The sequence below is a fragment of the Lissotriton vulgaris genome, chromosome 1_2 (genome assembly GCF_964263255.1).
Source record: "Lissotriton vulgaris chromosome 1_2, aLisVul1.2, whole genome shotgun sequence".
NCBI classification, from domain to species: domain Eukaryota; kingdom Metazoa; phylum Chordata; class Amphibia; order Caudata; family Salamandridae; genus Lissotriton; species Lissotriton vulgaris.
Genome location: NC_141686.1, coordinates 230,800,435 through 230,872,523, shown reverse-complemented (window position 1 = coordinate 230,872,523; position 72,089 = coordinate 230,800,435).

The window sequence follows — 72,089 nt, the reverse complement described above, 5'->3', positions numbered from 1 at the left end:
AAATGACTATATGCATTTTAGCATGTAGAAATACTTGTTATTTGACCTTGAATATATGAAGTTTCTGTTTTAATAATTGGAAATCTGACGGAACGAAATATTGCGGATTTATTGTACCAAGTTTGCGCCAATTCCGCCCACCCCTACTTTAAATACCCCTGCACCCCAACATCATAACCCACCCTTACTCTATAAAATACCCCAACACCCTTAAACACTAATCCATCTTAACCCTATAAATATACCCTGTACCCTAAAACCCAGACCTATCCCTAAACCCTAAAAATACCCCTGTGACCCAAAACCAAAACCTAGCCCTGAACCCTATAAATACCCCTGTACCTCAAAACCCAAACATACCCCTGAACTCTAAAAATACCCCTGTACCCCAAAACCCAAACCTACCCTGAACCCTAAAATACCCCTGTACCCCAAAACCCAAACCTAGCCCATAACCCTTAAAATACCCCTGTACCCCAAAACCCAAACCTACCCCTGAACCCTAAAAATACCCCTGTACCCCAAAACCGAAACCTAGCCCAGAACCTTAAAATACCCCTGTATTCCAAAACACAAACCTAGCCCTGAACCCTAAAAATACCCCAGTACCCCAAAACCCAAACCTAGCCCTGAACCCTTAAAATACCCCTGTACCCCAAAACCCAAACCTACCCCTGAACCCTAAAAATACCCCTATACCCCAAAACCCAAACCTAGCCCTGAACCCTAAAAATACCCCTGTACCCCATAACCCAAAGCTGTATCTGAACCATTAAAATACCCAAACACCCCAAAACATATACCTCAGTACCCCAAAACATATACTCCTATACCCATACTTGCCTTATCCAAACATTTTTAAAAAACAGGCTTTTACCATTCATGCATTTACAACGAATTTCGTTGTAAATGTATGCATGGTAAAAGCATATAAAATGTAATGCCATGCGTTATAATGGCATTGCGGAGTCAGGGGCCCTTATTTATGAGGCCTTGCGTCAGATTTGCGCCGCCGGTGCGTCACTTTTTGTGACGCACCAGCGGCGTAAAATATGCGCCTTGTTGCGCCATATTTAAAAAGTGACGCATCTAGGTAGATGCGTCACTTTTTAAACCCCTGCGCCACATTATACCTGCGTCAGGTATAATGTATGCAGAGGGGGCGTTCCCCCGCAAAAAGCCTCGTAATAGTGACGCAGTGAAATCTATGAGATTTCACTGCGTCGCTTTTAGGATGCTGTTGCGTCAAAATCTTGCGCCTGCCTCACAGCAGACGTAAGACTGACGCAGGCCCTTTCACATGGGGCTTTCCCCATGTGAAAGGACACATTGCTGGAGTTGCGTCACTTTTGTGACACACTCCAGCAATGCGTCACTTTTGCCCTTACAGATGCGTCAGAAATACTGACGTATCTGTAAGTCCTTGCGACATGATGCGTCATACATTAAATATGACGCATCATTGGTGTTGCAAGGAGTGCGCAGTGAAAAGTGACGCATCGCTGTTTTCACGAAGCGATGCGTCACTTTTCATAAATGAGGCCCATGGTACTTTCGTAATGAAAGTATGCAGAGTGATGGCATGCGGAAAGAAATTTGCGGAATAATGGGTGTTTACCCTCCCCCGTAAGTACATTGGTGGCACGGCGGCCCACATCTCCAGCAACATACTCATATTTTTTCACCACCAATTGGAAAAATGCACAGGTCTCTCTCATTGATGCCCAGCACCGACATACACTTTTAGACACACCTCCCACCACAAGTTCTAGAATTGCGAACTTTAGAGATGGGGAGCTACGTTAGAATCTCGGCATCAGCTCAACATCCTGTGATTCCAGGCAAATCGCTTTGTCTCCCCGTGCCTACCACAAATCAATGTGTTCTTCTGTAATGTAAATTGTGCTCATGCCATGTTGTCGAGTTCGCGCTATATAATATTACAAGGAAAATAAAGTAGGGAAACTCGAGTTCACACACTACTGAAAGCGCACTCTTAAGTGCATCAGCAGTGCACTGTGAATCGGAGCGTTTCACAGGCCTGTCACAGATAAGAAATGCTATCAAAATGAACTCCTACGAAACAATATACTACTGGCCGACAGCAATTCATACCCGGACAAAGTCGGGACGGGCTGCTAGTATTTTCATAAAAAGGAGCCAAAGAGTTAAATCAATGGGTGTCCTCAAATCTCGCTACGTATAGACAGGCTAGACTGGGAGCACAGGTAGCTCCCATGCTCGTACCTTTTACTTGTTTAAAGTAATCTTTATTAAAGATAAATATGTTATTTTTTAAGACTACAGTGACACAATCTATAATAAAAATTGTGTGTGCGTTCAGGTCTCTATCAGTCTTTGTTAGAAGGGATTCTACCATTTCTATTGTGCTGTCCTGTGGTATATTACTGTAAAGCGCCTCTATGTCGAGGGTCACTAAGAATTGAGTCTCACAGTTAAATGCGAGCCCTTCAACTTTTTGGATAATATCACTGGTATCTTTGACATAGGCTTTCTGAGTTGTTACATGTGGTTGCAGAAAAATGTCCGCATATTTGCTCAAAGGTTTTGTCAGAGAACCAATACTTGAGACTATAGGCCTCATGGGGGGACCAAAATATTTACAACAAGGGGTGGTGAGGGACAGAGTCTCTGAATTAAGCAGAAAGCTTTCACCCAGTCAAGAGATCAGGGCTGGATCCAACACCGTTTTTTAGCTCACTGCACCATCCCAGTTTCAGAACCTGGCTGTATGCAAATTAGTCTGTTCCTGTCTCAGTGCATGATGGGAACAGGGCAAACCAAACTACAAAAGCCAATTCTTACACTGGGAAGGAAACAAGCTCCCGGGGACCGGTTTCTGGCATTACAGCCGTCTTCGGCCCGGTTTGCTTGAATCCTGATGGTGCAATGAGCAAGGGTCTCACATCTGAGAATACCCTTCCACGCTTAGGGTGGACAAAAATATTTACAACAAGGGGTGGTGAGGGACAGAGTCTCTGAATTAAGCAGAAAGCTCTCACCCAGTCAAGAGATCAGGGCTGGACCCAACACCGTTTTTTAGCTCACTGCACCATCCCAGTTTCAGAACCTGGCTGTATGCAAATTGGTCTGTTCCTGTCCCAGTGCATGATGGGAACAGGGCAAACCAAACTACAAAAGCCAATTCTTACACTGGGAAGGAAACAAGCTCCCGGGGACCGGCTTCTGGCATTACAGCCGTCTTCGGCCCGGTTTGCTTGAATCCTGATGGTGCAATGAGCAAGGGTCTCACATCTGAGAATACCCTTCCACGCTTAGGGTGGACAAAAATATTTACAACAAGGGGTGGTGAGGGACAGAGTCTCTGAATTAAGCAGAAAGCTCTCACCCAGTCAAGAGATCAGGGCTGGATCCAACACCGTTTTTTAGCTCACTGCACCATCCCAGTTTCAGAACCTGGCTGTATGCAAATTAGTCTGTTCCTGTCCCAGTGCATGATGGGAACAGGGCAAACCAAACTACAAAAGCCAATTCTTACACTGGGAAGGAAACAAGCTCCCGGGGACCGGTTTCTGGCATTACAGCCGTCTTCGGCCCGGTTTGCTTGAATCCTGATGGTGCAATGAGCAAGGGTCTCACATCTGAGAATACCCTTCCACGCTTAGGGTGGACAAAAATATTTACAACAAGGGGTGGTGAGGGACAGAGTCACTCACTGCTCCATCAGGATTCAAGCAAGCCGGGCCGAAGAAGGCTGAAATGCCAGAAACCGGTCCCCGGTAGCTTGTCTCCTTTCTGGTGAAGAATTGGCTTGGTAGTTTAGTCTGCCCTGTTCCCATGATGCACTGGGCCAGGGACAGACTGATTTGCATATAGCCAGGTTCTGAGCTGGGATGGGGCAGTGAGATAAATAACGGTGATGGATCAAGCCCTGATCTTTGGACTGGGTAAGAGTGGTCTGTTTAACTCAGACACTCTGTTCATCACCACCCCCTTTTCTAAATCGTTTTTGGCCACTATAGGTGTGGCAGGGTATACTCAGACATGAGTCCCTTTCTCACTGCTCCATCAGGATTCAAGCAAGCCGGGCCGAAGAAGGCTGAAATGCCAGAAACCGGTCCCCGGTAGCTTGTCTCCTTTCTGGTGAAGAATTGGCTTGGTAGTTTAGTCTGCCCTGTTCCCATGATGCACTGGGCCAGGGACAGACTGATTTGCATATAGCCAGGTTCTGAGCTGGGATGGGGCAGTGAGATAAATAACGGTGATGGATCAAGCCCTGATCTTTGGACTGGGTAAGAGTGGTCTGTTTAACTCAGACACTCTGTTCATCACCACTCCCTTTTCTAAATCGTTTTTGGCAACTATAGGTGTGGCAGGGTATACTCAGACATGAGTCCCTTTCTCACTGCTCCATCAAGATTCAAGCAAGCCGGGCCGAAGAAGGCTGAAATGCCAGAAACCGGTCCCCGGTAGCTTGTCTCCTTTCTGGTGAAGAATTGGCTTGGTAGTTTAGTCTGCCCTGTTCCCATGATGCACTGGGCCAGGGACAGACTGATTTGCATATAGCCAAGTTCTGAGCTGGGATGGGGCAGTGAGATAAATAACGGTGATGGATCAAGCCCTGATCTTTGGACTGGGTAAGAGTGGTCTGTTTAACTCAGACACTCTGTTCATCACCACCCCCTTTTCTAAATCGTTTTTGGCCACTATAGGTGTGGCAGGGTATACTCAGACATGAGTCCCTTTCTCACTGCTCCATCAGGATTCAAGCAAGCCGGGCCGAAGAAGGCTGAAATGCCAGAAACCGGTCCCCGGTAGCTTGTCTCCTTTCTGGTGAAGAATTGGCTTGGTAGTTTAGTCTGCCCTGTTCCCATGATGCACTGGGCCAGGGACAGACTGATTTGCACATAGCCAGGTTCTGAGCTGGGATGGGGCAGTGAGATAAATAATGGTGATGGATCAAGCCCTGATCTTTGGACTGGGTAAGAGTGGTCTGTTTAATTCAGACACTCTGTTCATCACCACCCCCTTTTCTAAACCGTTTTTGGCCACTATAGGTGTGGCAGGGTATACTCAGATATGAGTCCCTTTCTCACTGCTCCATCAGGATTCAAGCAAGCCGGGCCGAAGAAGGCTGAAATGCCAGAAACCGGTCCCCGGTAGCTTGTCTCCTTTCTGGTGAAGAATTGGCTTGGTAGTTTAGTCTGCCCTGTTCCCATGATGCACTGGGCCAGGGACAGACTGATTTGCATATAGCCAGGTTCTGAGCTGGGATGGGGCAGTGAGATAAATAACGGTGATGGATCAAGCCCTGATCTTTGGACTGGGTAAGAGTGGTCTGTTTAACTCAGACACTCTGTTCATCACCACCCCCTTTTCTAAATCGTTTTTGGCCACTATAGGTGTGGCAGGGTATACTCAGACATGAGTCCCTTTCTCACTGCTCCATCAGGATTCAAGCAAGCCGGGCCGAAGAAGGCTGAAATGCCAGAAACCGGTCCCCGGTAGCTTGTCTCCTTTCTGGTGAAGAATTGGCTTGGTAGTTTAGTCTGCCCTGTTCCCATGATGCACTGGGCCAGGGACAGACTGATTTGCATATAGCCAGGTTCTGAGCTGGGATGGGGCAGTGAGATAAATAACGGTGATGGATCAAGCCCTGATCTTTGGACTGGGTAAGAGTGGTCTGTTTAACTCAGACACTCTGTTCATCACCACCCCCTTTTCTAAATCGTTTTTGGCCACTATAGGTGTGGCAGGGTATACACAGACATGAGTCCCTTTCTCACTGCTCCATCAGGATTCAAGCAAGCCGGGCCGAAGAAGGCTGAAATGCCAGAAACCGGTCCCCGGTAGCTTGTCTCCTTTCTGGTGAAGAATTGGCTTGGTAGTTTAGTCTGCCCTGTTCCCATGATGCACTGGCCCAGGGACAGACTGATTTGCATATAGCCAGGTTCTGAGCTGGGATGGGGCAGTGAGATAAATAACGGTGATGGATCAAGCCCTGATCTTTGGACTGGGTAAGAGTGGTCTGTTTAACTCAGACACTCTGTTCATCACCACCCCCCTTTTCTAAATCATGGGGGGACCATCAGGATTTTTGTGCACTTTAGGTAGTCCATACAGTGCAGGTACTACAGGATTATTATTCAAAAGAAATCTATATTCGTCATTGCAGATAACTGCATCCTCTTGAGCCAGGTCTAACATCCTTTTCACCATATCTTTTAGATGCAACCAGTCCTCTCTTTTCACCCTCTGGTAGTGATCCCCATTTGCTAATAGTGAATTCATTTTTTCATTGTATTGTACTGTGGACATGATAACAATTCTGCCGCCTTTGTCCGCGGGCTTGATCATTAATGTGTGGCAGTTTTGTAATTTTTTGAGAGCCTCTTTCTCTTCTAGCTTGAGATTAAAATAAACCCAGTTCTTTTGGTCCAAAAGGTCGGAAATACCCTTCTCTACTACTCTCTCAAATGCCTCAATATCTTTATTCATCTGACCAATTTGAGGGGTCCATGTTGATTTTGGCTTCAGACCTAATTTATTTGAGTAAAGTCTCCATCCTTGTCCTCAAAGAAGGTTTGTAGTCTTGTAGTTCAAGAAGGCATACCTTTCTTCACATAAACAATCTTTTAAAAAAAATGACAAGTTGCAAAATGCCATTTCAGATTGTTTAAGTAAAGTAAGGGACACCTTCCTGCACATAAGCAATCACTAATCTAGGCTGCAAAATGTAGCACAAGTGCAGTGAGAAACACAAGGCTACACTGTTTTTTTATAATTAAAATACAGTGCAGCTGTGCGTTTCAGATGTGGCAGTGCGTAGTGTTAAGCCAACAAGGATAACACCGCACTCAGTCGCTTCTTTTGTAAATATGTCCCAAAGCGTTTTGACTAACGCAAGAACTAAAGATAGCATAACACAATGTGGCAAAAACCTTTTTTTACAGTCTGGTTCTTTTGTAAAGCACTTTAATGTCATTGGCCCATGGTCATGGTATATGACACTGTGAAAATGTAAAGTGGTGGCAGTAGCAGTCGAGGCATAGGCTCAACATAGGAAGAGACATATTCGGGTCTGTCCTTCTTGGAAGCTCAATATGGACTGCAGTGCAATGCCACTTCACTTCCGCCCCTTGATGAGGGCCCCCCTTCCTTTCCCACTTTCGCCCCCTCTATGTACGAATATGTGCACCAAAAGTCCCATGAGGACATATATACAAGCCCCTATCTCCAACACAACGTTAATTTTCACGGCGTTGTGGTGGCGATCGAGACTTAAGTGGCTTAACGATGCCTTGTAAATAAGGCACCATTTTACACAATAGTTAGCATGAAAGGGGAGGGCAATGGGTGTTGCGGTGGGCGTTCCACCGCAACACCCATTGACTTTAACCCATAATTTTGCCCTAAGTGGGATGGGTATGCCCAGACACGGGTCCCTTGCTCACTGTGCCACTGGATTCAAGCTGGCCTAGCTGTAGAAGGGTGACACACCCTGAAACCGGTCCCAGGCTGCTTGTTTCCAGTCCAGGGAGGACCTCATCTGGCAGTTCAATCTGGACAGTTCCAATGAGGAACAGCGGCAAGACTCATTTGCACTTGGCTGGGTCCAAACTGGGGTGGCATAGTGGGCAAAAGATGGGCAAAAGAACGAAGAATGTAACCCAGATCTTTTTGACAGGGGGAGAATGTTTGCATTGTCAGCATTCTGTCCATCTTTTGTTTGTTGTAACACTTTTCGCCGTAAGTGGGATGGGTATGCCCAGATGCGGGTCCCTTGCTCAATGTGCCACTGGATTCAAGTTGGCTTGGCTGACGAAGGGTGACAAACCCTGAAACCGGTCCCAGGCTGCTTGTTTTCAGTCCAGGGAGGACCAGGCCTGGCAGTTCGGTCTGGACTGTTCCCATGAGGCACAGGGTCAAGTCTGATTTGCATATGGCTGGGTCCTCCAAACTGGGGTGGCGTAGTGGGCAAAAACACAATGGATTTAATGTTTGGGTTGTCAGCATTCCGTCCATCGTTCATTGATTCGCAAAATTTCCATGAACCGGCAATGTCCAGAAAATTGAATGAGCCATCAACCAAATCCGTCTTAGTGACGTGCTTCTTTTATTCTCACGTATGATGTGAATCCAATTCAAATATGAGTTTCAACAGTCCAATTATTCAGATCATGAACAGAAGAAAGCGTGTTGGTCAATCTCAGTGCATTTCGGGTGTAACCAGCACCCTTCTTCAGGGGTTATCTACAAACAAATACATCACATTCATATCACAATCATGAATAAACATTTCAGTCTAAATTGAAACATAGATTAACATTAGACGACAGACCCATATTATCCTCGAAGGTCCTGAGAATACAGCATGGAGTGGACATAACGTCTGCAGATTAATGAATGACCACCCGACTGTAGTGATTATGGCGACACTGAAACATCAAAGCACACAAAGAGTAAAGTTGCCAAACTTACCAAATCACCCTGTGCAAAGAATAGAAAAACACTGTGCTATCAAACGCACTGGATGCATATATCTACCTAATGTCAATCCAATAAGGGACTGTGACCAGATCAGTGGCTGGTCGATCAAAATGTATCTGAAACGGTCTATGAACCCAAAAAGAGAATACAGTCTCAGAAATTACCTTCGCACCATGTGCCTGACTTGCTTTTGTGTTATACTGCTCTTGAAAGTAACCAGAAGTGCTCAGAACTCACCCGACGTCCAAGATCACCACATGTAACCGTACTTAGTGATCAATGATGAGCAGAATTAGTTCGATGCTGAGCAAAGGGTGAAATTGTAACTGTAAATAAAGGATAATCACTGTCGGAACTATCAAAATTAAACTCACAAAAGTGTGCCAAACGGAACAAAACACTTACGAAGTTCTTAATGTTGCAAACTCTTCCCAACGCTGCTGCGAGGGTGGTAGTGGTTCTGTGGGATAAAAAAACTATTACTACTCTACCATGAATGCACATGACAAACAAAGTACTCCCATGGTGCAATCACTTGGGGCCCGATTCATAGAATGAACTTAAGACTCAATCCTAAACTTACTACTATTTTGGTATTCACAGAATGCACTTACTACTTTTGGCATTTTTCAGAATGAACTTACTACTTTTGGTATTCACAGAAGTTAGGATTTTGTCTTAAGTTTGACTTAAGACAAAATTAAGACAAAATCATAACTTCTGTGAATACCAAAAGTAACAAGTTCATTCTGTGAATACCAAAATAGTAGTAAATTTAGGATTGAGTCTTAAATTCATTCTGTGAATCGGGCCCATAGATTTGCCACATAATCCATTGTCTAATGCATAGTATGCAGATTTGAACAAAAAATGGTTTCGAGCTCAAACGGTTCAAAAGTTATTTAAAACATAGCGACTGGTGTTGCTTCTCAGGGGAAGATCCTTTGTAAAGGTTGACTGATCATTATTCTGTCTCTTATGCCTGTGAGTAGGTGTTAAAGTAGTACTAATAAGTTGCAACTAACGCCCAGACAGTGTTAACAAGTTTAGAAATGGCGAAATAATGAAGTGAAACTTTCTCAAAATGTGCTGCATAATTTGCCTTTGCTTGTCACAATAATATATCCAACCCTGCTGCATAATTTGGTCCTCTCCTGCTGCATAATTCCAATGGCCCTTACTAAGGCCACTGAAAATAGCTCACTTACAGCCTGCATAAACAAATGACTCCAAACGGGAGCCATATGAAAATAGTGTCCTCAAAAGCCCTTGTTAGGGAAAAATGACCACTCAAACAGAAAATTATTATTTTTGCAGGTCTCGGCAGATGTGTACAGCATAATTGTTTGTGCTGCTCTCAAAAAGGCAGCTTTTATAGTCTGTATATGACATAAATACGATGCCGGCTGCCTAAAATTTGAGGCAGATTAAGGGACCATGCGCTACTGCTACAACACTGAATCAGTGAACGCTTTTTTAAAAGACAAGCAAACCTTCAAAATACTGGTTTGTAAACACCTGCAACCCCAGCGATCGACGCACAGTGAACATGTTATGCACACTGTAAATTTAGGTCTCTCCGAGCTCCCTACAATATGCAACCTCCTGCACATTAAAAACCAAAGCATAAGTGACTTAAACGGAAACCACAAAACTGCACTGCTGATAGGACGTCTTAAACCACAAGGGCACAGCCAGGGAAGGAAGCAGAGGTTCAAATGTGCCGCCACCAGCTTATTATTGTGAACTTCAAAAATCCGATAGATATTTTCAAGAATTCACAAACCTTTTATTGTATACATGACTATTTCTGTAAGGAATCAAATAGAGGACGTAAGCCTCAAATGATGTCACATCCGTGTGACCATGTGTCTTTATTAACGAATAAGCCATTTCTACAACAATCGCTTACACGGGAACATGGCATTAAGCCAGAAGGGTTATGTAGAAAAAACACATGAGGATTCATCTGCAATATTTGAAAATGACACCTAGAATGATCGGCGTACTGCATGAAAGGTAAAGAAATACAAATCCTCAGTTAAAGAAGCCGGGTTAAATGGGTCTCCTCCTTGCTCGCCCTCCAGCTCACTGGGATCCGTCGCATCGGCCCACAGGCCTCCTCTCTGCAGCCAGGGTGAGCCCTGGGTCTCTAGGAAGCCCATGGTGAAGTCCTGGAAGGTGATGGGCCCGTTGCGGTCACTGTCCAGCCGCTGGAAGACGGCCTCTGGGTCCTCCGGGCTGACGCGCAGCACTGCGCACAGCGACTGAAAGTCCTATCACTCCATGCGCCCCAAGCGGTTTGCATCACAGGAAAGGAAGAGAGCGCGGAGCCGGGACACGTCGCTCTGGGTGGCCTACGCCATGGGCCAGGCTCAATAAACAAAAAGTACATGAACCGTGTAACATTCAAGTAAAGGGCCCAGTAACCATGGGAGGATACTAATGACGACATGGATGTACTAAGGTTGGACTTACAAGGCTCATAATGAATCGGAAGACAGCATTTACAAAGGACAAACACACGCGGCAATGAAAAATAAGGGTGGGGTGAGCGGACGAAGCTTCTCTCAGTACTGTACTACCAAAGTTCTTTGCAGAGCAGCGCTTGGACACTGGCTCACGTTTGACCTATAAAAAGAGGAGAAATAAAAAAAAGAAAAAATCTCCTTGTTACACCTGTTCTGGGGATGCATACGGTTGTGGCGCTGTCTCAAACATCTAAATCTATGGATGTTGCGTGGGAAAACTCACTGCAGCGCCAATGGAACGTGTCCTTGATGCAGTAAAAGTAAGTAATAGTTTTTATTGCGCAATTCATTAAAATCATTGTAATGTACATGCACTGGGATGGACGTTACATGTTAAGAGTAAAAGGATGCACAGAACAAATAAAAAGAAAAATTATAAATTAAAGAAAGAACGTGCAATAATGTCCTTGATGCAGAATAAGGCAAGGCCGCGACTTGCGCTGCTTTTTCTTACTCCATATGTCTGAGGGCATGCAAAGCCACACAAAGGGGCCTCATATATATAGCTGAGAGTCTCAGAAAAGTGGCCCCTGTCAGCACAGACCTCTTATAAATAAGACCCTGAATGCGGGAGGACTACTGAGCCCCGATCACACAGGCAGCAAACGAAGCGTTGATTTCCCTAAAATATTGTTTTTTATACTGTGTGTAACATGAAAACAATATTTCATCCTCTATACATTAAAGCCTGATAAAAAGAGTCATTAATGCTCCTTTAAGTACAGCACATAAAATGCCAGCTTTTACTTGTGTAAACCGGAACCTGACCTCTAGCGACGAAGAGAAGCCTTACAACTCCCACCGATTTACCTTGAATTACGTGATATACATTATCTTTTTTTCATCACCGGACGTTCACGAAACAAAATCAACGCACTAAACTTAGACAAAACGAAATCAACGCTCTAAACTTAGAGCAAAACGAAATCACCGCACTAAACTTAGAGATATACGCACTAAATTTGAGAAATACACCGTAAAAACCGATCACCTCTTTTACCGATCATTACCCTCGAGACGCGCCTTGTCTATCCTTTACTCATTTGCAGATCTCGTGTGTACTTTAGAGATCTTTCAAAAATTATGAATATCAACGCACATCATCGCCACACAAAGTGCGCATGATCTAGCGTAGACAGATACGAACGGTTAAAATATTTGTGATTCGGCCTTTTATAGTAAGGCAAAATAACACACATATGGTAGGGCAACTTTAAATTACAATCCGTTACCTCCGTTTTATTTACATAATTTATACACACAACATTATTTACTCCTTCTAGTTTCATGTAAATGATTGTAATTACCTCGCATGGCTGACAATTTTTCTATTGAATTGCAGTGGCTTCTGGGTATTCAGATTGCCAGACGCAAACTGTTTGTATCCAGACAGCCTGCCCTCTAGTGACAAGCACCGGTAATGCACAGGTTTCCCCTACAGATAAATATTAAGCTGTTTAGGTCGAGCCTAGAGCAGCACGTGGAGGCATCATGTATCCAGGGTATGGAGATGTATTTTATCTATTTTATTTATTTTATTTATTTATTTATTTTTATATAGCGCAGACTTTACCTGAATGTGTCACAGCGCTTCACAATAGGAGCAGTAATGATACATGAGAACAAATTACACAAAACTAACCCTGGGCGAAGGATTCGCTACGCCCACGGAGTGGGCGTAGTGTTGCCTACTTCGCCCTTTGCAAATAGGCGTAGCAGGCAACACTACTCCCATCCTAATTTTTAAAAATATTGAAATAAAAGTAAATAAAAAGGCACTTACCTTGTGCGCTGCGTCCCGGGGTTCCCTCTGCTTGTTTGCGCTGGCGTCACCGCCGTCTTGTATACCAATGCGCATGCGCGGCAGTCCGCGCACGCGCATTTCTCGTGAAAAATCCGCATGCGCGGGCGGCCGCGCATGCACATTGGTATCCAAGATGGCGGCGCGAACGAGCAGATGGAGCCCCGGGACGCAGTGCACAAGGTAAGTGCCTTATTATTTACTTTTATTTCAATGTTTTCAAAAATTTAGGTTATGGAGGGGAGGGGGGCAGGCGGCGCGTAGTGGGGCTCCGCGAAGTGCATAGGTGGGCGTAGCTTCGCGTAGCCCCACTACGCATACTACGCCCAGGGTTACACAAAACCAAATGTTTTTATTTATTTATTTTATTTAATGCTTTTTTATATAGCGCGAACATTACCCGAAGATGTCAGAGCGCTTTACAAAAGAACCAGTTGTGTTACATAAGGACTTTGGATTACATGAGTTAGATAAGAGATATAAACAGAAGAAAAAAAATTGCAAATGTACAACTGGAGTGTTAAGCCAACAAGGATGACACCGCACTCAGTCGCTTCTTTTGTAAATATGTCCCAAAGCGTTTTGACTAACGCAAGAACTAAAGATAGCATAACACAATGTGGCAAAAACCTTTTTTACAGTCTAGTTCTTTTGTAAAGCACTTTAATGTCATTGGCCCATGGTCATGGTATATGACACTGTGAAAATGTAAAGTGGTGGCAGTAGCAGTCGAGGCATAGGCTCATCATAGCAAGAGACATATTCGGGTCTGTCCTTCTTGAAAGCTCAATGTGGACTGCAGTGCAATGCCACTTCACTTCCGCCCCATGCTCTTGATGAGGGTCCCCCTTCCTTTCCCACTTTCGCCCCCTCTATGTACGAACATGTGCACCAAAAGTCCCATGAGGACATATATACAAGCCCCTATCTCCAACACAACGTCAATTTTCACGGCGTTGTGGTGGCGATCGAGACTTAAGTGGCTTAACGATGCCTTGTAAATAAGGCACCATTTTACACAATACTTAGTATAAAAGGGGAGGGCAATGGTTGTTGCGGTGGGCATTCCACCGCAACACCCATTGACTTTAACCCATAATTTCGCCCTAAGTGGGATGGGTATGCCCAGACACGGGTCCCTTGCTCACTGTGCCACTGGATTCAAGCTGGCCTAGCTGTAGAAGGGTGACATACCCTGAAACCGGTCCCAGGCTGCTTGTTTCCAGTCCAGGGAGGACCTCATCTGGCAGTTCAGTCTGGACAGTTCCCATGAGGCACAGCGGCAAGACTCATTTGCACTTGGCTGGGTCCAAACTGGGGTGGCATAGTGGGCAAAAGATGGGCGAAAGAACAAAGAATTTAACCCAGATCTATTTGACAGGGGGAGAATGTTTGCATTGTCAGCATTCTGTCCACCTTTTGTTTGTTGTAACACTTTTCGCCGTAAGTGGGATGGGTATGCCCAGATGTGGGTCCCTTGCTCAATGTGCCACTGGATTCAAGTTGGCTTGGCTGAAGAAGGGTGACAAACCCTGAAACCGGTCTCAGGCTGCTTGTTTTCAGTCCAGGGAGGACCTGGCCTGGCAGTTCGGTCTGGACTTTTCCCATGAGGCACAGGGTCAAGTCTGATTTGCATATGGCTGGGTCCTCCAAACTAGGGTGGTGTAGTGGGCAAAAACACAATGGTTTTAATGTTTGGGTTGTCAGCTTTCCGTCCATCCTTCATTGATTCGCAAAATTTCCATGAACCGGCAATGTCCAGAAAATTGAATGAGCCATCAACCAAATCCGTCTTAGTGATGTGCTTCTTTTATTCTCACGTATGATGTGAATTCAACTAAAATTTGAGTTTCTACAGTCCATTTATTCAGATCATGAACAGAAGAAAGCGTGTTTGTCAATCTCAGTGCATTTCGGGTGTAACCAGCACCCTTCTTCAGGGGTTATCTACAAACAAATATATCACATTCATATCACAATCATGAATAAACATTTCAGTCTAAATTGAAACATAGATTAACATTAGACGACAGACCCATATTATCCTCGAAGGTCCTGAGAATACAGCATGGAGTGAACATAACGTCTGCAGATTAATGAATGACCACCCGATTGTAGTGATTATGGCGACACTGAAACATCAAAGAACACAAAGAGTAAAGTTGCCAAACGTACCAAATCACCCTGTGCAAAGAATAGAAAAAAACGGGGCTATCAAACGCAATAGATGCATATATCTACCTAATGTCAATCCAATAAGGGACTGTGACCGATCAGTGGCTGGTCGATCAAAATGTATCAGAAACGGCCTATGAACCCAAAAAGAGAATACAGTCTCAGAAATGACCTTCGCACCATGTGCCTGACTTGCTTTTGTGTTATACTGCTCTTGAAAGTAACAAGAAGTGCTCAGAACTCACCCGGCATCCAAGATCACCACATATAACCGTACTTAGTGATCAATGATGAGCAGAATTAGTTCGATACTGAGCAAAGGGTGAAATTGTAACTGTAAATAAAGGATAATCACTGTCGGAACTATCAAAATGAAACTCACAAAAGTGTGCCAAATGGAAGAAAACACTTACGAAGTTCTTAATGTTTCAAACTCTTCCCAACGCTGCTGCGAGGGTGGTAGTGGTTCTGTGGGATAAAAAAAACTATTACTACTCTACCATGAATGCACATGACAAACAAAGTACTCCCATGGTGCAATGACTTGGGTCCCGATTCATAGAATGAACTTAAGACTCAATCCTAAACTTACTACTATTTTGGTATTCACAGAATGCAGTTACTACTGTTGGCATTTACAGAATGAACTTACTACTTTTGGTATACACAGAAGTTAGGATTTTGTCTTAAGTTTGACTTAAGACAAAATTAAGACAAAATCATAACTTCTGTGAATACCAAAAGTAGCAAGTTCATTCTGTGAATGCCAAAAGTAGTAAGTGCATTCTGTGAATACCAAAATAGTAGTAAGTTTAGGATTGAGTCTTAAATTCATTCTGTGAATCGGGCCTATAGATTTGCCACATAATCCATCGTCTAATGCATAGTATGCAGATTTCAACAAAAAAGGGTTTCGAGCTCAAACAGTTCAAAAGTTATTTAAAACATAGCGACTGGTGTTGCTTCTCAGGGGAAGATCCTTTGTAAAGGCTGACTGGTCATTATTCTGTCTCTTATGCCTATGAGTGGGTGTTAAAGTAGTACTGATAAGTTGCAACTAACGCCCAAACAGTGTTAACAAGTTTAGAAATGGCAAAATAATGAAGTGAAACTTTCTCAAAATGTGCTGCATAATTTGCCTTTGCTTGTCACAATAATATATCCAACCCTGCTGCATAATTTGGGCCTCTCCTGCTGCATAATTCCAGTGGCCCTGACTAAGGCCACTGAAAATAGCTGACTTACGGCCTGCATAAACAAATGACTCCAAAAGGGAGCCATATGAAAATAGTGTCCTCAAAAGCCCTTGTTAGGGAAAAATGACCACTCAAACAGAAAAATATTATTTGTGCAGGTCTCGGCAGATGTGTACAGCATGATTGTTTGTGCTGCTCTCAACAAGGCAGTTTTTATAGTCTGTATATGACATAAATACGATGCCGGCTGCCTAAAATATGAGGCAGATTAAGGGACCATGCGCTACTGCTACAACACTGAATCAGTGAACGCTTTTTTACAAGACAAGCAAACCTTCAAAATACTGGTTTGTAAACACCTGCAACCCCAGCGATCGACGCACAGTGAACATGTTATGCACACTGTAGATTTAGGTCTCTCCGAGCTCCCTACAATATGCAACCTCCTGCACATTAAAAACCACAGCCTGGGGGCGGAGCTTGCCAGCGTCCATGAAAGACGTGTGAGCGCTGAGCTCCTCGCCTGCGCCCCTTTAATATCCGACAAAACTATCCTTTTGGCGCCCTGCTGGCCCTAGGTACTGTGGGTATCGCTTCAGCTGCCCCCGGTGCTGGTGAGGGGACTTTCCCCGGTCGAAATCGGTTAAGGTTTTGTTCCGCTAGTCGGCGGAGGGCAAAGTGACGGCCCAGGCCGTAATCCACGGCCTATCCTGCGGGGCTGCCCGACCTACGTCACGCTGCGTGCGGCGTGTGATACCGGAGTGGACTCGGTCTGCAGGCTCGGCGCTTGTTCTGCAGTTCCTGCTGAGTACTTTTGAGCTGAGGGCTAGGGAGTGGACGAGGACGCCCTGCTGACGGAGGTGTGTTAACCGTGGACCAACTGCTCTTGCCTGGAGGTGCGACGGCGAGGCGCCGGAGCCCCTTGGCGGGAAACTGTACCCTCCCGAAGACATTTGTCGGCGGTCGCCTTCTTCTGAGACGCGCCTTTGGGGCCGTCGTGGCATGGTGGTCTGGAAGTGTGCTGGAGTGAGAAGGTGATATTCCTCTGTCGGCAATGGGATCTGCCCTGTTGTGCACGCCCGGTGGTGTGCTTCGCTGTTCCCGGGGCCTATCAGTAACTAACGGCCTGTGGCCGCCATCTTGGCTCCATTTCTTGCTACGCAACAACTAGCTCCACGGAGTTCGCTCCCCCGGCGCCCCCCCTTTCATCACATCGGCACTGGCTGGCGCCTCCTTGGCTGGCCGCGGGGCGCCTTACTACCGACCCATCGAGTGCACTATGGGGAAGGGAGATAGAAACCAGCCGAAACTGTCGTTCAATCAGCGGAAGCCGAAGGGTGCGGAGGGGACGCCTCCGGAGACCTCAACACAGCCTGCGACTGCTGACAGCACGCTGTGTGCGGATATCCGCGAAATGCTTTGCACCATGGAAAAGGGCTTGCAGGACAGTATGGCGGCAATCGGCACGAAAATTGATGCTCTCTCCTTCAGGATGGACCGCATGTCTGAACGGGTGGACAAACATGCTGAGAGGCTGGATATGGCGGAGCGGCGGCTGACAGAAGCGGAGGAGGCCCAAACGGAATGGGATAAAGATCGAAAGCAGTTCAGTCCCCTCCTCCAGGTTATACAAGACAAGACGGAGGACTTGGAAGCCCGTTCACGGCGCTCCAACGTCCGCATCACGGGCGTGGCGGAGTCTACCAATACTGGCAAGATGGAGCTGTTCGTGGAGAAGTTACTCTGTACACTGCTAGGGGAGGACGTTTTCTCCCCTATGTTCATTGTCGAGAGAGCCCATCGCACCCTGGGACCGAAGCCGCAGCCTGGCCTACCACCGCGGCCGATCATTGCAAAACTCTTGAACTATAGGGACCGTGATTTGGCACTCCGGCTGGCACGGGAGAAAGGGAACCTACAATTCAAGGGCATGAACATCTCCCTCTATCCTGATTTTACAGCGAGAGTACAGGAGGAAAGAAAGCGCTTTGCCCCGTACAAAAAACAAATGAGTGACATGGGGCTAGACTACGCCATGTTGTACCCAGCGAGACTCAGAATTAACAAGCAGGGGCACTCGCACTTTTTTACAGACCCAGCAGACTTGAAAAAATCGTTAGAGGAGTGGGCCAAGGAACAACGTAACAGCCCGAGGGGTCAACGTGAGGATGAGGAGGAGGCCGCCTCTATGGACAGCCGAGGGTGATCCACCCTGCGACCCCATCATCAGCTTGGCTGGGTCGCGAGTGCACGTCATGTTACTACTGCAGGTCCTATGAACCTACTTCCTTGACTCTGTGGGGTGTGATTTTTGCTGCTTGTGCCAGGCTGCAGGGATGTGATATTGCCATGAGGGTCTTTGGGTCTGTAGTGTGTTGCTTTGGGGGGGGTTCAGGGTGGGTGGCGACATGCTCTGTCTGACCGGGTTGGGGTTGGTCGGCTGTGGGTGGGTGGACGGTTGTCCTATTCTTCTATTGTTGCTCATGAAGAGTGGGCTGTTCAGGGACTGTTGGGGGGGGGGGGGGTTTGATTGCGCCAGCTACTGGAATGTGTCTACTGTGCCATCTGTTCTACTCTGATGTGCTCTCTGATTTACAATGGCGAATGTTGAGTCCCTAGTGCCGGAGAGCGGCCCTGGCTCTCTTCGACTGCTATCATGGAATGTGAGGGGACTAAACGATTTTCGAAAACTTAGGAAGGTCCTGGCCTACTTGCAGCGACACCAGATTGATCTTGCTCTTCTGCAGGAAACCCACCTGCCATTGTCCAGTCCTATGCTGCAGACGAGGGGTCTTGGGAACGCTTGTGTTGCTGCAGGGTTCACTACGCATGCAAGAGGGGTGATCACTTGGGCTAATCCCAAATCTCAGTTGTCGCTACAACAGGTAGCGGTGGACCCGGAGGGTCGGTATGCAGTTGCTCGATGTGTGGGGAAAGGACACGATTTGTTGCTGGTGAATGTGTATGGCCCCAATTATGACACCCCTGCTTTCTACGCCTCACTAGCGGACAGCTGTAGGCAATATGTGGGCTCTAGGATGCTGTGGGGGGGACTTCAATTTTGTTTTGATCCCAGAATTGGATAGGTCGGCTGGTTCCCCTAGGACCCCAGCGGCCTCAGCAATGCTCCTACTAACGGAACTAGTGAAACTTGATATGCTTGATGTGTGGCGCCATAGGCACCCTGGGAAGGGCGGGTTCACCCATTACTCAGCCTACCATAACCTGCACACGAGGATTGATTATTGGTTCATTTCCCGGTCCCTTCTTGATCCGGTGAAAGGGTGCGCAGTGTTACCTCGCACGCTATCTGATCATTCGACACTACTTTTACAACTGGTTGCCCCACCTAGGAGGATTCCCCCGTTTACCTGGAGGTTCCCCCCGTATTCACTCCTAGGCGAAGCCTTTAGAGGGGAACTGGCCGAGGACATAGATGTGTACTTCTCGACTAATGTGGGGTTGGTGGATAGTGTCCAGGTGCTCTGGGATGCTTTTAAGGTGTATATTAGGGGGATGACGATGGCTAAACACTCGGGGGTGCTCAAGGCCATCAGGCAACGGTTGAAATTGCTGGAAGCACAGTTGACTGATCTGGAACGGCGGGCGGGAGGTACGGATTCTGCTGACGTCAATACCGAGCTTAAACCCCTGTTAGAGGAATTTCATGAAGAGGCGGACAGGGAGATTAAACATATGGGTAAATATGCCACAGCGCGCGCGTATGGGGAACGAGATCGCCCTGGCTCCCTTCTTGCCAAACTGATGCGCAACAGCAGGCCGCCCTTAGTGATCGAGGAGTTGGTAACAGCTACTGGTGAGGTGGTGTCGGAGGAGCAGGACATCCTGTCGGAATTCCATGCTTATTACACGGCACTGTACTCGTCGAAATCGGGCCACATTGAGGAGGAAATCGACGACTACTTGAGTTACATACAGATGCCCTTCTTGGCCGACTGGCAAAGAGAGTTTCTGATGGCCCCATTCCAGAAAGAGGAAATAACGGAGGCGCTAGAGGGCATGAGGTCGGGTAGCGCTCCTGGGTCAGATGGCCTAACGGTGGCCTTTTATAAAGCCTTTCAGGATAAGCTGGTCCCATACCTGATGCTTCTTTTTGACGATATTTGTCAACAAGGCAGCATGACGAAATCTATGAGGGAGGCGCTGCTCATAACCATTCCGAAGCCGGGCAAACCCCCAAACGAATGTGGCTCTTATAGGCCGCTTTAGCTGATTAACGTTGATGCAAAACTATATGCGAAGGTTCTGGCGAAACGTCTGGCTCTTCTGGTCCCGGACCTGGTTGCTCCGGAACAAGCGGGGTTTGTCCCTGCGCGTAACCTAACCTATAACATCCGCACTGTGTTGGGCACTATTCAACATGTCCGGCAAGAGAATAAGGCTGTTGCCATTTTCCTTGACATGGAAAAGGCCTTTGACTCAGTAGAGGGGTCGTTCATGCTCAGAGTCCTTCGTAAGTACGGGCTCGGAGAACCCTTCCTGCAGATGCTAGGGGCCCTGTACTACAAACCCACGGCGCGGCTAAAGATAGGGAACCTGGTCACTGCCCCAATCGAGATCAGCAGGGGCACTCGGCAGGGCTGCCCCCTCTCCCCACTGTTGTATGCTCTGGTAGCGGAACCCCTGGCCTGCGCTATAAGAGAATATCACAGATTTGAGGGGATCAACTTCCCTTCTTACCAGATCGGTATCTCAACCTATGCAGACGACACACTGCTGTATGTCCGTGACCCGGAGACAAACCTTTCGGCGGTCTTGCGGGAAGTAGTGAGGTTCGGGGCCTTATCGGGCCTTCGGGTCAATTGGAATAAGTCAGTGGCGTTGCCTCTGACTCCGGTAACTCTCCCGTTTGACTCGGAGTACCCATTACAATGGACTACAGACTCCATACGTTATTTGGGGATCCGCGTTCACACTGACCATGAGATCCTGATACGCGAGAACTACGGGGTCGCCTATTCCAAACTGGTGGATGATGTGGAGGTGTGGTGCAGGCTCCCGCTGTCCCTAATGGGTAGGATAGCGCTTATGAAAATGGTGGTGCTTCCCAGATTCCTGTTTCTCTTCACGAACATACTTGTAGTCCTCTCTAAAGCCTTTTTTCGGCAGCTTACCCAAACACTTATTAAACTTGTGTGGGGGGGCAAGCCAAGGGTTAAATGGCAAACGCTCCTTCTTCCCTATGAGCGCGGGGGTCTGGGGGCTCCGGACCTGGAACGGTACTATAGGATTGCGCAGGGGGCACATCTCCACACATGGATCCACGGGGACCCTGGCATCCCGCATGTGAAACTGGAACGTCTCTTTGCAGACCCAGCACCTCTTCCGACCACGATATGCTATCCGGCCGATCGAAGGGTCGGCAACTTGGATTCCATTGCTGCCACGAACCACGCTTGGCATGAAATGGTTCGCTCCCGAGAGAGTGTGCTGTTGTACTCTCCTCTACTGCGACTGGAGTGGGCAGTGTGGTTGGCCCCGCTAATGGAAAAAGGCGTCCTGAAAGCGTTGCAGGAGTTGGGCATTGACAAGATGGGGGACCTCTTCTTAAATGGCACAATGAAGACATCGCAGCAGGCTCTCCAGTCCCACCCTGGGGCGACACTATTGCATAGCTTCCAATACCACAGGGTTCGTAGAGCTGCTCTGGTATTACTGGGCCCGGATTTGACGGAGCCACAGGAAGTGCCTGAGCTCACGTATGTAATTAAAACCCCCTCTTCCCGTAAATTGGTGACTACTCTTAAGAAACTTGGTGATGGGCACCGGCAGTGCCCCCCCCTCCAAGGCTAGATTGGCCTGGCAGTGCGACCTTCAGTCTCCGATCTCGGACGAGATGTGGCACTATTGCTGCGCGAACACTAGGAAAATTTCACTTAATAATTGGCACAGTTTGATTCACTTTAAGTACCTGCAGCGGGTATATTATACGCCGGACAGGCTATACAGCTACGGGCTGCGGGAGTCTGCGGAATGTGAGCGTTGCCATTTCCCTACAGCCGATTTTCTACATATGTCCTGGACTTGCCCTAGTATTCATAAGTTCTGGAGTGAGGTCTTCACGGAACTCAGCTCTATCCTGGGTGTGGAGATTCTGCCCTGCCCGGCGCTGGCGTTGCTGGGTTTCTCTAAACCGCTGCCGGTGGCATTGAGACAACTTGCTGATATGGCATTGCTGACGGCCAAGCGCCTGGTTGCATTGTGCTGGATGAGGGGACCGGTCCCTACTAGGAAGCGCTGGGAGGCGGATCTGCTGTACTGTTGCACGCAATCGGAGGTCTATAGTGAACTGCTTCCCCCAAAAAGTCGCCCTAAGAACTTCTGGGGGTTATATAAGGAATTCCAGAGCGCTCGAGGGGATGGTGAGTCAGATCCTGAAGGGGAGGAGTTGGATGAACTGCAGGAGAATGGGGTGGCGATGGTTGAACTTGATGAGAATTGTGGTTGAGAACTTCCATGTTGAAGGTGGGTGGGGGACCCCGCCTGAGTCTCACCTGTGCAGTGTGATGTGTGTATGCCTATGACAGCTGTGCTGGATGGTGATTTGCATAGTCCTTCTCAACTTTTGCTTTCCTTGGGCCCTTGGGTCCGTGGCTGTGGGTTCTACGTTTGGCTATAGGCGTGGATGTTAGTGCAGGTGGGCGGGTGGACACGGGTATAGGTAGGCTGGCTAGTTTGTGTGGTGGGGGTTTGGTTTTTTTTGGATTGGTATTGTGGTTTACTGCACCTTTTTATTTCTCCCTTCCAGGAGAATTTATCCTCATGTCTTTGAGGGTTGGCTTTATACATGTGAACTGACTGCATTGCCTTTGCACACCGAACTTTGTTTGTGGCCTCTGCTCTGGGATTTGGGTGTGAACTACTGTTGCCGCCGGCCTCCGGGTTGTAGGCGATGAGGGCTGTGTGCAATTGCAAAGGTGTAATAAAGTACAAATTTAATAAAAAATAAATAAAAAAAACCACAGCCTAAGTGACAAACGGAAACCACAACACTGCACTGCGGATAGGACGTCTTAAACCACAAGGGCACAGCCAGGGAAGGAAGCAGAGGTTCAAATGTGCAGCCACCAGCTTATTATTGTAAACTTCAAAAATCCGATAGATATTTTTCAAGAATTCACAAACCTTTTATTGTATACATGACTATTTCTGTAAGGAATCAAATAGAGGACGTAAGCCTCAAATGATGTCACATCCGTGTGACCATGTGTCTTTATTAACGAATAAGCCATTTCTACAACAATCGCTTACACGGGAACATGGCGTTAAGCCAGAAGGGTTATGTAGAAAAAACACATGAGGATTCATCTGCAGTATTTGAAAATGACACCTAGAATGATCGGCGTACTGCATGAAAGGTAAAGAAATACAAATCCTCAGTTAAAGAAGCCGGGTCTACTACATATGCTAGTGGTTGGAGTTGTATATACAAGTGGAGTGAAAGGGGGAAAAATTGCAAATGTACAAGTTGTAGAGTCACTTAAGGAAGAGATACAAACAAATAAACTATACAATCACAAATGTACAGAGCAGGAAATTCTTGCCATTGTCTGCCAGGTGTTCAAGTGGAGCTGCACTCAAGGGTGGTGGTCTTGAGTGACTGAAAGTCTTTAGTCCAGAAATGCCTACGATTCAATTAAAACATGATTTTGCCCCACAGGCTAACGTCTGGTGGTCTCACGACTTTCCAAATCAAGTAGAGAGGGTGCCGTAGCGGAAGCAGGGGCTCCCCTGTAACGCTGAGATGGCACTTGACCCCCGCCATCTTAAGGTCAGGTGCCAGTCTAATGGGTGCTTCCAATGAGCATGGCAGGCTTAGCTTAGGGAGCCCGCGCCTCTCTTCGCACCCGGAGCTCTACTCACAGCTGGGGCGCCATCATGCTCCTGAAGGTCGTCTCCAGCTCGGAGCGGGAAGCAGAGTCGGTGTCAGCCACCAGTTTAGGCGGCCCCGCAGGCGGCATTCTCCTGAGACTCCCCTCGCCGCCAGTCGCCCTCACAAATTGTCATCCCTGGAGAGGTCGTTGTTGGCATTTTCATCGCTGCTTAGCTTCTGCTTCTTGCCTGGCATCTCGCTGTTTCCCGCCAGAGCCGCCCCGCTCTCGGACACGTTCCACTTCCTTTGTATTCACGACTGGGGCTCAGAAGTGCCCTGCGCCTTCCCTTAATGTCAAGTTATATGAGGCAAAAGTGACAATTGTGAGCAAACAAAATACAAGAGGTAGCAAACGGTTCATTACAAGAGGAAAAAGTGACATGTGTGCAAGTCACAAAAGCGTACTATATACAAGTAGAGGTATAATACTGCAATAAATGGCAGACACAGCCGCCTGAAACTGAACTCAGACAAGATGGAAGTCCTCATCCTGGGACCATCGCCCTCCGCCTGGGATGACTCCTGGTGGCCCCCAGCCCTGGGCACCGCTCCCAAGCCAACAGACCACTCACGCAACCTGGGCTTCATCCTGGACTCCTCCCTCTCGATGACCAGACAAGTCAACGCCGTCTCCTCATCATGCCTTCACACCCTACGCATGCTTCGCAAGATCTTCCAATGGATCCCAACCAAAACCAGGAAGACGGTCACCCAGGCCCTCGTCACCAGCCGATTGGACTACAGAAACACCCTCTACGCCGGAACCACTGCCAAGCAACAGAAAAGACTCCAACGCATCCAGAACGCCTCCGCCCGACTCATCCTGGACATCCCCCGACGCAGCCACATCTCCGACCACCTGAGGGACCTGCACTGGCTCCCCGTCAACAAGAGGATCACGTTCAGGCTCCTCACCCATGCACACAAGCCTCTCCACGACCTGGGCCCCAAGTACCTCAACGACCGCCTGACCTTCTACACGCCCACCCGTCAGCTACGGTCTACTAGCCTCGCCTTTGCCGCCGTACCACGCATCCGAAAAGCAACCGCCATAGGCAGATCCTTCTCCTACCTGGCGGCCAAGACATGGAACTCCCTCCCCATCCACCTTCGGCTGACCCAGGACCACCTCGCCTTCAGGAGACAACTCAAGACCTGGCTGTTCGAGCAGTAGCGGACCCCCTCCCCCAAGCGCCTTGAGACCCTTCTGGGTGAGTAGCGCGCTATACAAATGTTATGATTGATTGATTGATTGATAGTGTTACAATCTGTTTTCTTTGTAAAAAGCTCCACTTGGAGTTTTCCTTCATCATGTTTGATGATGATATCCAGAACCTCACATTGATTTTTGTCATAATTTGAAGTGAATTTAAGGTTATCGTTCCCCAATTTTAGCCATAAAATGAAATCCTTCAATGACTCTTCAGGGCCGGTCCAAATAAAAAAGACATCATCAATATATCGTGACCATCCGATATCTATACTACTATTAGAAAGAGAGAACTTGCACCTTTTGGCCAGGTAAACTCGGGAACCACAGCACCAATCACAACACCCAATACAGCGTTGGAAAGGGCAGTTGCAGCAGAAGGACATAGGCTATGCAGACGCCCACCATATACATTTAAAATGTAAAAGAACCGTGCCAGCAAAGTAGTCCCTTGTGGGCGTGTGTGCATTGTGCTGTGGGTGTGTGCTGGGGGCGTGACAATCGCTGGGGGCATTCCGTCACAAGTTTTTTCTTCCCAGGTTCTATACATTCCTGCTCCCTTTAAATAGTAATTCAGTGGAGGTCCCATTCTCTTAGAACCAACCCAAGCACAGGTATGGGCAAAAAATACACCTAAATGGCCTCTTGGGGACAACTGGGGAGAACGAGGGTAACTGCAGCTCTTTGGAGAATTATTTGGATACTATATTATTCACTTCCCACTGCTAATCTTGTCCCATAATGGTTTGCAGGGGCTTGATCTCAAAATAATCACCTCTCTCACTGCTTGCTGGAAGCTAATTTCACTTTTGTGAAATGACTATATGCATTTTAGCATGTAGAAATACTTGTCTATACTACTATTAAAAGAGAGAACTTGCACCTTTTGGCCAGATAAACTCGGGAACCACAGCACCAATCACAACACCCAAAACAGCGTTGGAAAGGGTAGTTGCAGCAGAAGGACATAGGCTATGCAGACGCCCACCATATACATTTAAAATGTAAAAGAACCGTGCCAGCAAAGTAGTCGCTTGTGGGCGTGTGTGCATTGTGCTGTGGGTGTGTGCTGGGGGCGTGACAATCGCTGGGGGCATTCCGTCACGAGTTTTTTCTATAATATTCACTTCCCACTGCTAATCTCGTCACATAATGGTTTGAAGGGGCTTGATCTCAAAATCATCAACTCTCTCACTGCTTGCTGGAAGCTAATTTCACTTTTGTGAAATGACTATATGCATTTTAGCATATAGAAATACTTGTTATTTGACCTTTAATATATGAAGTTTCTGTTTTAATAATTGGAAATCTGACTGAACGAAATATTGCGGATTTATTGTACCAAGTTTGCGCCAATTCCGCCCACCCCTACTTTAAATACCCCTGCACCCCAACATCATAACCCACCCTTACTCTATAAAATACCCCAACACCCTTAATCACTAATCCATCTTAACCCTATAAATATACCCTGTACCCTAAAACCCAGACCTATCCCTAAACCCTAAAAATACCCCTGTACCCCAAAACCAAAACCTAGCCCTGAACCCTATAAATACCCCTGTACCTCAAAACCCAAACATACCACTGAACTCTAAAAATACCCCTGTACCCCAAAACCCAAACCTACCCTTAACCCTAAAATACCCCTGTACCCCAAAACCCAAACCTAGCCCATAACCCTTAAAATACCCCTGTACCCCAAAACCCAAACCTACCCCTGAACCCTAAAAATACCCCTGTACCCCAAAACCGAAACCTAGCCCAGAACCTTAAAATACCTCTGTATCCCAAAACCCAAACCTAGCCCTGAACCCTAAAAATACACCAGTACCCCAAAACCCAAACCTAGCCCTGAACCCTTAAAATACCCCTGTACCCCAAAACCCAAACCTACCCCTGAACACTAAAAATACCCCTATACCCCAAAACCCAAACCTAGCCCTGAACCCTAAAAATACCCTTGTACCCCATAACCCAAAGCTGTATCTGAACCATTAAAATACCCAAACACCCCAAAACATATACCTCAGTACCCCAAAACATATACTCCTATACCCATACTTGCCTTATCCAAACATTTTTAAAAAACAGGCTTTTACCATTCATGCATTTACAACAAATTTCGTTGTAAATGTATGCGTGGTAAAAGCATATAAAATGTAATGCCATGCGTTATAATGGCATTGCGGAGTCAGGGGCCCTTATTTATGAGGCCTTGCGTCAGTTTTGCGCCGCCGGTGCGTCACTTTTTGTGACGCACCAGCGGCGTAAAATATGCGCCTTGTTGCGCCATATTTAAAAAGTGACGCATCTAGGTAGATGCGTCACTTTTTAAACCCCTGCGCCACATTATACCTGCGTCAGGTATAATGTATGCAGAGGGGGCGTTCCCCCGCAAAAAGCCTCGTAATAGTGACGCAGTGAAATCTATGAGATTTCACTGCGTCGCTTTTAGGATGCTGTTGCGTCAAAATCTTGCGCCTGCCTCACAGCAGACGTAAGACTGACGCAGGCCCTTTCACATGGGGCTTTCCCCATGTGAAAGGACACATTGCTGGAGTTGCGTCACTTTTGTGACACACTCCAGCAATGCGTCACTTTTGCACTTACAGATGCGTCAGAAATACTGACGTATCTGTAAGTCCTTGCGACATGATGCATCATACATTAAATATGACGCATCATTGGTGTCGCAAGGAGTGCGCAGTGAAAAGTGACGCATCGCTGTTTTCACGCAGCGATGCGTCACTTTTCATAAATAAGGCCCATGGTACTTTCGTAATGAAAGTATGCGGAGTGATGGCATGCGGAAAGAAATTTGCGGAATAATGGGTGTTTACCCTCCCCCGTAAGTACATTGGTGGCACGGCGGCCCACATCTCCAGCAACATACTCATATTTTTTCACCACCAATTGGAAAAATGCACAGGTCTCTCTCATTGATGCCCAGCACCGACATACACTTTTAGACACACCCCCCACCACAAGTTCTAGAATTGCGAACTTTAGAGATGGGGAGCTACGTTAGAATCTCGGCATCAGCTCAACATCCTGTGATTCCAGGCAAATCGCTTTGTCTCCCCGTGCCTACCACAAATCAATGTGTTCTTCTGTAATGTAAATTGTGCTCATGCCATGTTGTCGAGTTCGCGCTATATAATATTACAAGGAAAATAAAGTAGGGAAACTCGAGTTCACACACTACTGAAAGCGCACTCTTAAGTGCATCAGCAGTGCACTGTGAATCGGAGCGTTTCACAGGCCTGTCACAGATAAGAAATGCTATCAAAATGAAATCCTACGAAACAATATACTACTGGCCGGCAGCAATTCATACCCGGACAACGTCGGGACGGGCTGCTTGTATTTTCATAAAAAGGAGCCAAAGAGTTAAATCAATGGGTGTCCTCAAATCTCGCTACGTATAGACAGGCTAGACAGGGAGCACAGGTAGCTCCCATGCTCGTACCTTTTACTTGTTTAAAGTAATCTTTATTAAAGATAAATATGTTATTTTTTAAGACTACAGTGACACAATCTATAATAAACATTTTGTGTGCGTTCAGGTCTCTATCAGTCTTTGTTAGAAGGGATTCAACCATTTCTATTGTGCTGTCCTGTGGTATATTACTGTAAAGCGCCTCTATGTCGAGGGTCACTAATATTGAGTCTCACTGTTAAATGCGAGCCCTTCAACTTTTTGGATAATATCACTGGTATCTTTGACATAGGCTTTCTGAGTTATTACATGTGGTTGCAGAAAAATGTCCGCATATTTGCTCAAAGGTTCTGTCAGGGAACCAATACTTGAGACTATAGGCCTCATGGGGGGACCATCAGGATTTTTGTGCACTTTAGGTAGTCCATACAGTGCAGGTACTACAGGATTATTATTCAAAAGAAATTTATATTCGTCATTGCAGATAACTGCATCCTGTTGAGCCAGGTCTAACATCCTTTTGACTATATCTTTTAGATGTAACCAGTCCTCTCTTTTCACCCTCTGGTAGTGATCCCCATTTGCTAATAGTGAATTCATTTTTTCATTGTATTGTACTGTGGACATGATAACAATTCTGCCGCCTTTGTCCGCGGGCTTGATCATTAATGTGTGGCAGTTTTGTAATTTTTTGAGAGCCTCTTTCTCTTCTAGCTTGAGATTAAAATAAACCCAGTTCTTTTGGTCCAAAAGGTCGGAAATACCCTTCTCTACTACTCTCTCAAATGCCTCAATATCTTTATTCATCTGACCAATTTGAGGGGTCCATGTTGATTTTGGCTTCAGACCTAATTTATTTGAGTAAAGTCTCCTTTCCTTGTCCTCAAAGAAGGTTTGTAGTCTTGTAGTTCAAGAAGGCATACCTTTCTTCACATAAACAATCTTTTTAAAAAAAATGACAAGTTGCAAAATGCCATTTCAGATTGTTTTTGTAAAGTAAGGGACACCTTCCTGCACATAAGCAATCACTAATCTAGGCTGCAAAATTTAGCACAAGTGCAGTGAGAAACACAAGGCTACACTGTTTTTTATAATTAAAATATAGTGCAACTGTGCGTTTCAGAAGTGGCGGAGCATAGTGTTAAGCCAACAAGGATAACACCGCACTCAGTCGCTTCTTTTGTAAATATGTCCCAAAGCGTTTTGACTAACGCAAGAACTAAAGATAGCATAACACAATGTGGCAAAAACCTTTTTTTTACAGTCTGGTTCTTTTGTAAAGCACTTTAATGTCATTGGCCCATGGTCATGGTATATGACACTGTGAAAATGTAAAGTGGTGGCAGTAGCTGTCGAGGCATAGGCTCATCATAGGAAGAGACATATTCGGGTCTGTCCTTCTTGGAAGCCCAATATGGACTGCAGTGCAATGCCACTTCACTTCCGCCCCATGCTCTTGATGAGGGCCCCCCTTCCTTTCCCACTTTCGCCCCCTCTATGTACGAATATGTGCACCAAAAGTCCCATGAGGACATATATACAAGCCCCTATCTCCAACACAACGTCAATTTTCACGGCGTTGTGGTGGCGATCGAGACTTAAGTAGCTTAACGATGGCTTGTAAATAAGGCACCATTTTACACAATACTTAGCATGAAAGGGGAGGGCAATGGGTGTTGCGGTGGGCGTTCCACCGCAACACCCATTGACTTTAACCCATACTTTTGCCCTAAGTGGGATGGGTATGCCCAGACACGGGTCCCTTGCTCACTGTGCCACTGGATTCAAGCTGGCCTAGCTGTAGACGGGTGACACACCCTGAAACCGGTCCCAGGCTGCTTGTTTCCAGTCCAGGGAGGACCTCATCTGGCAGTTCAGTCTGGACAGTTCCCATGAGGAACAGCGGCAAGACTCATTTGCACTTGGCTGGGTCCAAACTGGGGTGGCATAGTGGGCAAAAGATGGGTAAAAGAACGAAGAATTTCACCCAGATCTTTTTGTCTGGGGGAGAATGTTTGCATTGTCAGCATTCTGTCCATCATTTGTTTGTTGTAACACTTTTTGCCGTAAGTGGGATGGGTATGCCCAGATGTGGGTCCCTTGCTCAATGTGCCACTGGATTCAAGTTGGCTTGGCTGAAGAAGGGTGACAAACCCTGAAACCGGTCTCAGGCTGCTTGTTTTCAGTCCAGGGAGGACCTGGCCTGGCAGTTCGGTCTGGACTGTTCCCATGAGGCACAGGGTCAAGTCTGATTTGCATATGGCTGGGTCCTCCAAACTAGGGTGGTGTAGTGGGCAAAAACACAATGGTTTTAATGTTTGGGTTGTCAGCTTTCCGTCCATCGTTCATTGATTCGCAAAATTTCCATGAACCGGCAATGTCCAGAAAATTGAATGAGCCATCAACCAAATCCGTCTTAGTGATGTGCTTCTTTTATTCTCACGTATGATGTGAATTCAACTAAAATTTGAGTTTCTACAGTCCATTTATTCAGATCATGAACAGAAGAAAGCGTGTTTGTCAATCTCAGTGCATTTCGGGTGTAACCAGCACCCTTCTTCAGGGGTTATCTACAAACAAATATATCACATTCATATCACAATCATGAATAAACATTTCAGTCTAAATTGAAATATAGATTAACATTAGACAACAGACCCATATTATCCTCGAAGGTCCTGAGAATACAGCATGGAGTGGACATAACGTCTGCAGATTAATGAATGACCACCCGATTGTAGTGATTATGGCGACACTGAAACATCAAAGCACACAAAGAGTGAAGTTGCCAAACTTACCAAATCACCCTGTGCAAAGAATAGAAAAACACTGTGCTATCAAACGCAATAGATGCATATATCTACCTAATGTCAATCCAATAAGGGACTGTGACCGATCAGTGGCTGGTCGATCAAAATGTATCAGAAACGGCCTATGAACCCAAAAAGAGAATACAGTCTCATAAATTACCTTCGCACCATGTGCCTGACTTGCTTTTGTATTATACTGCTCTTGAAAGTAACAAGAAGTGCTCAGAACTCACCCGGCGTCCAAGATCACCACATGTAACCGTACTTAGTGATCAATGATGAGGAGAATTAGTTCGATGCTGAGCAAAGGGTGAAATTGTAACTGTAAATAAAGGATAATCACTGTCGGAACTATCAAAATTAAACTCACAAAAGTGTGCCAAACGGAAGAAAACACTTACGAAATTCTCAATGTTTCAAACCCTTCCCAACGCTGCTGCGAGGGTGGTAGTGGTTCTGTGGGATAAAAAAAACCTATTACTACTCTACCATGAATGCACATGACAAACAAAGTACTCCCATGGTGCAATCACTTGGGGCCCGATTCATAGAATGAACTTAAGACTCAATCCTAAACTTACTAGACAAAATCATAACTTCTGTGAATACCAAAAGTAGCAAGTCCATTCTGTGAATGCCAAAAGTAGTAAGTGCATTCTGTGAATACCAAAATAGTAGTAAGTTTAGGATTGAGTCTTAAATTCATTCTGTGAATCGGGCCCATAGATTTGCCTCATAATCCATCGTCTAATGCATAGTATGCAGATTTCAACAAAAAATGGTTTCGAGCTCAAACGGTTCAAAAGTTATTTAAAACATAGCGACTGGTGTTGCTTCTCAGGGGAAGATCCTTTGTAAAGGTTGACTGATCATTATTCTGTCTCTTATGCCTGTGAGTGGGTGTTAAAGTAGTACTAATAAGTTGCAACTAACGCCCAGACACTGTTAACAAGTTTAGAAATGGCAAAATAATGAAGTGAAACTTTCTCAAAATGTGCTGCATAATTTGCCTTTGCTTGTCACAATAATATATCCAACCCTGCTGCATAATTTGGGCCTCCCCTGCTGCATAATTCCAGTGGCCCTTACTAAGGCCACTGAAAATAGCTCACTTACAGCCTGCATAAACAAATGACTCCAAAAGGGAGCCATATGAAAATAGTGTCCTCAAAAGCCCTTGTTAGGGAAAAATGACCACTCAAACAGAAAATTATTATTTTTGCAGGTCTCGGCAGATGTGTACAGCATGATTGTTTGTGCTGCTCTCAAAAAGGCAGCTTTTATAGTCTGTATATGACATAAATACGATGCCGGCTGCCTAAAATTTGAGGCAGATTAAGGGACCATGCGCTACTGCTACAACACTGAATCAGTGAACGCTTTTTTAAAAGACAAGCAAACCTTCAAAATACTGGTTTGTAAACACCTGCAACCCCAGCGATCGACGCACAGTGAACATGTTATGCACACTGTAAATTTAGGTCTCTCCGAGCTCCCTACAATATGCAACCTCCTGCACATTAAAAACCACAGCCTAAGCGACTTAAACGGAAACCACAAAACTGCACTGCTGATAGGACATCTTAAACCACAAGGGCACAGCCAGGGAAGGAAGCAGAGGTTCAAATGTGCCGCCACCAGCTTATTATTGTGAACTTCAAAAATCCGATAGATATTTTTCAAGAATTCACAAACCTTTTATTGTATACATGACTATTTCTGTAAGGAATCAAATAGAGGACGTAAGCCTCAAATGATGTCACATCCGTGTGACCATGTGTCTTTATTAACGAATAAGCCATTTCTACAACAATCGCTTACACGGGAACATGGCATTAAGCCAGAAGGGTTATGTAGAAAAAACACATGAGGATTCATCTGCAACATTTGAAAATGACACCTAGAATGATCGGCGTACTGCATGAAAGGTAAAGAAATACAAATCCTCAGTTAAAGAAGCCGGGTTAAATGGGTCTCCTCCGTGCTCGCCCTCCAGCTCACTGGGATCCGTCGCATCGGCCCACAGGCCTCCTCTCTGCAGCCAGGGTGAGCCCTGGGTCTCTAGGAAGCCCATGGTGAAGTCCTGGAAGGTGATGGGCCCGTTGCGGTCACTGTCCAGCCGCTGGAAGACGGCCTCTGTGTCCTCCGGGCTGACGCACAGCTCTGCGCACAGCGACTGAAAGTCCTCTCACTCCATGCACCCCAAGCGGTTTGCGTCACAGGAAAGGAAGAGAGCCCGGAGCCGGGACATGTCGCTCTGGGTGGCCTATGCCATTGGCCAGGCTCAATAAGCAAAAAGTACATGAACCGTGTAACATTCAAGTAAAGGGCCCAGTAACCATGGGAGGATACTAATGACAACATGGCTGTACTAAGGCGGGACTAACAAGGCTCATAATAAATCTGAAGACAGCATTTACAAAGGACAAACACACGCGGCAATGAAAAATAAGGGTGGGGTGAGCGGGCGAAGCTTCTCTCAGTACTGAACTACCACCGTTCTTTGCAGAGCAGTGCTTGGGCACTGGCTCAAGTTTAACCTATAAAAAGAGGAGAAATAAAAAAAAAAATCTCCTTGTTACACCTGTTCTGGGGACGCATAAGGTTGTGGCGCTCTCCCAGGTTTGCGTGAAGAAGGAAATCTAAAGCAGAGTCTAAATCTATGGATGCTGTGTGGGAAAAGTCACTGCAGCTCCCATGGAACGTGTCCTTGATGCAGTAAAAGTAAGTAAAAGTTTTTATTGCGCAATTCATTAAAATCATTGCAATGTACATGCACTGGGATGGACGTTACATGTTAAGAGTAAAAGGATGAACAGAACAAATAAAACAGAAAAATTATAAATTAAAGAAAGAACGTGCAATAATGTCCTTGATGCAGAATAAGGCAAGGCTGCGACTTGCGCTGCTTTTTCTTACTCCATATGTCTGAGGGCATGCAAAGCCACGCAAAGTGGCCTCATATATATAGCTGAGAGTCTCAGAAAAGTGGCCCCTGTCAGCACAGACCTCTTATAAATAAGCCCCTGAATGAGGGAGGACTACTGAGCCCCGACCACACAGGCAGCAAACGAAGCGTTGATTTCCCTAAAATATTGTTTTTTATACTGTGTGTAACATGAAAACAATATTTCATCCTCTATACATTAAAATCTGATAAAAAGAGTCATTAATAATGATCCTTTCAGTACAGCACATAAAATGCCAGCTTTTACTTGTGTAAACCGGAACCTGACCTCTAGCGACGAAGAGAAGCCTTACAACTCCCACCGATTTACCTTGAAATACGTGATATACATTATCTTTTTTTCTTCACCGGACGTTCACAAAACGAAATCAACGCACTAAACTTAGAGAAATACACCGTAAACACCGGTTACCTCTCTTACCGTTCATCGGTAATATAATTACACTTGAGCCGCGCCTTGTCTACCCTTTACTAACTTGCAGATCTAGAGTATACTTTAGAGATCTTTCAAAAATCATGAAATCAACGCACATCATCGCTACACAAAGTGCGCATGACCTAGCGAAGGGGAGTCAATCATCGATAGGGTAGTTATAGTTCGGCCTTTTAAAGTAAGACAAAACAACACACGTATAATAGGGCAATTTTAAATTACAATCCGTTACCTCCGTTTTATCTACATATTTTATACACACAACCTTATTTACTCCTTGTAGTGTCATGTAAATGATTGTAATTACTCCCATGGCTGACAATTTTTATTATTGAATTGCAGTGGCTTCTGGGTATTCAGATTGCCAGACGCAAACTGTTTGTATCCAGACAGACTGCCCTCTAGTGACATGCACCGGTAATGCATAGGTTTCCCATACAGATGAATAATAAGCTGTTTAGGTCGAGCCTAGAGCAGCGCGTGGAGGCATCATGTATCCAGGGTATGGAGATGTATTTTATCTATTTTATTTATTTCATTTATTTATTTATTTTTATATAGCGCGGACTTTACCCGAATGTGTCAGAGCGCTTCACAATAGGAGCAGTAATGATACATGAGAACAAATTACACAAAACTAACCCTGGGCGAAGGACTTCGCTACGCCCACGGAGTGGGCGTAGTGTTGCCTACTTCGCCCTTTGCAAATAGGCGTAGCAGGCAACACTACGCCCACCCTAATTTTGGAAAATATTGAAATAAAAGTAAATAAAAAGGCACTTACCTTGTGCGCTGCGTCCCGGGGCTCCCTCTTCATGTTCGCGCCAGCGTCACCGCCGTCTTGAATACCAATGCGCATGCGCGGCAGTCCGCGCATGCACATTTCTCGTGAAAAATCCGCATGCGTGGGCGGGCGCGCATGCGCATTGGTATCCAAGATGGTGGCGCGAACGAGCAGATGGAGCCCTGGGACGCAGCGCACAAGGTAAGTGCCTTTTTATTTACTTTTATTTAAATATTTTCAAAAATTAGGTATGGAGGGGAGGGGGGCAGGCGGCGCGTAGTGGGGCTCCGCGAAGTGCGTAGGTGGGCGTAGTTTCTCGCCCACTTTGCATAGCTTCGCGTAGCCCCACTACGCATACTACCCTAGGGTTACACAAAACCAAAGGTTTTTATTTATTTATTTTATTTAATGCTGTTTTATATAGCGCGAACATTACCCGAAGATGTCAGAGCGCTTTACAAAAGAACCAGTTGTGTTACATAAGGACTTTGGATTACATGAGTTAGATAAGAGATGTAAACAGAAATTTTTTTTTGCAAATGTACAACTGGAGCCACCGAAGGAAAAAAATGCAAAAGTACAAGTTGTAGAGTCACTCAAGGAAGAGATACAAACAAATAAACTATAAAATCACAAATGTACAGAGCAGGAAATTCTTGCCATTGTCTGCCAGGTGTTCAAGTGGAGCTGAACTCAAGGGTGGTGGTCTTGAGTGACTGAAAGTCTTTAGTCCAGAAATGCCTACGATTCAATTAAAACATGATTTTGCCCCACAGGCTAACGTCTGGTGGTCTCACGACTTCCCAAATCAAGTAGAGAGGGTGCCGTAGCGGAAGCAGGGGCTCCCCTGTAACGCTGAGATGGCACTTGACCCCCGCCATCTTAAGGTCAGGTGCCAGTCTAATGGGTGCTTCCAATGAGCATGGCAGGCTTAGCTTAGGGAGCCCGCGCCTCTCTTCGCACCCGGAGCTCTACTCACAGCTGGGGCGCCATCATGCTAATGAAGGTCGTCTCCAGCTCGGAGCGGGAAGCAGAGTCGGTGTCAGCCGCCAGTTTAGGCGGCCCCGCAGGCTGCATTCTCCAGAGACTCCCCTCGCCGCCAGTCGCCCTCACAAATTGTCATCCCTGGAGAGGTCGTTGTTGGCATTTTCATTGCTGCTTAGCTTCTGCTTCTTGCCCAGCATCTCGCTGTCTCCCGCCAGAGCCGCCCCGCTCTCGGACACGTTCCACTTCCTTTGTATTCACGACTGGGGCTCAGAAGTGCCCGGCGCCTTCCCTTAACGTCAAGTTATATGAGGCAAAAGTGACAATTGTGAGCAAACAAAATACAAGAGGTAGCAAACGGTTCATTACAAGAGGAAAAAGTGACATGTGTGCAAGTCACAAAAGCGTACTATATACAAGTAGAGGTATAATACTGCAATAAATGGCAGACACAGCCGCCTGAAACTGAACTCAGACAAGATGGAAGTCCTCATCCTGGGACCATCGCCCTCCGCCTGGGACGACTCCTGGTGGCCCCCAGCCCTGGGCACCGCTCCCAAGCCAACAGACCACTCACGCAACCTGGGCTTCATCCTGGACTCCTCCCTCTCGATGACCAGACAAGTCAACGCCGTCTCCTCATCATGCTTTCACACCCTACGCATGCTTCGCAAGATCTTTCGATGGATCCCAACCAAAACCAGGAAGACGGTCACCCAGGCCCTCGTCACCAGCCGATTGGACTACAGAAACACCCTCTACGCCGGAACCACAACCAAGCTACAGAAAAGACTCCAACACATCCAGAACGCCTCCGCCCGACTCATCCTGGACATCCCCCGACGCAGCCACATCTCAGACCACCTGAGGGACCTGCACTGGCTCCCCGTCAACAAGAGGATCACGTTCAGGCTCCTCACCCATGCACACAAGCCTCTCCACGACCTGGGCCCCAAGTACCTCAACGACCGCCTGACCTTCTACACGCCCACCCGTCAGCTACGGTCTACTAGCCTCGCCCTCGCCGCCGTACCACGCATCCGAAAAGCAACCGCCATAGGCAGATCCTTCTCCTACCTGGCAGGCAAGACATGGAACTCCCTCCCCATCCACCTTCGGCTGACCCAGGACCACCTCGCCTTCAGGAGACAACTCAAGAACTGGCTGTTCGAGCAGTAGCGGACCCCCTCCCCCAAGCACCTTGAGACCTTTCTGGGTGAGTAGCGCGCTATACAAATGTTATGATTGATTGATTGATTGATAGTGTTACAATCTGTTTTCTTTGTAAAAAGCTCCACTTGGAGTTTTCCTTCATCATGTTTGATGATGATATCCAGAAACTCACATTGATTTTTGTCATAATTTGAAGTGAATTTAAGGTTATCGTTCCCCAATTTTAGCCATGAAATGAAATCCTTCAATGACTCTTCAGGGCCGGTCCAAATAAAAAAGACATCATCAATATATCGTGACCATCCGATATCTATACTACTATTAAAAGAGAGAACTTGCACCTTTTGGCCAGATAAACTCGGGAACCACAGCACCAATCACAACACCCAAAACAGCGTTGGAAAGGGTAGTTGCAGCAGAAGGACATAGGCTATGCAGACGCCCACCATATACATTTAAAATGTAAAAGAACCGTGCCAGCAAAGTAGTCCCTTGTGGGCGTGTCTGCATTGTGCTGTGGGTGTGTGCTGGGGACGAGACAATCGCTGGGGGCATTCCGTCACGAGTGTTGTTTTTTCTTCCCAGGTTCTATACATTCCTGCTCCCTTTAAATAGTAATTCAGTGGTGGTCCCATTTTCTTAAAACCACCCCAAGCACAGTTATGGGCAAAAATACAATTAAAAGGCCCTGCAAAGCATTATGGGATAAGCTTAGCATAATTTTTAGCATTCATGAAAGGGTTTCAATGTTTTTGAATTTCACTCATCAGGGACATCTTGGGACGACGAGGTGAACTGCAGCTTGATGTATAATATTTTAAATGCGATTGCATTTGCCTAATCAGGGACATCTAGGGACGGCGAGGTGAACTGCAGCTTGATACATAATATTTTAAATGCTATTGCATTTGCATCAATATTGATAGGGGGGTTTTACCCAGTTAAAGTCACGGGGACCTGGGTGAGCAAATTGGTGAAAGGAAGGGGTCCCAGTAGCATAAGAACGATAAACACACAAATAAAGTACAGTCAAACAAACAGAAACTTAGTCCACATTGTTTAATTCACAATGGGAAATTATATTGAATATACAATGGTTCAAAGCAATAAATTAGTGGTTTTCGCAGTGCCCCAAAGAAGTGGAAAAGAGGAAGGGTGTGCGGTAGTGTAAGGAGGTAGTGAAAGAAGGAAGGGAGAGTCTTAGATACTTGTGTAATCAACAAATATAGTTCATTTGTTTATGTTACAAAATATGTACAAAAAACACCGGACCGTTAGGTTCATACAACTAATTCTGGCAAAAATCATACTCCACGTAGTTCAATAAATGAAAGCAGTCTGGGGTGGAGTTGATATTGAAAGGCAAGTAGTTGTCGACGTTTTGACCCTCATAGGTACAGATAGTAGTATTCTTGCTGTGGGGTCTTCATCAGGACTGAGAAGGTGGGACACTTAACCTATTTGATATAAAAGTATGTATTTTAAAGCCGGGAAAATGTATCCCTATGTCTATCAAGAGCAAGAAGCACATCAGCACATGGAGTAGTGGATTCACAATATCCCGCCCAACATTATTAGGACCTAAAATGGGAGAACAAAACGTTGCGTTGAAACGTCAGAACTATTTAAAGGGTATTTAGATCATTGAAGTCAAGAGCAGTTAGGGATAGGCCAGCCGTCGTCAGTGGACAGGGTCAACACATTATTGGAGAAAAATGCCGGTTAAGACATAGAATTACATGGGGTTTGGAACTAGATTCCACTATTATGGTTACATATTAATAGCGTCTAGGCTAGTTCAAAACTAATCATACAGTCATCAACAATTAAACTTACCACGGAGGTGGTATAGTCAGGACCCGATGGAGTTTGTTTTAAAAGTCGATCTTGTGGATCTAAGGGGTTAGAGAGTTCAATTGAGACGATATAATCATCAAAAGAACAAGAGGGTAAATTGGTCACATGGTTTAGCGGCAAGTGAAGGATGACTCACCATATTATGTAATTGAGTCGATTATATTGCTCGGAGAGCCTGTCGTAGTCCTGAGTATCAACGATGGTGTGAGATCTGTCAAGTATGATGATATTTGTCCATTAGGGAATTATTAACAACTCCCAAACATCTACTTATTACTGCACACAAAGAGAAAACACTTACCCAATCGCCGTATATAAAACACGTCCGACAGGACTCGTGTTGGTTTGTAGTTTGGTTCGGAGATTAAATCAAGATGAGTCTGGAAACAAGGGTTGGAGTAAGGTTAGGGACATCGCCAGCACAACTAATGAAATCGGCTTTGGCTAGCGAGTACGTTGTTAAGGACTTGGGACAATGCTTACCAAGCACGGAATGAATCACGTCCTGATCACTGCTCCAAATCGCAATGGCGAGGTTGGGTTCCGGGTTTGGTGATATCACCATGGGAACGAGATCACGTGGTACATTCTGACCGTATTGCCATAGTAGATAGACTATTTGAGTTGCTAAGTTACAACTTATAAACAATGAACACGGTGGAAAGACTATCCCCGTCGCTCGGTGGCCTTTGAACAATGGTTTTAAAGCCTACAAGACTCCTATTTCCAGAGTTTGGTCAATTATTATGGATATAAGGTCTGGTCCTAAGTACAGCATAGACAGACATTATTATAGAGAAATTCAGATAATGAAGAGCGCATGACACATTGGTAATCACATAATCATCACGTCGAGTGGAGCATTCAAAAAAGGAAGAAGAGAGCTATCCCTTGGTGAATACAATGTGAACCAGGAATGGTGTACCTCTCACATGAGGGTAAAGACCATCTCACGAACCGGGGGTGGTGTACCTCTCGCATGAGGGTAAAGACCACATCGCAAGGCCAACAGATCATTGTTGTAATGAAACGTGGTTCGAACAGAGTCGTTCATTAGAAAACCGCTAGAGTTGCTACACATTCTTACACTGTCCCATTATCCGAGATACGACGTACCTCTCACATGAGGGTAAAGGCCATATCCATGATAGATTCAAACAGCATTTAGGACAAAGTGGCCAGTTGTGAGAAAGAGCTATCTTGTTCATTAAGCCCAGATTCTATTGAGTCTAATGTGTACATCCATTTTAACTCACGGGTATTGAGGATGTTAGCGATGTTACCACCCCGGGGTCCTAGTGTGGCCTTTTCAATGATTACCCATTTCAGACTTTCTGGTGAGTGCCCAGCTGTAGAGAAATGATCCACCAATGGTGCCCCCGGCACCTGGCATCGGATTCTACTCATATGTTGGAGTATCCTTACTTTGGCTTTTTGCTGTGTCTGGCCAATGTATATTAGTAGGCAAGGACATAGTATAGCATAGATGATGTTTGATGAATTGCAGTTGGTGTGCGTCTTAATCGGGATCTTATGATGACGGTATGTAAATTCTTTGGTCTGAATGGTGCTGTCACATGCTTTGCAGCTGCCACATCTGAAGTGACCGACTATCGGAGGTAGGTTCCACAAAGTGGTGACAGTGGGATCCGTTGGTGTCTTGAGGAAAGAGCGGACCACATGGTCTTTGATGCTTCTCGCTTTTTTGAATGCGTGTAGAGGCGGGTCGGGTTGCTTGATATCATCTGATATAAGTTCCCAATGGTGGTTGATTATGCGTTTTATTTTATTACTTTTTGTGTTGAAAGTAGTTACGCATACTATTCTTTGTTCTGGTTGTTCTTTTTCCATTTTAGGGGTCAACAATTCATCTCGGGGGTAGAACCAAGCCCTCTTCCTTGCTCGCTTGATCAGTTGTTTTGGATAGCCTCTGTTGGAAAGTCTCTGCTTGAGTTCTTCTGATTCTGTGAAGTAATCATCTTTTATACAATTCCGACGGATACGTAGGAATTGCCCGAAGGGCAAGTTGTCTCTTAGGGCTCTTGGGTGGTGACTGTCATAATGTAACAGTGAGTTCCTTTCAGCGGGTTTGCGGTACAGCATGGTTAGTAGGTGTCATGCATTCTCATAGATGGTGAGGTCCAAAAAGTTTATTTGGTGGTTATCAGATTGGATAGTAAACTTTAAGAATTGAGACTGCGTGTTCAGCCAATCAAAGAACATTGTTAGTTCTTCCAGACTCCCGTTCCATATCAGTAAAATGTCATCTATATATCGCATCCAGAGACCAAGGTGGTCTCTGAATGGATTAACCTGATTCAGCACAGTGTCTTGCTCAAAGGCTGCCATGTATAGGATGGCTACATCCGGAGCAAAAGGAGCCCCCATTGCTACTCCCAATGTTTGGATGTAGAATTTATCCCTGAAAATGAAAAAGAAAATTTGTCATGGCTATACGGAGTAAGGCCACAATAAATTCAGTGGGTACTCGAACCGGTGCTGGTCGCTGATGCAAGCAACGAGTGATAACCATCAGTGCTTCATGTTGAGGAATGCATGTGTATAAAGATACAACATCGCAGGTGGCCAATCGCTGTTGTTGTATGTCAAAGTTTAGATTTTCAACAATGTTTATAGTGTGCATGGTGTCATGCAAGTAAGCTGGTGTAGCCTCTGCAATTGGTTTTAGGAAGAAATCAATATATTTTCCAAGGGGCTCAAGGATGGAACCGCATCCCGACACAATTGGACGACCTGGAGGGTCAGCCATGGATTTGTGAATCTTGGGTATAGTATAGATTGTTGCCAATCGTGGGTGCGGTTTGTTTAGGAAATTGAATTCCAATTCTGATAGGAAACCTTGATCTCGGCCAGCTTGGGTAATCTCCAGAATTTCTAAAGCAATTGCTTTTGACGGGTCCGCTCGTAGTTGTTGATAACTTGTTCCATCGTTTAATTGGCGGTAGATTTCAGACTCATAAGAAGTAACATCCTGCACCTCGATTGCACCACCCTTGTCTGCAGGCTTGATAACAAGTTGCTCGTTATGAGCTAATGATTGTAGGGCCAATTTTTCTTGTTTACTGGTGTTGTATCTGGTAAAGCATTTAGTTCCCAAGAGCAGTAGTACATCTCGTAAGACAATCGATTCATAGGCCAAAATCATGTGTGACATGACACTGTTGAATGGGACAAAGGTGGATGGGGGTCTTAGCCCGGTAACAGATGATTGAGTCGTTGGCACAGAGTTACGGAAAAAATATTTTAACCTTATTTTCCGGAAAAATTGAAAAAGTTCAGTACGGATGGTGAAAGCATCAGGGTGGTTGGTGGGAAAGGGTTTCAATGTTTTTGAATTTCACTCATCAGGGACATCTTGGGACGACGAGGTGAACTGCAGCTTGATGTATAATATTTTAAATGCGATTGCATTTGCCTCATCAGGGACATCTAGGGACGGCGAGGTGAACTGCAGCTTGATACATAATATTTTAAATGCTATTGCATTTGCACCATCAGGGACATCTAGGGACATGAGGTGAACTGCAGCTTGATGTGTAATATTTTAAATGCTATTGCATTTGCCTCATCAGGGACATCTAGGGACCATGAGGTGAACTGCAGCTTGATGTATAATATTTTAAATGCTATTGCATTTGCCTCTTGGGGACAACTGGGGAGAACAAGGTGAACTGCAGCTCTTTGTAGAATTATTTGGATACTATAATATTCACTTCCCACTGCTAATCTCGTCCCATAATGGTTTGAAGGGGCTTGATCTCAAAATCATCACCTCTCTCACTGCTTGCTGGAAGCTAATTTTACTTTTGTGAAATGACTATATGCATTTTAGCATGTAGAAATACTTGTTATTTGACCTTGAATATATGAAGTTTCTGTTTTAATAATTGGAAATCTGACGGAACAAAATATTGCGGATTTATTGTACCAAGTTTGCGCCAATTCCGCCCACCCCTACTTTAAATACCCCTGCACCCCAACATAATAACCCACCCTTACTCTATAAAATACCCCAACACCCTTAAACACTAATCCATCTTAACCCTATAAATATACCCTGTACCCTAAAACCCAGACCTATCCCTAAACCCTAAAAATACCCCTGTGACCCAAAACCAAAACCTAGCCCTGAACCCTATAAATACCCCTGTACCTCAAAACCCAAACATACCCCTGAACTCTAAAAATACCCCTGTACCCCAAAACCCAAACCTACCCTGAACCCTAAAATACCCCTGTACCCCAAAACCCAAACCTAGCCCATAACCCTTAAAATACCCCTGTACCCCAAAACCCAAACCTACCCCTGAACCCTAAAAATACCCCTGTACCCCAAAACCGAAACCTAGCCCAGAACCTTAAAATACCCCTGTATTCCAAAACCCAAACCTAGCCCTGAACCCTAAAAATACCCCAGTACCCCAAAACCCAAACCTAGCCCTGAACTCTTAAAATACCCCTGTACCCCAAAACCCAAACCTACCCCTGAACCCTAAAAATACCCCTATACCCCAAAACCCAAACCTAGCCCTGAACCCTAAAAATACCCCTGTACCCCATAACCCAAAGCTGTATCTGAACCATTAAAATACCCAAACACCCCAAAACATATACCTCAGTACCCCAAAACATATACTCCTATACCCATACTTGCCTTATCCAAACATTTTTAAAAAACAGGCTTTTACCATTCATGCATTTACAACGAATTTCGTTGTAAATGTATGCATGGTAAAAGCATATAAAATGTAATGCCATGCGTTATAATGGCATTGCGGAGTCAGGGGCCCTTATTTATGAGGCCTTGCGTCAGTTTTGCGCCGCCGGTGCGTCACTTTTTGTGACGCACCAGCGGCGTAAAATATGCGCCTTGTTGCGCCATATTTAAAAAGTGACGCATCTAGGTAGATGCGTCACTTTTTAAACCCCTGCGCCACATTATACCTGCGTCAGGTATAATGTATGCAGAGGGGGCGTTCCCCCGCAAAAAGCCTCGTAATAGTGACGCAGTGAAATCTATGAGATTTCACTGCGTCGCTTTTAGGATGCTGTTGCGTCAAAATCTTGCGCCTGCCTCACAGCAGACGTAAGACTGACGCAGGCCCTTTCACATGGGGCTTTCCCCATGTGAAAGGACACATTGCTGGAGTTGCGTCACTTTTGTGACACACTCCAGCAATGCGTCACTTTTGCCCTTACAGATGCGTCAGAAATACTGACGTATCTGTAAGTCCTTGCGACATGATGCGTCATACATTAAATATGACGCATCATTGGTGTCGCAAGGAGTGCGCAGTGAAAAGTGACGCATCGCTGTTTTCACGCAGCGATGCGTCACTTTTCATAAATGAGGCCCATGGTACTTTCGTAATGAAAGTATGCAGAGTGATGGCATGCGGAAAGACATTTGCGGAATAATGGGTGTTTACCCTCCCCCGTAAGTACATTGGTGGCACGGCGGCCCACATCTCCAGCAACATACTCATATTTTTTCACCACCAATTGGAAAAATGCACAGGTCTCTCTCATTGATGCCCAGCACCGACATACACTTTTAGACACACCTCCCACCACAAGTTCTAGAATTGCGAACTTTAGAGATGGGGAGCTACGTTAGAATCTCAGCATCAGCTCAACATCCTGTGATTCCAGGCAAATCGCTTTGTCTCCCCGTGCCTACCACAAATCAATGTGTTCTTCTGTAATGTAAATTGTGCTCATGCCATGTTGTCGAGTTCGCGCTATATAATATTACAAGGCAAATAAAGTAGGGAAACTCGAGTTCACACACTACTGAAAGCGCACTCTTAAGTGCATCAGCAGTGCACTGTGAATCGGAGCGTTTCACAGGCCTGTCACAGATAAGAAATGCTATCAAAATGAACTCCTACGAAACAATATACTACTGGCCGACAGCAATTCATACCCGGACAAAGTCGGGACGGGCTGCTAGTATTTTCATAAAAAGGAGCCAAAGAGTTAAATCAATGGGTGTCCTCAAATCTCGCTGCGTATAGACAGGCTAGACTGGGAGCACAGGTAGCTCCCATGCTCGTACCTTTTACTTGTTTAAAGTAATCTTTATTAAAGATAAATATGTTATTTTTTAAGACTACAGTGACACAATCTATAATAAAAATTGTGTGTGCGTTCAGGTCTCTATCAGTCTTTGTTAGAAGGGATTCTACCATTTCTATTGTGCTGTCCTGTGGTATATTACTGTAAAGCAGCCTCTATGTCGAGGGTCACTAAGAATTGAGTCTCACAGTTAAATGCGAGCCCTTCAACTTTTTGGATAATATCACTGGTATCTTTGACATAGGCTTTCTGAGTTGTTACATGTGGTTGCAGAAAAATGTCCGCATATTTGCTCAAAGGTTTTGTCAGAGAACCAATACTTGAGACTATAGGCCTCATGGGGGGACCAAAATATTTACAACAAGGGGTGGTGAGGGACAGAGTCTCTGAATTAAGCAGAAAGCTTTCACCCAGTCAAGAGATCAGGGCTAGATCCAACACCGTTTTTTAGCTCACTGCACCATCCCAGTTTCAGAACCTGGCTGTATGCAAATTAGTCTGTTCCTGTCCCAGTGCATGATGGGAACAGGGCAAACCAAACTACAAAAGCCAATTCTTACACTGGGAAGGAAACAAGCTCCCGGGGACCGGTTTCTGGCATTACAGCCGTCTTCGGCCCGGTTTGCTTGAATCCTGATGGTGCAATGAGCAAGGGTCTCACATCTGAGAATACCCTTCCACGCTTAGGGTGGACAAAAATATTTACAACAAGGGGTGGTGAGGGACAGAGTCTCTGAATTAAGCAGAAAGCTCTCACCCAGTCAAGAGATCAGGGCTGGATCCAACACCGTTTTTTAGCTCACTGCACCATCCCAGTTTCAGAACCTGGCTGTATGCAAATTAGTCTGTTCCTGTCCCAGTGCATGATGGGAACAGGGCAAACCAAACTACAAAAGCCAATTCTTACACTGGGAAGGAAACAAGCTCCCGGGGACCGGTTTCTGGCATTACAGCCGTCTTCGGCCCGGTTTGCTTGAATCCTGATGGTGCAATGAGCAAGGGTCTCACATCTGAGAATACCCTTCCACGCTTAGGGTGGACAAAAATATTTACAACAAGGGGTGGTGAGGGACAGAGTCTCTGAATTAAGCAGAAAGCTCTCACCCAGTCAAGAGATCAGGGCTGGATCCAACACCGTTTTTTAGCTCACTGCACCATCCCAGTTTCAGAACCTGGCTGTATGCAAATTAGTCGGTTCCTGTCCCAGTGCATGATGGGAACAGGGCAAACCAAACTACAAAAGCCAATTCTTACACTGGGAAGGAAACAAGCTCCCGGGGACCGGTTTCTGGCATTACAGCCGTCTTCGGCCCGGTTTGCTTGAATCCTGATGGTGCAATGAGCAAGGGTCTCACATCTGAGAATACCCTTCCACGCTTAGGGTGGACAAAAATATTTACAACAAGGGGTGGCGAGGGACAGAGTCACTCACTGCTCCATCAGGATTCAAGCAAGCCGGGCCGAAGAAGGCTGAAATGCCAGAAACCGGTCCCCGGTAGCTTGTCTCCTTTCTGGTGAAGAATTGGCTTAGTAGTTTAGTCTGCCCTGTTCCCATGATGCACTGGGCCAGGGACAGACTGATTTGCATATAGCCAGGTTCTGAGCTGGGATGGGGCAATGAGATAAATAACGGTGATGGATCAAGCCCTGATCTTTGGACTGGGTAAGAGTGGTCTGTTTAACTCAGACACTCTGTTCATCACCACCCCCTTTTCTAAATCGTTTTTGGCCACTATAGGTGTGGCAGGGTATACTCAGACATGAGTCCCTTTCTCACTGCTCCATCAAGATTCAAGCAAGCCGGGCCGAAGAAGGCTGAAATGCCAGAAACCGGTCCCCGGTAGCTTGTCTCCTTTCTGGTGAAGAATTGGCTTGGTAGTTTAGTCTGCCCTGTTCCCATGATGCACTGGGCCAGGGACAGACTGATTTGCATATAGCCAGGTTCTGAGCTGGGATGGGGCAGTGAGATAAATAACGGTGATGGATCAAGCCCTGATCTTTGGACTGGGTAAGAGTGGTCTGTTTAACTCAGACACTCTGTTCATCACCACCCCCTTTTCTAAATCGTTTTTGGCCACTATAGGTGTGGCAGGGTATACTCAGACATGAGTCCCTTTCTCACTGCTCCATCAGGATTCAAGCAAGCCGGGCCGAAGAAGGCTGAAATGCCAGAAACCGGTCCCCGGTAGCTTGTCTCCTTTCTGGTGAAGAATTGGCTTGGTAGTTTAGTCTGCCCTGTTCCCATGATGCACTGGGCCAGGGACAGACTGATTTGCATATAGCCAGGTTCTGAGCTGGGATGGGGCAGTGAGATAAATAACGGTGATGGATCAAGCCCTGATCTTTGGACTGGGTAAGAGTGGTCTGTTTAACTCAGACACTCTGTTCATCACCACCCCCTTTTCTAAATCGTTTTTGGCCACTATAGGTGTGGCAGGGTATACTCAGACATGAGTCCCTTTCTCACTGCTCCATCAGGATTCAAGCAAGCCGGGCCGAAGAAGGCTGAAATGCCAGAAACCGGTCCCCGGTAGCTTGTCTCCTTTCTGGTGAAGAATTGGCTTGGTAGTTTAGTCTGCCCTGTTCCCATGATGCACTGGGCCAGGCACAGACTGATTTGCATATAGCCAGGTTCTGAGCTGGGATGGGGCAGTGAGATAAATAATGGTGATGGATCAAGCCCTGATCTTTGGACTGGGTAAGAGTGGTCTGTTTAACTCAGACACTCTGTTCATCACCACCCCCTTTTCTAAATCGTTTTTGGCCACTATAGGTGTGGCAGGGTATACTCAGACATGAGTCCCTTTCTCACTGCTCCATCAGGATTCAAGCAAGCCGGGCCGAAGAAGGCTGAAATGCCAGAAACCGGTCCCCGGTAGCTTGTCTCCTTTCTGGTGAAGAATTGGCTTGGTAGTTTAGTCTGCCCTGTTCCCATGATGCACTGGGCCAGGGACAGACTGATTTGCATGTAGCCAGGTTCTGAGCTGGGATGGGGCAGTGAGATAAATAACGGTGATGGATCAAGCCCTGATCTTTGGACTGGGTAAGAGTGGTCTGTTTAACTCAGACACTCTGTTCATCACCACCCCCTTTTCTAAATCGTTTTTGGCCACTATAGGTGTGGCAGGGTATACTCAGACATGAGTCCCTTTCTCACTGCTCCATCAGGATTCAAGCAAGCCGGGCCGAAGAAGGCTGAAATGCCAGAAACCGGTCCCCGGTAGCTTGTCTCCTTTCTGGTGAAGAATTGGCTTGGTAGTTTAGTCTGCCCTGTTCCCATGATGCACTGGGCCAGGGACAGACTGATTTGCATATAGCCAGGTTCTGAGCTGGGATGGGGCAGTGAGATAAATAACGGTGATGGATCAAGCCCTGATCTTTGGACTGGGTAAGAGTGGTCTGTTTAACTCAGACACTCTGTTCATCACCACCCCCTTTTCTAAATCGTTTTTGGCCACTATAGGTGTGGCAGGGTATACTCAGACATGAGTCCCTTTCTCACTGCTCCATCAGGATTCAAGCAAGCCGGGCCGAAGAAGGCTGAAATGCCAGAAACCGGTCCCCGGTAGCTTGTCTCCTTTCTGGTGAAGAATTGGCTTGGTAGTTTAGTCTGCCCTGTTCCCATGATGCACTGGGCCAGGGACAGACTGATTTGCATATAGCCAGGTTCTGAGCTGGGATGGGGCAGTGAGATAAATAACGGTGATGGATCAAGCCCTGATCTTTGGACTGGGTAAGAGTGGTCTGTTTAACTCAGACACTCTGTTCATCACCACCCCCTTTTCTAAATCGTTTTTGGCCACTATAGGTGTGGCAGGGTATACTCAGACATGAGTCCCTTTCTCACTGATCCATCATGATTCAAGCAAGCCGGGCCGAAGAAGGCTGAAATGCCAGAAACCGGTCCCCGGTAGCTTGTCGCCTTTCTGGTGAAGAATTGGCTTGGTAGTTTAGTCTGCCCTGTTCCCATGATGCACTGGGCCAGGGACAGACTGATTTGCATATAGCCAGGTTCTGAGCTGGGATGGGGCAGTGAGATAAATAACGGTGATGGATCAAGCCCTGATCTTTGGACTGGGTAAGTGTGGTCTGTTTAACTCAGACACTCTGTTCATCACCACCCCCCTTTTCTAAATCATGAGGGGACCATCAGGATTTTTGTGCACTTTAGGTAGTCCATACAGTGCAGGTACTACAGGATTATTATTCAAAAGAAATCTATATTCGTCATTGCAGATAACTGCATCCTCTTGAGCCAGGTCTAACATCCTTTTCACCATATCTTTTAGATGTAACCAGTCCTCTCTTTTCACCCTCTGGTAGTGATCCCCATTTGCTAATAGTGAATTCATTTTTTCATTGTATTGTACTGTGGACATGATAACAATTCTGCCGCCTTTGTCCGCGGGCTTGATCATTAATGTGTGGCAGTTTTGTAATTTTTTGAGAGCCTCTTTCTCTTCTAGCTTGAGATTAAAATAAACCCAGTTCTTTTGGTCCAAAAGGTCGGAAATACCCTTCTCTACTACTCTCTCAAATGCCTCAATATCTTTATTCATCTGACCAATTTGAGGGGTCCATGTTGATTTTGGCTTCAGACCTAATTTATTTGAGTAAAGTCTCCTTTCCTTGTCCTCAAAGAAGGTTTGTAGTCTTGTAGTTCAAGAAGGCATACCTTTCTTCACATAAACAATCTTTTAAAAAAAATGACAAGTTGCAAAATGCCATTTCAGATTGTTTAAGTAAAGTAAGGGACACCTTCCTGCACATAAGCAATCACTAATCTAGGCTGAAAAATGTAGCACAAGTGCAGTGAGAAACACAAGGCTACACTGTTTTTTTATAATTAAAATACAGTGCAGCTGTGCGTTTCAGATGTGGCAGAGCGTAGTGTTAAGCCAACAAGGATAACACCGCACTCAGTCGCTTCTTTTGTAAATATGTCCCAAAGCGTTTTGACTAACGCAAGAACTAAAGATAGCATAACACAATGTGGCAAAAACCTTTTTTTACAGTCTGGTTCTTTTGTAAAGCACTTTAATGTCATTGGCCCATGGTCATGGTATATGACACTGTGAAAATGTAAAGTGGTGGCAGTAGCAGTCGAGGCATAGGCTCATCATAGGAAGAGACATATTCGGGTCTGTCTTTCTTGGAAGCTCAATATGGACTGCAGTGCAATGCCACTTCACTTCCGCCCCTTGATGAGGGCCCCCCTTCCTTTCCCACTTTCGCCCCCTCTATGTACGAACATGTGCACCAAAAGTCCCATGAGGACATATATACAAGCCCCTATCTCCAACACAACGTCAATTTTCACGGCGTTGTGGTGGCGATTGAGACTTAAGTGGCTTAATGATGCCTTGTAAATAAGGCACCATTTTACACAATACTTAGCATGAAAGGGGAGGGCAATGGGTGTTGCGGTGGGCGTTCCACCGCAACACCCATTGACTTTAACCCATAATTTCGCCCTAAGTGGGATGGGTATGCCCAGACACGGGTCCCTTGCTCACTGTGCCACTGGATTCAAGCTGGCCTAGCTGTAGAAGGGTGACATACCCTGAAACCGGTCCCAGGCTGCTTGTTTCCAGTCCAGGGAGGACCTCATCTGGCAGTTCAATCTGGACAGTTCCAATGAGGAACAGCGGCAAGACTCATTTGCACTTGGCTGGGTCCAAACTGGGGTGGCATAGTGGGCAAAAGATGGGCAAAAGAACGAAGAATTTAACCCAGATCTTTTTGACAGGGGGAGAATGTTTGCATTGTCAGCATTCTGTCCATCTTTTGTTTGTTGTAACACTTTTCGCCGTAAGTGGGATGGGTATGCCCAGATGTGGGTCCCTTGCTCAATGTGCCACTGGATTCAAGTTGGCTTGGCTGAAGAAGGGTGACAAACCCTGAAACCGGTCCCAGGCTGCTTGTTTTCAGTCCAGGGAGGACCAGGCCTGGCAGTTCGGTCTGGACTGTTCCCATGAGGCACAGGGTCAAGTCTGATTTGCATATGGCTGGGTCCTCCAAACTGGGGTGGCGTAGTGGGCAAAAACACAATGGATTTAATGTTTGGGTTGTCAGCATTCCGTCCATCTTTCATTGATTCGCAAAATTTCCATGAACCGGCAATGTCCAGAAAATTGAATGAGCCATCAACCAAATCCGTCCTAGTGACGTGCTTCTTTTATTCTCACGTATGATGTGAATCCAAATCAAATATGAGTTTTAACAGTCAATTATTCAGATCATGAACAGAAGAAAGCGTGTTGGTCAATCTCAGCGCATTTCGGGTGTAACCAGCACCCTTCTTCAGGGGTTATCTACAAACAAATACATCACATTCATATCACAATCATGAATAAACATTTCAGTCTAAATTGAAACATAGATTAACATTAGACGACAGACCCATATTATCCACCAGGTCCTGAGAATACAGCATGGAGTGGACATAACGTCTGCAGATTAATGGATGACCACCCGACTGTAGTGATTATGGCGACACTGAAACATCAAAGCACACAAAGAGTAAAGTTGCCAAACTTACCAAATCACCCTGTGCAAAGAATAGAAAAACACTGTGCTATCAAACGCACTGGATGCATATATCTACCTAATGTCAATCCAATAAGGGACTGTGACCAGATCAGTGGCTGGTCGATCAAAATGTATCTGAAACGGCCTATGAACCCAAAAAGAGAATACAGTCTCAGAAATTACCTTCGCACCATGTGCCTGACTTGCTTTTGTGTTATACTGCTCTTGAAAGTAACCAGAAGTGCTCAGAACTCACCCGACGTCCAAGATCACCACATGTAACCGTACTTAGTGATCAATGATGAGCAGAATTAGTTCGATGCTGAGCAAAGGGTGAAATTGTAACTGTAAATAAAGGATAATCACTGTCGGAACTATCAAAATTAAACTCACAAAAGTGTGCCAAACGGAACAAAACACTTACGAAGTTCTTAATGTTGCAAACTCTTCCCAACGCTGCTGCGAGGGTGGTAGTGGTTCTGTGGGATAAAAAAAACTATTACTACTCTACCATGAATGCACTTGACAAACAAAGTACTCCCATGGTGCAATCACTTGGGGCCCGATTCATAGAATGAACTTAAGACCCAATCCTAAACTTACTACTATTTTGGTATTCACAGAATGCACTTACTACTTTTGGCATTTTTCAGAATGAACTTACTACTTTTGGTATTCACAGAAGTTAGGATTTTGTCTTAAGTTTGACTTAAGACAAAATTAAGACAAAATCATAACTTCTGTGAATACCAAAAGTAGCAAGTTCATTCTGTGAATGCCAAAAGTAGTAAGTGCATTCTGTGAATACCAAAATAGTAGTAAATTTAGGATTGAGTCTTAAATTCATTCTGTGAATCGGGCCCATAGATTTGCCACATAATCCATTGTCTAATGCATAGTATGCAGATTTGAACAAAAAATGGTTTCGAGCTCAAACGGTTCAAAAGTTATTTAAAACATAGCGACTGGTGTTGCTTCTCAGGGGAAGATCCTTTATAAAGGTTGACTGATCATTATTCTGTCTCTTATGCCTGTGAGTAGGTGTTAAAGTAGTACTAATAAGTTGCAACTAACGCCCAGACAGTGTTAACAAGTTTAGAAATGGCGAAATAATGAAGTGAAACTTTCTCAAAATGTGCTGCATAATTTGCCTTTGCTTGTCACAATAATATATCCAACCCTGCTGCATAATTTGGGCCTCTCCTGCTGCATAATTCCAATGGCCCTTACTAAGGCCACTGAAAATAGCTCACTTAGAGCCTGCATAAACAAATGACTCCAAAAGGGAGCCATATGAAAATAGTGTCCTCAAAAGCCCTTGTTAGGGAAAAATGACCACTCAAACAGAAAATTATTATTTTTGCAGGTCTCGGCAGATGTGTACAGCATAATTGTTTGTGCTGCTCTCAACAAGGCAGCTTTTATAGTCTGTATATGACATAAATACGATGCCGCTGCCTAAAATTTGAGGCAGATTAAGGGACCATGCGCTACTGCTACAACACTGAATCAGTGAACGCTTTTTTAAAAGACAAGCAAACCTTCAAAATACTGGTTTGTAAACACCTGCAACCCCAGCGATCGACGCACAGTGAACATGTTATGCACACTGTAAATTTAGGTCTCTCCGAGCTCCCTACAATATGCAACCTCCTGCACATTAAAAACCACAGCCTAAGCGACTTAAACGGAAACCACAACACTGCACTGCTGATAGGACGTCTTAAACCACAAGGGCACAGCCAGGGAAGGAAGCAGAGGTTCAAATGTGCCGCCACCAGCTTATTATTGTGAACTTCAAAAATCCGATAGATATTTTTCAAGAATTCACAAACCTTTTATTGTATACATGACTATTTCTGTAAGGAATCAAATAGAGGACGTAAGCCTCAAATGATGTCACATCCGTGTGACCATGTGTCTTTATTAACGAATAAGCCATTTCTACAACAATCGCTTACACGGGAACATGGCATTAAGCCAGAAGGGTTATGTAGAAAAAACACATGAGGATTCATCTGCAACATTTGAAAATGACACCTAGAATGATCGGCGTACTGCATGAAAGGTAAAGAAATACAAATCCTCAGTTAAAGAAGCCGGGTTAAATGGGTCTCCTCCGTGCTCGCCCTCCAGCTCACTGGGATCCGTCGCATCGGCCCACAGGCCTCCTCTCTGCAGCCAGGGTGAGCCCTGGGTCTCTAGGAAGCCCATGGTGAAGTCCTGGAAGGTGATGGGCCCGTTGCGGTCACTGTCCAGCCGCTGGAAGACGGCCTCTGGGTCCTCCGGGCTGACACGCAGCACTGCGCACAGCGACTGAAAGTCCTCTCACTCCATGCGCCCCAAGCTGTTTGCATCACAGGAAAGGAAGAGAGCGCGGAGCCGGGACACGTCGCTCTGGGTGGCCTACGCCATTGGCCAGGCTCAATAAACAAAAAGTACATGAACCGTGTAACATTCAAGTAAAGGGCCCAGTAACCATGGGAGGATACTAATTACGACATGGATGTACTAAGGTGGGACTTACAAGGCTCATAATGAATCGGAAGACAGCATTTACAAAGGACAAACACACGCGGCAATGAAAAATAAGGGTGGGGTGAGCGGACGAAGCTTCTCTCAGTACTGTACTACCAAAGTTCTTTGCAGAGCAGCGCTTGGACACTGGCTCACGTTTGACCTATAAAAAGAGGAGAAATAAAAAAAAGAAAAAATCTCCTTGTTACACCTGTTCTGGGGATGCATACGGTTGTGGCGCTGTCCCAAACATCTAAATCTATGGATGCTGCGTGAGAAAACTCACTGCAGCGCCAATGGAACGTGTCCTTGATGCAGTAAAAGTAAGTAATAGTTTTTATTGCGCAATTCATTAAAATCATTGTAATGTACATGCACTGGGATGGACGTTACATGTTAAGAGTAAAAGGATGCACAGAACAAATAAAAAGAAAAATTATAAATTAAAGAAAGAACGTGCAATAAGGTCCTTGATGCAGAATAAGGCAAGGCCGCGACTTGCGCTGCTTTTTCTTACTCCATATGTCTGAGGGCATGCAAAGCCACGCAAAGGGGCCTCATATATATAGCTGAGAGTCTCAGAAAAGTGGCCCCTGTCAGCACAGACCTCTTATAAATAAGCCCCTGAATGCGGGAGGACTACTGAGCCCCGATCACACAGGCAGCAAACGAAGCGTTGATTTCCCTAAAATATTGTTTTTTAAACTGTGTGTAACATGAAAACAATATTTCATCCTCTATACATTAAAGTCTGATAAAAAGAGTCATTAACGCTCCTTTAAGTACAGCACATAAAATGCAAGCTTTTACTTGTGTAAACCGGAACCTGACCTCTAGCGACGAAGAGAAGCCTTACAACTTCCACCGATTTACCTTGAATTACGTGATATACATTATCTTTTTTTCATCACCGGACGTTCACGAAACAAAATCAACGCACTAAACTTAGACAAAACGAAATCAACGCTCTAAACTTAGAGCAAAACGAAATCACTGCACTAAACTTAGAGAAATACGCACTAAATTTGAGAAATACACCGTAAAAACCGATCACCTCTTTTACCGATCATTACCCTCGAGACGCGCCTTGTCTATCCTTTACTCATTTGCAGATCTCGAGTTTACTTTAGAGATCTTTCAAAAATTATGAATATCAACGCACATCATCGCCACACAGAGTGCGCATGATCTAGCGAAGACGGAAAATAATATTGATAAAATACTTGTGATTCGGCCTTTTATAGTAAGACAAAATAACACACATATGGTAGGGCACACTTAAATTACAATCCGTTACCTCCGTTTTATCTACATAATTTATACACACAACATTATTTACTCCTTCTAGTTTCATGTAAATGATTGTAATTAAAAAACAAACAAACAAACAAAGCATTGGCAAAACCAACGCAGAAAAAAACAAAAAAAACAATCGAAGTTGGCAGCTAAATTGTGACACGATAACACAACAGAGGGACACTACGGGGACAACTTAGTGCAAACAAGCATTGGCAAAAAAACAAACAAAAAAAAAAAAAAACAACGAACAAAACAACAGGCAAAACCTCGCCAGATCACCTAAGAGGACCATCAGCACCCAATAATGTCTGAGTTACCAGAGGCAAACGGGGGAGAAGGCCCTTCAGGTACTGCAGCAGTACAGCCTCCACCACAACAACCCATACCAATCCAACATTCATCACACGCGCAGGTGCAAGCATTACCGCCATTCAGTGGACTGGCAGACCCGTCGACGGCGGCACCTAGGTGGGCTACCTGGCTCGGGAGGCTAAATAATTATTTCATAGCCACCAGGGAAAAGGATGAAGAAGTAAAACGTTCACTACTGCTTCACTTTGGTGGAGAAGAGATATACAAAGTATTCGCACACCTCCCGAACACAGGAGAATCAAACAACTACGATGCCGCAGTGCAGGCACTCAATGCGCACTTTGATCCTCAACTTAATCCACACTATGAGAGATTCAAATTTAGGCAGTCAAGGCAAAGGGAAGGTGAAAGCATGGATGCTTTCCACGCACGCCTGCGTGAACTTGTCAGCACGTGCACAGAGGATGATTCAAACAAGGAAGTCACAGCCCAGCTTATACAAGGGTGCAGAAACAAACCCCTAAGGACGCTGATTCTCCGCCAACCAAAAATTACTCTAGAAGAAATCCTCCTACTGGCAAGGTCGTATGAGTTGTCGGATGTACGCTCATCAGCAATGGAAGCAGTCCTGAACGCCAGCGCGAACAACGGAGTGACAATTAAAGCAGAGAGGGTTGATGCAATCAGCAAACCCAGCCGAGGTGGAAGAGGTAGATGGCCAACCAGAACACCGAGACAACCACAATGCGGCTACTGTGGGCGTGAAGCACATGAGGCAGGAAGTTGCCCAGCACGTGGGAAGACCTGCTCGAACTGCGGAATCCCGAATCATTTCTCCAGTGTATGCCGAGGAAGAGGCAGAGGAAGGGGATCGTTCAGGAAAAAGTCAATATCTGGAGCGATCCGCCAGCCAGAAATTGAAGGAGAACAATTACCACGAAGTGGGAAATCGACATACCAAAGGTGTGACAGACTCGATGACTCATCGGAAGATGAAGATGGTGAGTGCTACTTTGTCTCGTTCACCAATGAGCTGAAGCAAAGACGACGACCACAACCCAAGTGCAACATACTAATAGATGGATCCCCGACAACCGGGGTGATTGACACAGGCGCCACAGTGAATGTCATGGGCATCCAGCATTATAAAGCTTTGAATCCTAAACCAAAACTAATTCCATCCAAGGTTCGAATATTCACATATGGCGGGAAAGAGCCACTCCCGCTGCGAGGCAAGATGGTAGTTCAAGTAAAAGCGGAAGAGCATGAAGTCACTGCAACTTTCCACGTGGTGGATAAAGAAGCCGACCTTCTTGTTGGAAGCCACACGGCTGAAGACCTACACCTAATTGCATTCGCAAATGCCGTCAAAAGTATCCAAGTGGAGGAGTTACTGCAGCAGTTTCCATCGCTGTTCGAAGGATTGGGCATGATCAAAAGACCACCAATTAAGTTGCATATCGACAAAACGATACAACCCATCGCTCTCAGACACAGAAGAATACCCTTCCATCTCAGAGCAGCAGTAGAAAAGGAGCTATAAAACCTAGAAAAACAAGATGTGATAGAAAAGGTCACTGGCCCAACTCCATGGGTTTCACCAATGGTGATCGCCGAAAAACCCCGTCAGCCTGGGAAAATACGCATCTGCATAGACATGCGCATGCCAAACAAGGCAATAAAACGAGAGAGACATATTACACCGACAGTCGATGACATTTTAGCTGACCTCAACGGAGCTAAATGGTTTTCTAAGCTCGATCTTAATGCCGGATATCATCAACTCCGACTAGCGGAGGAAAGCCGCTATATCACAACATTTTCCACGCACTTGGGCCTGCGGCGGTACAAACGCCTGAATTTCGGCATCTCGTCAGCTGCCGAGATTTTCCAAAACACTGTTAAAGAGATCCTATCAGGGTTGCAAGGCGTAATGAACGTGAGCGATGATATCCTCATCCACTCAAAAACAAGTGGGGAACACCACCAGCGACTACGTGCAACACTCAAACGACTATCGGAACATGGAGTCACACTCCATCAAGAAAAATGCAAGTTTTTCCAGAAATCAGTGGAGTTCTTTGGATACATATTCGACAGCAACGGAGTAAAAGTGGATCCCCGCAAATCACACGCCATAAAAAATGCACCAGCTCCATCTACAGCATCGGAGGTGAGGAGTTTTCTCGGTATGGCGCAATATTGTGCACGATTTATCCCGGGCCTAGCCACCATAGCTGAGCCGCTTCGCAACCTGACAAAGAAAGATGCACCGTGGAAATGGAGTAAGGAAGAGGAGAAAGCATTTACAAAGATCAAAGCAGCTTTGTTAGACACGACAACGCTTGCATACTTTGACACCTCCAGGAAAACAGAGATCCTAGTCGATGCTAGCCCGGTGGGGCTCGGAGCATTATTAACGCAGGAAGCAGAACCAGGTGTATGGGCCCCATTGGCGTTCGCCAGCAAAGCACTAACAGCCACAGAGTCCCGGTACTCACAAGTTGAAAGAGAAGCACTGGCAGTAAAATGGGCCTGTAACCATTTCCATTTATACGTAGCAGGATGCCCATTTCGAATGGTCACTGACCACCAGCCACTGATACCTCTGTTCAGAGGAACCGCTCCACATCCACCCCCGAGGATAGAGAGGTGGGCAATTCAAATACAACAGTACCAAATGGATCTCATTTATAGACCTGGTGAAAAGAACCCAGCTGATTTTCTGTCCCGTCATCCGGCCACAGATGGAATAGTACCTGAGGAAGAAGAAACCCTATTTGAAGAAGAAATCAATCTTCTGGCTCAGAGCGCATGCCCGCAGGCTATGTCCATTAAAGCGATAATCGAACATTACCTACAAGACAAGGTGTTACAAAAAGTGGCGAACACCATCCGAACAGGAACATGGAATGGATTCCTAAAGGACAATAATGACTGGTCAGAGGATGACCGTTCTAGGATAGGCCAAATCTGGAAAGTTCACAACGAACTAAGTATGGCAGAGAATGGACTGATCCTCAGAGGACGTCGTATAGTACTGCCCCTCAGCTTGCAAGAACAAGCCACCATGTTGGCGCATGCAGGACACCAAGGAACGCGGCGGATGAAGAGCCGAATGAGAGAGAAGGTGTGGTTCCCAGAGATGGAGAGCAGCATCGACACCCTAGTAAAGAATTGCAGATTGTGCCAACTCACCAGCACTCCTGAAAACCCAGCGCCTGTCATCACAGCAGAACATGCCCCTACACCCTGGTCTTGGGTAAGCATGGACTTTGGGAGCTTCCCAGATGGGAGAACAACGGTTGTTCTCATAGACTCATTTTCCAAATATCCCATCGTGGAGTTAGCTGAATCCACCAGTTTTAGAAATGTTCAGCCGATATTGAGCAAAATATTCGCCATGTTTGGTCGCCCCCAAATCATCAAGACGGACAATGGGCCTCCTTTTCAGGGGAGTGATTTCCGTGATTTTATGAGTACACTAGGGATCAAACATCACCGAATCACACCACAATGGCCGCAAGCCAACGGTGAGGCCGAAAGATTTATGCGAACCATCAACAAAGCACTAAGGATAGCAAGTATTGAGGAAGTTGACCCTGAGTCAGCATTGCAACAATTCCTGGGAGAGTATCGGAGCACGCCACACAGCACAACACAGAGAACACCGTGGTCGTTAATGTTCGCAGGAACTCGGCAAGACAGTCTCCCGATGACCGAAGGCTGGACACCAGAACCTTACATGCCCAGCGAGACCCAGCAGAGGAGAAAAATGAACAATGAACGGATCAACATAAAGAGGAGAGTACAGAGTAGAGAACTGGCGCCGGGAGATACGGTGCTACTGCGGACACGAAGACCAGGAGGCAAGTTCAGAACACCATATGAGCCTGAACCATGGATCATCAAAGACACCAAAGGCACGGCAGTCACTGCGCACAGGAATGGAGAAGAGGTGACCCGCAATGTATCCTGGTTTAAACGCATCCCAGCGGGAATAACAGAAGCTGATGAAAACCTTGAAAACTACAATATCGAACAACCAGCGAGTCAACGTGAAGAAGAACCCAGGGAAACCACACATGGAAAGGAACCGACTCCACCGGCACCAATATCACCAGTGCAATCACCTGTGCGAACAGCAACACCAGCGAGGGGAAGGCAGATGTACCATCTCCGGCCTAACCCTAAGCCCAGTCAGAGACTAGCAGAATATATGTGCTACTCATGAGCAACATATGAATACAACAAGAAATTAAACAAAGAACTAACTTGGGAAGGGATGTAGCGTTCTAGTGGTCCGAGGGTCTCGGCTGAGCCCCGGAACCACTTGCACACATTGTATCACCTTCAGGTCAGGCATGGCCTGAAGGCTATAAATAAACGGGAGGAAGTCGCTCGGGACTTCCTGTCCAACCATCCCAGTGATTGTGTCAGTGTCCCTTATTTACATTGCCCCCACAGAGATAACAGGCCCCTACACCTCGCATGGCTGACAATTTTTTTATTGAATTGCAGTGGCTTCTGGGTATTCAGATTGCCAGACTCAAACTGTTTGTATCCAGACAGCCTGCCCTCTAGTGACAAGCACCGGTAATGCATAGGTTTCCCCTACAGATGAATAATAAGCTGTTTAGGTCGAGCCTAGAGCAGCACGTGGAGGCATCATGTATCCAGGGTATGGAGATGTATTTTATCTATTTTATTTATTTTATTTATTTATTTATTTTTATATAGCGCAGACTTTACCTGAATGTGTCAGAGCGCTTCACAATAGGAGCAGTAATGATACATGAGAACAAATTACACAAAACTAACCCTGGGCGAAGGATTCGCTACGCCCACGAGTGTTGCCTACTTCGCCCTTTGCAAATAGGCGTAGCAGGCAACACTACGCCCATCCTAATTTTTGAAAATATTGAAATAAAAGTAAATAAAAAGGCACTTACCTTGTGCGATGCGTCCCGGGGTTCCCTCTGCTTGTTTGCGCCGGCGTCACCGCCGTTTTGGATACCAATGCGCATGCGCGGCAGTCCGCGCATGCGCATTTCTCGTAAAAAATCCACCTGCGCGGGCCGCCGCGCATGCGCATTGGTATCCAAGAGGGCGGCGCGAACGAGCAGATGGAGCCCCGGGACGCAGCGCACAAGGTAATTGCCTTTTTATTTACTTTTATTTCAATGTTTTCAAAAATTAGGTATGGAGGGGAGGGGGGCAGGCGGCGCGTAGTGGGGCTCCGCGAAGTGCGTAGGTGGGCGTAGTTTCTCGCCCACTTTGCGTAGCTTCGTGTAGCCCCACTACGCATACTACGCCCAGGGTTACACAAAACCAAACATTTTTATTTATTTATTTTATTTAATGCTTTTTTATATAGCGCGAACATTACCCGAAGATGTCAGAGCGCTTTACAAAAGAAGCAGTTGTGTTACATAAGGATTTGGATTACATGAGTTAGATAAGAGATATAAACAGAAAAAAAAATTTGCAAATGTACAACTGGAGCGACCGGAGGAAAAAAATGCAAATGTACAAGTTGTAGAGTCACTCAAGGAAGAGATACAAACAAATAAACTCTAAATCACATAGGAATGGTTGTACGTACAAAGGTCTACTACATATGCTAGTGGTTGGAGTTGTATATACAAGTGGAGTGAAAGGAGGAAAAATTGCAAATGTACAAGTTGTAGAGTCACTTAAGGAAGAGATACAAACAAATAAACTATAAAATCACAAATGTACAGAGCAGGAAATTCTTGCCATTGTCTGCCAGGTGTTCAGGTGGAGCTGCACTCAAGGGTGGTGGTCTTGAGTGACTGAAAGTCTTTAGTCCAGAAATGCCTACGATTCAATTAAAACATGATTTTGCCCCACAGGCTAACGTCTGGTGGTCTCACGACTTCCCAAATCAAGTAAAGAGGGTGCCGTAGCGGAAGCAGGGGCTCCCCTGTAACGCTGAGATGGCACTTGACCCCCGCCATCTTAAGGTCAGGCGCCAGTCTAATGGGTGCTTCCAATGAGCATGGCAGGCTTAGCTTAGGGAGCCCGCGCCTCTCTTCGCACCCGGAGCTCTACTCACAGCTGGGGCGCCATCATGCTCCTGAAGGTCGTCTCCAGCTCGGAGCGGGAAGCAGAGTCGGTGTCAGCCGCCAGTTTAGGCGGCCCCGCAGGCTGCATTCTCCAGAGACTCCCCTCGCCGCCAGTCGCCCTCACAAATTGTCATCCCTGGAGAGGTCGTTGTTGGCATTTTCATCGCTGCTTAGCTTCTGCTTCTTGCCCGGCATCTCGCTGTTTCCCGCCAGAGCCGCCCCGCTCTCGGACACGTTCCACTTCCTTTGTATTCACGACTGGGGCTCAGAAGTGCCCGGCGCCTTCCCTTAACGTCAAGTTACATGAGGCAAAAGTGACAATTCTGAGCAAACAAAATACAAGAGGTAGCAAACGGTTCATTACAAGAGGAAAAAGTGACATGTGTGCAAGTCACAAAAGCGTACTATATACAAGTAGAGGTATAATACTGCAATAAATGGCAGACACAGCCGCCTGAAACTGAACTCAGACAAGATGGAAGTCCTCATCCTGGGACCATCGCCCTCCACCTGGGACGACATCTGGTGGCCCCCAGCCCTGGGCACCGCTCCCAAGCCAACAGACCACTCACGCAACCTGGGCTTCATCCTGGACTCCTCCCTCTCGATGACCAGACAAGTCAACGCCGTCTCCTCATCATGCTTTCACACCCTACGCATGCTTTGCAAGATCTTCCGATGGATCCCAACCAAAACCAGGAAGACGGTCACCCAGGCCCTCGTCACCAGCCGATTGGACTACAGAAACACCCTCTACGCCGGAACCACAGTCAAGCTACAGAAAAGACTCCAACGCATCCAGAACGCCTCCGCCCGACTCATCCTGGACATCCCCTGACGCAGCCACATCTCCGGCCACCTGAGGGACCTGCACTGGCTCCCCGTCAACAAGAGGATCACATTCAGGCTCCTCACCCACGCACACAAGCCTCTCCACGACCTGGGCACCAAGTACCTCAACGACCGCCTGACCTTCTACACGCCCACCCGCCAGCTACGGTCTACTAGCCTCGCCCTCGCCGCCGTCCACGCATCCGAAAAGCAACCGCCGTAGGCAGATCCTTCTCCTACCTGGGGGCCAAGACATGAACTCCCTCCCCATCCACCTTCGGCTGACCCAGGACCACCTTGCCTTCAGGAGACAACTCAAGACCTGGCTGTTCGAGCAGTAGCGGACCCCCTCCCCCAAGCGCCTTGAGACCCTTCCGGGTGAGTAGCGCGCTATACAAATGTTATGATTGATTGATTGATTGATAGTGTTACCATCTGTTTTCTTTGTTAAAAGCTCCACTTGGAGTTTTCCTTCATCATGTTTGATGATGATATCCAGAATCTCACATTGATTTTTGTCATAATTTAAAGTGAATTTAAGGTTATCGTCCCCTAATTTTAGCCATGAAATGAAATCCTTCAATGACTCTTCAGGGCCGGTCCAAATAAAAAAGATATCATCAATATATCGTGACTATCCGATATATTTTCATAAAAAGGAGCCAAAGAATCAAATATATGGGTGTCCTCAAATCTCGCTACGTCAGAGGTCCTCAAACTTTTGGATGCCGAGACCCCCCTGTCAACATTTTCAAGCGTAAGGACCCCCTCCTGACAAAAATTTCTAAACCTCTAGGTTATGAGGAAGGTGAGACCAAATTATGCTACAGGCTTGACTAAATTGTGTGAGTAGAAAATGTAAATAATGTGCTGTGATGCTGCGTATTTTGGGGTAGCAATGCTTTATTATTTAGAATTTTTTTAAACACAGTAATGCTGAGGAAAGATTTCACCCCATCAGTACCAGTTTATAACCAAAATACAGCAATTAACATCAGAAAGGTGTCTAGTCAACCTCTGTGAAGGGCCTCCCAATCCGCAGGAATACATGCTGCCACATTAGAAGCTCACCTGGCCATGGCCGGGAGCAGCAAGGGTGCATTCAAACCCTGGCGGTCTTGTGCAGAGTTAAGCAGTTTACCCATGCCCCTTTCCTCTCACCCCCTTTCTTCCATCCCTCTCATCTCTCCTCTCCCAACCCCGGATCCCTCTCCCACATTGCAGGCAAATGGTTATTCGCCCCAGGACACCTTTTGGTAACAGTAGCGCACTACAAATGTAAATAATAGGCAGAAGCAGGGGATCCACTAGACCCGAACTTCGGGGGGGGGGGGGGGGGTTAACACTCCCAGCCAGGGCTTGTCGAAGCACTGGTCGCACACGGTGCCACAGTCTTTCCACCTTCTCCAGGAATTCCCCCACTACCACTCACCAACAATACACCTCATCTCTCTATAGCACCTGTCTGACAAACATTTCATTTTTTATAGCGCTACTCATAGTTTACTCACACTCAGTTCTGTTATGTACATCTTCTTTGTACCAGGCACTTTAACCTTCTGCACTGTGTGGGTGACAAGAGTGCCCATGTGACTGCAGGGTGAGCAATGCAACAGTGGGAGAGTAGGGTAAGAGGAGTGACTGCAGGGTGAGTGAGTTGACCAAATGAATTTGAGTTCAGCTGTTAGTGCAGAGTGGGACGAATTAGTGCATGGTTAGTGATGGCCTTGTTTGAGTGAGCTACAGATTGAGCATTAAGGGGGGGACAGGTGAGTGAAGTGTCACATGAGTGCAGGGTGAGAAGTGTGCTCGTGTGACTGCAGGGTGGGGTACAGAGTGAACAATGCAAGCAAAGTTTTAGTGCAGAGTGATCACTGTGAGAGCAGGGTGATCGGGTGAATGTTGTGAGTGCATGGTGATCAGTGTGAGTGCATTGTGATCAGTGTGAGTGTATTGTGATCAGTGTGAGTGCATTGTGATCAGTGTGAGTGCATTGTGATCAGTGTGAGTGCAGGGTGAGCAGGTAAATGACGTGAGTGCATGGTGATCAGTGTGAGTGCATTGTGATCAGTGTGAGTGCATTATGATCACTGTGAGTGCAGGGTGAGTGGGTAAATGTTGTGAATGCACTGCGATCAGTGTGAGTGCACTGTGATCAGTGTGAGTGCACTGTGATCAGTGTGAGTGCATGGTGATCAGTGTGAGTGCATGGTGATCAGTGTGAGTGCACGGTGATCAGTGTGAGTGCACGGTGATCAGTGTGAGTGCACGGTGATCGCTATGAGTGCACGGTGATTGCTATGAGTGCTTGGTGATCGCTGTGAGTGCATGGTGATCGCTATGAGTGCATGGTGATCGCTATGAGTGCATGGTGATCGGTGTGAGTGCATGGTGATTGGTGTGAGTGCATGGTGATCGCTGGGAGTGCATGGTGATCGCTGGGAGTACAGGGTGAACGTGAAAGTGAAGGCGAGAATGAGAAGTGAGTTGTCTGAAAGCAGGGTGCATTCCCAGAAATTTGAAGCGTAGGGTTTCAGATATAAGTTAAACTATTGCTATAATGGCATTAATCAGGGTTCGAGGGTGGAGGAAATAGATAATGTGCTGATCCTGCAATAAACTTCCAGTCTAATGATTAGGGTTACCAGCTTATTATTTTGATGGCCCAGAAATAAGCAGTCACCTACAGCTGTATTTTTTGCACTTATCTGTGAATATTTAGAACAGCAAATATAAATAGAAAGCACTTTTAATTGCGTTCTAGGGATGCCTCAAAGATCCATGACTAATAATTAAAGAGAATAAAGACAGAAAAGTCACATAACTAATTAATACATACTTTATCTATAACTCAATTTAGTGTCAAGAGCAGGTCTCTGCAGGACCTTTAAACAACACATAGCAGGCATGTTTCTTTTGGCAACCCAACTTTATACTTTTTTTCATTAAATGCATTCTCACACTACAGCAGTAAGTGTAAAAATACAAATGTAAGGAATAGGCAGAGTGGGGACCCAGGGGGTACTGGAACCATAAAAAAACGAAGCTTTGGCAATCAGTTAACAAAGGCATGTAAATATGCTAATGGTCTTTAAAGACCTGTGAAAAACTTGGGCCGGAGATAAGACCCCAGCCGAGGCCCCAGGAGCGCGAGTGAGACACAGGAAGGGGAGGAGGGGGGCTGAAGCCCTGGAGGCCAGAGCAGAAGTGACACTGTGAAGGCGCGACCCCCTTTGCATCGCTCCACGGCCCCCCTGGGGGTCGCGCCCCACAGTTTGAATACCCCTGCGCTACGTATAGACAGGCTAGACTGGGAGCACAGGTAGCTCCCATGCTCGTACCTTTTACTTGTTTAAAGTAATCTTTATTAAACATAAATATGTTATTTTTTAAGACTACAGTGACAAAATCTATAATAAAAATTGTGTGTGCGTTCAGGTCTCTATCGGTCTTTGTTAGAAGGGATTCTACCATTTCTATTGTGCTGTCCTGTGGTATATTACTGTAAAGCGCCTCTATGTCGAGGGTCACTAAGAATTGAGTCTCACAGTTAAATGCGAGCCCTTCAACTTTTTGGATAATATCACTGGTATCTTTGACATAGGCTTTCTGAGTTATTACATGTGGTTGCAGAAAAATGTCTGCATATTTGCTCAAAGGTTCTGTCAGAGAACCAATACTTGAGACTATAGGCCTCATGGGGGGATCATCAGGATTTTTGTGCACTTTAGGTAGTCCATACAGTGCAGGTACTACAGGATTATTATTCAAAAGAAATCTTTATTCGTCATTGCAGATAACTGCATCCTCTTGAGCCAGGTCTAACATCCTTTTGACCATATCTTTTAGATGTAACCAGTCCTCTCTTTTCACCCTCTGGTAGTGATCCCCATTTGCTAATAGTTAATTCATTTTTTCATTGTATTGTACTGTGGACATGATAACAATTCTGCCGCCTTTGTCCGAGGGCTTGATCATTAATGTGCGGCAGTTTTGTAATTTTTTTAGAGCCTCTTTCTCTTCTAGCTTGAGATTAAAATTAATCCAGTTCTTCTGGTCCAAAAGGTCAGAAATCCCCTTCTCTACTACTCTCTCAAATGCCTCAATATCTTTATTCATCTGACCAATTTGAGGGGTCCATGTTGATTTTGGCTTTAGACCTAATTTATTTGAGGAAAGTCTCCTTTCCTTGTCCTCAAAGAAGGTTTGTAGTCTTGTAGTTCAAGAAGGCATACCTTTCTTCACATAAACAATCTTTTTAAAAAAATGACAAGTTGCAAAATGCCATTTCAGATTGTTTATGTTAAGTAAGGGACACCTTCCTGCACATAAACAATCACTAATCTAGGCTGCAAAATTTAGCACAAGTGCAGTGAGAAACACAAGCTACACTGTTTTTTTATTATTAAAATACAGTGCAGCTGTGCGTTTCAGATGTGGCAGAGCGTAGTGTTAAGCCAACAAGGATAACACCGCACTCAGTCGCTTCTTTTGTAAATATGTCCCAAAGCGTTTTGACTAACGCAAGAACTAAAGAAAGCATAACACAATGTGGCAAAAACCTTGTTTTTACAGTCTGGTTCTTTTGTAAAGCACTTTAATGTCATTGGCCCATGGTCATGGTATATGACACTGTGAAAAAGTAAAGTGGTGGCAGTAGCAGTCGAGGCATAGGCTCATCATAGGAAGAGACATATTCGGGTCTGTCCTTCTTGGAAGCTCAATATGGACTGCAGTGCAATGCCACTTCACTTCCGCCCCATGCTCTTGATGAGGGCCCCCCTTCCTTTCCCACTTTCGCCCCCTCTATGTACGAATATGTGCACCAAAAGACCCATGAGGACATATATACAAGCCCCTATCTCCAACACAACGTCAATTTTCACGGCGTTGTGGTGGCGATCGAGACTTAAGTGGCTTAACGATGCCTTGTAAATAAGGCACCATTTTACACAATACTTAGCATGAAAGGGGAGGGCAATGGGTGTTGCGGTGGGCGGTCCACCGCAACACCCATTGACTTTAACCCATAATTTCGCCCTAAGTGGGATGGGTATGCCCAGACACAGGTCCATTGCTCACTGTGCCACTGGATTCAAGCTGGCCTAGCTGTCGAAGGGTGACATACTCTGAAACCGGTCCCACGCTGCTTGTTTCCAGTCCAGGGAGGACCTCATCTGGCAGTTCAGTCTGGACAGTTCCCATGAGGAACAGCGGCAAGACTCATTTGCACTTGGCTGGGTCCAAACTGAGGTGGCATAGTGGGCAAAAGATGGGTAAAAGAACGAAGAATTTAACCCAGATCTTTTTGTCTGGGGGAGAATGTTTGCATTGTCAGCATTCTGTCCATCATTTGTTTGTTGTAACACTTTTTGCCGTAAGTGGGATGGGTATGCCCAGATGTGGGTCCCTTGCTCAATGTGCCACTGGATTCAAGTTGGCTTGGCTGAAGAAGGGTGACAAACCCTGAAACCGGTCTCAGGCTGCTTGTTTTCAGTCCAGGGAGGACCTGGCCTGGCAGTTCGGTCTGGACTGTTCCCATGAGGCACAGGGTCAAGTCTGATTTGCATATGGCTGGGTCCTCCAAACTGGGGTGGTGTAGTGGGCAAAAACACAATGGTTTTACTGTTTGGGTTGTCAGCTTTCCGTCCATCGTTCATTGATTCGCAAAATTTCCATGAACCGGCTGTAGGAGAGTAGGGTCTGCTATCCTATGGTCACCCCAAATTTTTGCTTTTTGCTTCACTGGTTTCTGACTTAATGTGGCTGTGGGCCTGCTAATCAGACCCACAGCCTGCTGTTCTCTCTCTAAATTGATGCCCATGCACTCTAGGTGCATTACGAATTGGAACTGGTTCACCTTATGAGCCCCTGTAATAGTGCACCCTAGGTGCCCAGGGCATAGGTGTATCCAAGGCCTACCAGGGGCTGCAGCACGTATTGTGCCACCCCTGGCCTGGCCTCCATCTGTGACACAACTGGCTGATCACTCAGCTGGGGTAAGTCGGTGTAACCACCTCTTACTTAGGTACAGTATGTCTGTGCCTAACCCTAAACTGGACACATATGTTCCTATCAGCCACTCCTATGGAAGGCCTCATCAATCCTGGAGGCAGAGTGCTTGGAAATATGTGAGATGGTGCTCTAGCATGAGCTGAGCCTGTCTGCAGCTGTCGGGAACCACTCCCTAAGCTGTTCCGGGATATTGCCATACCATATACTCTTAAGTGCATTATAATCCTCGCGGTTAAATGCTATCTTTGGTTTGGCTTTATCAAAACATGTCGAGTAAGGTGTCATACGAATTGGAATACTATCCCCTCGCCAGTTCTGGCGACGGGGATAGCATTCCACCCTTCTAGAGGGACACGACATGTGTGTAGCCTTAACCCCGGTTAAAGTTAAACAGAGCCTCAGCATCACAAAATGGATGCTGCCACCACAGACACAAGTCTGGCCTCCTGCTGCTGACCGAAACTCGGCAGATGGTGGCCTGGACAAAGGGTTTCCTGCCTTGGGAGGTGCGAGCACCACCCCAGACAGGATTTTGTGTATTGGGTAGGACAGGGCTGAATAGAATCAGACATGCCCGGGGCACACAAGGTGTCCCCGTGCATAGGCCAGCCCAAACCGGTTCTGGGGCCTTCCAGCCCCAGTCCTGGCGCGGAGCTGGACAAAGGAAAGGGGGTGTAACCGCCCCCCTTCCTGGTTCCTCCCAGAGGAGGGACCTAGTAGGTGATCCACCCCCTAGATTGGAATAAGAGGGGGAGCAGTGCCATTGCACAGCAGATCATCCCGAAATCAACTTAAACTAAGAAGAAGACTGGACTTCGACATTCTGCTGCACAGAAGACTGAAGAAGAATCTCCCTTGTGGCCAAGGAGTGACCACCCTGTGAACACAGGTACCAACCAGCAACTCGACGTCTGCTTTGCCGCCGCCTCCCGCCGGAGCCCGAGCCCAGAGCCCGACAAGAACCAGATTCCCAGACCTCTCAGAGCCCGATCCACAGTCCCTGCAAAGAAGGGACCCGTGGAGGCACAGAGTGACGTGGGACCGGACCTCTTGAAAGACACCCGAAAAGCTGACTGCGCAGCTTCTGAGGCATCCTCGACGTTGTGCTTTGGGGATTGAGAACCCCCACCACCGAGCAGCCCTTGCACCGAAGATCAGCCCTCCAGCATCTCCACGATCTGCGTGGGGCCCTTTTGCATTGTGCCACTCGACGCGCCATCCCGGCCACTAGCCACGCGGCCAGCGGCCATCTTGGCGACGAACCCGAAGATTTAAACAGCAGGTCTGGTTGCTCCAGACCTACCCAAGCTCCTGTGAAAAGGAGCACCCGCTCTGACCTTGCTGGTCCGAGTGAACAGCATCTTTCAACTTCTGCGTGGCTTGCATTTGCCAAGGCCTGTTTGCTCCGATCAGGTCGCCGACACCGCCAACAGCGAGAAGCCTACGTGGGACAGCTCGTGACCGACTCCTGGACGTCCTCGACCCCGGGTATCCACGTGGCTGCAGAAAGAAGCTACCCGACAACGCCTGTTTGCACCCGACATCACCTGGTTCCACTCTGGTTCCACGGTAGTCACTGGCTAGTGACTTTGAACACTGTCCCCTCTGCTTTCAGGTCTTCAACTCTTCAGATCCACCCTTGGATCCACCGGAACTCTTCTCATCGAGCCGCCTGCAGCATCTCCTGCTCCAAGCACCATCGACCAGCGTGACGAAACCCGACACATCTTCGACCCTGTGCACCCGCTTCCTGTGGGTGAGGTAACTCAGCTCCGCCGGTGCTCCTGCACTGGTACACATCCCAAGGGCCTGTGTTTTAAGTTTCAGCTCCGTAGGTCACTCGGAAGGTTCCTAACTTTCTAACTTTGTGCTTTTTACGCACCATAGACTTTGTATTGAGAAGTGCGTGCACTTTGGACACTGCACCCGAGTCCCGTGGGCCTTTCCCGACTTAGCTAACTCCAGTCTCGAATAGCTCCAGCGATTCCCAAGGCCCTAGGCCTCTTCACTTTCCTCCTGGTATCCCTTATACCACTTATTTAGTATATGGTTTAGGTGGCCCCTAGGGCTCATCCATATTGTGCAACTTTTGTGTATTTTAAACTGTCTTGTGATTTAACGCTTGTGCTTCTGTGCTCATAAAGAGTCCAGGGGATTTTATAGTTAATAAATCAACATATATTTTCAATATATATCTGTGTGGTGTCCCTTTCATTTGGTATTCAAGGGGGTTGTGTATGGTATAACAGCTGGCTTCACATGCCTTTCAGAGTTTAGCCTAAGACTGCTTTGTCCACGTTACCACTAGGATAACTGGTCTACAAGGTTGAATTACAACCATCATCATAAGGGTTGCTTGGCATGGTACAAAGTGATCACTAGAACTAGTGAGCATTATATACCAGGCCAACTTCTCACATTGGTGAGCAGCGGATTGGGATCTGAGCTTGCTGTTGTTTTACCATTACAATCTTTGAGATTATCATTTGAAAGATCATACAGGTACCTGCTAGGTACATATAAAACAAGACTAGTATACTTAAGTTCTACTGAACTTAGTTGTTGTAGAGCAAAGGGAGTAGCACACCCTAGCTACAACTACTAGATAGGTTTAGTAGGTAAACACCAGTGTAGGTAGATTGCAACACATCCACCCACACTAGAGC